The sequence below is a fragment of the Pseudonaja textilis genome, chromosome Z (genome assembly GCF_049901715.1).
Source record: "Pseudonaja textilis isolate UNSWEBS1 chromosome Z, rPseTex1.2, whole genome shotgun sequence".
Lineage (NCBI taxonomy): Eukaryota > Metazoa > Chordata > Lepidosauria > Squamata > Elapidae > Pseudonaja > Pseudonaja textilis.
Genome location: NC_142008.1, coordinates 81848940 through 81921028, shown reverse-complemented (window position 1 = coordinate 81921028; position 72089 = coordinate 81848940). Strand labels below are relative to the sequence as shown.

General features: G+C 38.4%; 1 protein-coding gene across 1 annotated transcript; it reads left to right on the top strand.

The window, feature by feature from the left end:
* The first annotated feature begins 19479 nt into the window (after positions 1-19479).
* On the top strand, positions 19480-54333 carry CENPC (centromere protein C). The gene is made up of 11 exons (XM_026719592.2): positions 19480-19563; positions 21108-21252; positions 22574-23602; positions 25959-26041; positions 30118-30222; positions 31119-31211; positions 32365-32454; positions 34790-34944; positions 46940-47030; positions 50944-51015; positions 52761-54333. The coding sequence occupies exons 1-11, from the start codon at positions 19548-19550 to the stop codon at positions 52772-52774; spliced, it is 1893 nt and encodes a 630-aa protein (XP_026575377.2). The 5' UTR covers positions 19480-19547; the 3' UTR covers positions 52775-54333.
* The last annotated feature ends 17756 nt before the right edge of the window (positions 54334-72089 follow it).

The following is a 72089-nucleotide window of genomic DNA, read 5'->3' as shown; positions in this document are numbered from 1 at the left end:
ATCTATCTATCTATCTATCTATCATCTATCTATCTACACAGAATGTGATGACCGAGGGTGGGATACAAAACAAACACAGTCACAGAAAACAGGTGAACCCCATTTTATTCCTTCCCTTTGCTTCCAAGCTCCGAATATCTTTGACGGAAGACAAAAAAACTCCCACACAAACAGTTACACAAAGAAGGCAAAAAGCAACACAAACGAGGCAAGATAAGGGCTGGAGGATGTCCACAATAACACATACTGGGAAGGATGCCAAATTCAGAGAGGAACTATAGATATTTACACGCTTTGTTTCCAGCATTCGCTGGTACGCAGGTCCACATTCTTATTCAGTTGTCACAGCTGCAGCCCATGAAGGCCCTCTCCTCCCAAGTAGACCACATCTCTCCCTTATCCTATCCTCCTTGCATGCCCTAGGATGGATAGGGGATCGGTCTGGGTCCTCTGACTGCTCAGCCGGCCTCTGCCGTTCCCCAGCCGCCTCCACAACCTCTGGAGCCACATTCCCACTCCCTGTTGGCTGTTCCTTCTCTCCCTCAGAGTCAGTCTCCACCAGGGGCATGACACAGACACATAGTTCAATTAACCAGATTATTATAAAGTGTGTGTTTGTGTGTATTTTGGTCATATTCACAATGATCTCGATAGAGTAGAGCAACAGGCCCTATCCAGTAAGGTGAAATTCAGTGGTGAGGAATGTACGGTAAGCTCTTGCACTTGGCAGGAAAAAAAACAAATGCATGGGTACGGAACAGGTGGTCCCTGGCTCAGCAGTAATAACTTTGAGATGATCTAGATGTCCTAATGGACTACCATTTAAGTCTGATCCAGTTGTTTGCTGCAGCTGTCAGAAAGGCCAATGCAGTGCTAGGATGCATCACAGGGATAACATCTAAATCACAATAAGTGATAATACCACTTTATACTGCACAAGTGAGGCCACACTTGAAATACTTCATCCAATTCTGGTCACCGGGAAACAAAAAAAATGCTGATTCTCTAGAAAGAGTGCAAAGAAGAATGCCACAAAGATGGTAAGGCATCTGGAGGCTAAATTTTATGATGAACAGTTAAGGAAGGAAATTAAGGAAACTATGTCTAGTTTAATGAATTTAAGGATTAGAGTGACATGATAGCTGTCTTCCAGTACTTGAGGTAAAGTCATAGAGATATGGGGATTGACTTATTCTCCTAAACACCTGAGGGTAGAACAAAAAGCAATGGATGGAAGCTCTCAGAAAGAGATCCAACCTGGAACTAAGGCGAAATTGAGAGCACTTAACCATTGGAAGAATTTGCTTCTCAGAATTGAAAGTGCTCCATCACTGAAGGTTTTGAAAAAAAAAAAAAAAAAGGGAAGCCATTTATCCAATATGGCTTTATTTGCTGTAATGTTGTATTATAGTTTGACTTATTTTTGCCAATAAGGTAAAGTTTGCAGATTAGAAATACTTTACAAATGTTTAAGTTCTTATTTTTTTTCTATGCTAGTGACAAAAATGCTACTGAAATACAAGGAGAAAGTGAGTGTTTTGAAAGTAAGTTCAGTGGATCAATGTAAAGTATTTTAATGAAATGAAAAGAAAATTATTGAGAAAATTATCTTATCTGAACTATGATCCTATCACAATATTATAATTGATACTTTAATTAGAATCATGGATGAATGAATGGAAGTAATTTTCTGACTTTGAATAAAGGAATGCAAAATATTTCAAGCAATGTTGTCATATGGGTTGTAATAAGTTGTACAATCTGCTTAAAGTGCAGTATTGACTTTAAAATGTTTTGGATATTCACATTTAAGATCCATACGCGTTGCTTAGACTACTGCGCAATTTAAGTATGGCACTTGATTGGAAAAGGTGCAACTCCAGATACCTTAGGTAAATTCAGCAGGATTCTTTTTTAATAATTTTACTAAAATGCAACATCAAGAAAAACGTATAAGAAGATCCCCTCTTCCCCAAGGAACAACTTTCCACCATCAACATAGCAAATATAAACAATTCCAAAATCTCTTCTGTTCTTAGTTAAGATATATAAAACTCTTCAACCCATAACCAATTTCTTAACAGAGAAATCAAGAGTGCCACTGTTTTCAATCTAGTTACCAGCAAATGTCCAAAATGTTAACATCTTTTTTTTTTTAGAAAAACTTTATTAATTTTACCATTAAAAACAACACATCTACAAATTATATACAGAAGAGAAAGCAAACAGGCCTTGGCAGAGGCCGAGAGGGAAAGAGAGAAGGGCAAATGAGGGAGGAGAGGGAAGGGTAAGGGGGGATAGAATGGGAAAAACAGTTAAAATAAAACCATATTTTTGTGACTGTCTGTAGGATCCTTTCTTCTTCAAATATATCGTCAGCGGTACTTTTCATTAACTCTGCTTAGGTAGCCCTTGGCTACAATTTTTCTCGAAATAGTCTATCTTTGATTTAGCCAATTGTACCAAGGATTCCAATTGTTATAATTCTTTATTTTTTAGTGATTGGATTAGTTTGTCCATTTCGGCGCATTCTAAAATTTTCTGAATGATCATTTGTTCAGTGGGGATAGAAGGTGATTTCCAGCACTGAGCGAATGCCAATCTGGCCGCGGTTAGGATATGAATTATAATATACTTCGATTTTTTGGATACGTGTTTATCCAAAATTCCTAGAAGGAAGGACTCTGGTTTGTACTCAATTTATTCCTTAGTAATCTCCTCTAGCCAATGCCTAATTTTTTGCCAATGTTTCTGAGTTTCTTTGCATGACCACCACATATGGAAGAAGGTACCTTCTATGTTTTGGCATTTCCAACATTTGGACCTCGTGTTGGGGTGCATTTTCGCCAATCTCGAAGGGGACAGGTGCCATCTATAAAACATTTCATATGAGTTTTCTTTATAAGCTACTGATTTCGTGATCTTAATGTTCCTATTCCAGATCCTTTCCCATTCTGCTAGGGTGATACTCCGTCCCACGTTTCTGCTCCACGCAATCATATTTCCCTTGACAATCTCTTGTTCTAGTTCCGTTTCCAATAAGTGTTTGTAGAATTTAGATATATATTTTTTATTCGGTCCTAATAGAATTTTGTCTAAAGTCTGCAATTTATTGTAGATTCCGAATTCCTTAATATCTTGTTTATATCTACTATGGATTTGAAGGTACACCCACTGATCAATTATAAATCCTCGCTCTTGTAATTCTTGTCGTGTTTTCAGCTTTCCTTGTGGGTCTAATAAATTCTCGTATTTAATCATTTTAGTTATATCCAAATTATTAGGGTGTACTATCGCTTCCATTGGAGATAGCCAAATCGGTATTTTTAGATAGAGTTTTTTACGTCCTTTTTCGAATTGGTTAGTAGTGAGTCCCTGATAAGGTGCCTATGGAAATATGATTGCCTGGGTTTTCCAGTTTCCCACAGGAAGGCATGCCATCCTTTCTGCATATCGTGGCCTTCTAATATTAGTGTTCTTTTGTTGGTTAGATTCACCCATTCCTTTATCCATAGTAAAATGGCTGCCGTATGATATATTTCGCAGTTTGGCAGGGCTAACCCTCCTCTGCTTTTCAGATCTTGTAAGGCTTTTATGTTGACCCTAGCTTTTTTTCCCTACCAAATAAATTTTAGCTTTATCTTATTTAGTTCTATAAAAAATTTTTTATTTAATTTGATTGGAATTGTCTGGAATAAATATAGAAATTTTGGAAGTATATTCATCTTAATCAAGGCAATCCTGCCCAGTAAAGAAAGCTGTAATTTACTCCAGGAATCTAAATCTTTCTTAGATTGTTGGAGTAGTTTGTCATAATTATTTTCTTTTAGAGATTTGCTTTGTGGAGTTAGCCAAATTCCTAGGTATTTAATTTGTTTTGTCACCTGTATTCCCATTGATGTCTCTAACACTTTATTCTGGTCTCCTGTTAAATTTTTAGTCATTAGTTTCGTTTTTTTCCTATTAATTTTGAGTCCTGCAACTTCTCCAAATCATTCTAATTCTTCTAATAAGTTATGTCCTTTTTCTATAGGCTCCTCCAAAAAGAAAACCATGTCATCAGCGAAAGCTTGTACTTTATACTCTTCTGATTTAATCCTCAGTCCTCTAATTCTCGAATTTTGCCTAATGCATGTCAAAAGTGATTATAGAGCGAATATGAAAAGCAGAGGAAAGAGAGGGCAACCCTGTCTTACCCCCTTTTCTATTTTTATTGGGCCAGTTTGTTCCCCATTTATTAGAATATTTGCCTGTTGGGTGTGGTAAATTGTAGTTACGGTGTTTTCAAATCTAGTGCCCAGGTTCATATTGTATATCTTTTGTATTAAGAAATGCCAATTTAAATTATCGAATGCTTTTTCAGCGTCCAAAAACATAAATGCAAATTGTCTTTCCGGATGGGCTTCATAGAATTCTGAAATGTCTATCACTGTTCTTAAATTATTCTTGATTTGTCGAAATGGGAGAAATCCATTTTGATCTTCATGGATATGTGTGTTTAAAACCTGTTTCAATCTATTAGCTATAATAGAAGAAAATAGTTCGTAATCTGCATTCAGGAGCAAAATCGGCCTGTAATTATTAATGAATCTATGGTCTAGGTCCTCCTTCGGGATCAGCGAAATTAAGGCTCCCCTCCACGAGTCCGGCATCCTAGCTGCTAAGAGTACCTCATTAAATACTTCTAACATCAGTGGTCCAATTTGTTCTATGATTGTTTTATAAAGTTCTACAGGTATCCTATCTGGTCCTGGCGATTTGTTGTTGCTTTGCTTCTCTATTGCTGACTTCAATTCGGACCATGTAATATTTTTATTTAATAGTTCTATCTCTTCCTCTCCAATTGCTTTATCGTTCGCTTCCTCTAGGTATTTCCTTATTTTATCCTCACTAACTTCTTCCTTTTTGTATAATTTCCCAAAGTATTTATGGGTGATCTCTTTTTTCTTCTCTATCTCATCTTGCAAATTGCCCCTCTTGTCCATTAATTGGTGTATCAGTTTTTTTCCTTCATTTTTTTGAGTTTGTGGGCTAACCATCTCCCTGGCTTGCTTGCATGCTCAAAGTAGATTTGCTTGGTCATTTTCAGACTTATCTCCAATTTTTCTTGTTCCAGTAAATTCAGTTTGTGTTTAGTTGTCATTAACTGATTTTGTATTTTTTGGTTTTTGGGGTTCTTTTGTAGTTGGGTTTCTAATTCTTTAATTTCTTGTTGTAGGTTACTTTGTTGGGCATACTTTCTTTTATTTCTCATAGCATTGTAAGAAATTGTTCTTCCTCTTATAATTGCCTTCATTGTGTCCCATATATTTTGTTTCAAAGTTAACTCATTATTGTTTTCCTTTAAAAAAAAGTTAAGTTCTTTCAATTTGTTAGTGTATTCTTCTTCTTTTATTAAGTGGGTGTTAAGTGTCCATCTTTTCTTTGGTTTTCTTCTACCTCTCCAAGTTATTTGAATTGGGTTGTGGTCAGCCCAGTCATTTGGTAAGATTTTGCTATCTTTGACTTCGTTTACTAGTTCACCGTTTATCCAAGCCATATCTATTCTTGTCCAGATTTTATGTGGGTTAGAATAATAAGTAAACTGTTCTTTTTGGGGGTTTAGCTTTCTCCAGATATCTACCAGATTCAGTTCATTCATCATATCCTTACATGGCTTCGAAAATTCTCTTTTTCCTTTTTTATTCTTACAAGTGTTACTCTGATCTTTCCGATAGTCAGCAATAGAGTTAAAATCGCCAATCAGACAAATATTGCCTTTTTCAAAGCCTATTATGTTTTGGTGGAGATGTTTGAAAAATTTACCTTGATCATCATTTGGGGCATAGATTACTACTAGTAAAAATGTAATACAATTAATCGAAATTTGTACCACCAGAGTTCTTCCTTCAGGGTCCGCCCAAATTAGCTCCGTTTTTAAGTCGTCTCTCATATATATTGCAATACCTTTCTTTTTGTGCTTATCTACTGGTGCTGTGAATAATTTTCCCGGTTTCGGACAATCTAAAAATTTCTCGTCATTTTTCCTAATGTGTGTTTCTTGTATGCAAATTATATCAACCTTTTGTTTTATTAGTTTGGTTAGAATCCTTTTCCTTTTGGGTCTTGAATTTAAACCGTTTATAATGGTGGAAAGAATTTTCCTTCCTTCCTCCATTTACCTAAGTCTGCTTCGCTTTTTGTCTTGTAACTATATGGCTCTCTTCTTGTGGTTGATATAGGGTTGTTTCTTCTCTTTCCTGTTGTAAGTTGTCTTTCCCTTGGATTTGGACGGGTCTTTCTTCTTTGTTCCTATGGCGGTTACAGTCTTCCTGCATGTTCCTTTGAATTTCCTCCCTAGCATGTTGGTCCTCCGTGGTTGTTAGCTGTTCTAGGAAGTCTTGTGCTTGTTCTATTGAATCAATTTTAATTTTTCTTCCCTTCCACGATATTAACATCCCTTCTGGGATTAGCCATTTGAATGAAATTTCTTTTTTATTTAAGTAATTGGCTAAAAATTTATATTCTTGCCTTACGGCCCTCACTTTTCTTGGAATTTACTTAAGGACGATGATCTCTTTGACTTTATATAATATTCTCTCATCTCTGGCCATTCTCAGTATTAGGTCTCTCACGCATCTTCTTGAAAAACGGAAATGTATCTCCCTTGGGCAGTTATGATGCCTTGCATAATTGGTATTCACCCTATAGACTTGGTCAAATTCTTTGAGTAAGTCATCTTTCTCTTTTTATACTAGTTCAGCCAGCAGACCTGCCATTAGTTGCTCTAGTTCTTCATTTTTGGATTTCTCCACGTTCTGGAACCTTAGATATGCTGCTGCTCTGTCCATCTCTAGTTGGACCAAGGAATCTTCCATTTCTCTGTTTACGTTTTTAAAGTCTTCCTCAGTCCTTTCTAGATTCTTCTCCGCTCGTTCCGTCCTCTTCTCTATTTCTTTTATTTTTATTTCAGTTCTTTCCATGGCCACTTGCATTGTCCCAACCTTTTCTTCAACTTTCTGTATGTCTGCTCTCATCTCCGCTTTTAGTTTACCCATTTCTTCCTTCAGTTCGCTAATATCGGCTCTAGTCTCACTGTGGTTCTTGATCATAATCTCCTGCATTCTGGACATTGATTCTTGCAGGGATAATAATGTCGCTTGTAAATTAGCATTGGTAATGGTCAGTTGTTTTTCTCCTGTCAGGGTCTCTTCTATAGTTTTCTGTGTTGTTGGGGAGGCTGATGCCAAAGTTGTCGTCAAGGTCTGGGTGTTCTTCCTTCCCGTTTTCAGGGCCGTGGTTGTTGTGGAAGTAATCTCTAATAAGATTTGTTTTTGCAATTGGACTATGTTAAGTATATTGTCCCAGATCACCATTCAGTGTTATAGCCCCTTGAATGTGATTACAGGTCTGTTTACTAAAATTATACCACCACGTTGTTTTAGATCTTTCTACAACCCAATTTGTCGTTTGGGTGATTTAAATTCCAATATTATAAAATGTTATCAAATACTATATGTTATTCTCTATAATAAGTTTATATACCAAAGTTAATTATATTTTACAACTAATAAATCAATACCATGTCAGGTCAAACTTATTTAAAGCTTACAAACAACTCTAAGATTTCTCACTCTATATATACCTTTATCCTATATTGTGTATTGATGTTGAGAGTTCCAGTTAATCTAAATCAACCATATTTAACAGTCCTTAGAATTATTATATATTAAAGACACTCTAATCAGTTAATACTTGTATCTATAAAAAGCAATTTACCTTTATACCTAAATTTATAAATATTGTAGAGAGAAAGGAAAGACTAAGAGAGAAAGGGAGAAAGGGTGCGGAAGGAAAAAGGTATTTGGATTTCGAGGGGTCGCTAGACACGTGTCTGTGGAATTGGTACCAAAGGAAGACAAATCTGAGTTGAGGCTGGCGTTTCTGCCTTATAGTCTTTCTTCCTGGGCGAGCCAGAGGAGTAAAGGGAGGAAGTGCTGACTAATTGCTGTCAGTGCTCCGCGATCAGTCTTTACCAGGCTTCCGTCTGTCCCTTTCCTTCTTCTTCCCTCTTCTTTTTCCCTTCTGCCAGCAATTATCAGTCCATTGTCACTTAGAGTGTCCGCTCCAAATCAGTCACGTTAGAAATCAGTTTTGTAAGCAACGTTGCTAACAGGCAGAAGACCTTTCACATAATAGTCAGCGGATCGCTATCCCACTCTCTGCGCCCCGTTCTTCCCTCCTTCACAGCTATAATCCTTTTCTAATCTTCTGGTCTTCTCAGGAACCGGTCTCAGGTGGCAGCCCCCTCACAAGCCTCTTGAATTCCCCGCAGCCTTCTCTTCCCGGCAATCTCCTTCCGAATGCTCCAATCCACACTTTCACTTTAAGTAATGAGCCTCTCCGCCCGCTTTTGTCCCCCCTTTCACTTTTCAGACCGCTTTTCTAGCCGCTTATCTTCAGCTTCCGACAACTGTTACTCACATCAAAACAGGGAGGATTAGACACCGATCTCTGTCATGACTTTTATAGTCCTTCCACCCTTTTCTGCTCGGATCTTTCAGGCTGTCACTTTTCGCTTCACCAGTTCAGTGACAGGCCGGACTTTGGAGCCACCATTTGCTGGCGGCTGGCTCATTCGCACTGGTCTCAGAGGCTCTTCCTTCGTTCCTGGGGGGTTGCCTTCCCCCAAACAGCAACCTGCGGGTCCTCTATGCTGACACGAAGCTCTACGGGTTTCGTGTATCCACTAAGGATCATTCCAAACACGAGAAGAGGTGTTCAAAAGCCACAGCTGGGCTTCTCCACCTCTGGACGTCCCTGTCCTGTCACCGGAAGTCCCAAAATGTTAACATTATCAATTAACATATATAAAACTCAACATTCCACATCTACTATTTATAGAAAACCCCATTTATACAATGGTCTCCATATCCTAACATTAATTAAAACCTAATATTACATGGTAGAGACCATTTCTCCATTACAAAAGAAAAGCTCCAATATACAATATTCCAATTTACAATATTACAATTTATCCTATTCAAATATGCATTCTATATCACTAATCCATAAACACTCCCATTTCACAAATATATAATAGTCCCAGTTCCTAATATAAGTAAAAGGCTAATATTTAACGTAACAAAGAGAATATTTTCTACTTTAAAAATTTAATATATGGAGATTCTCAATCATCCAGGTCATGGTTGTCCCAAAGGTGCTTTTCCAAGAGGCAACTGGACTTTCTGGTTTTTCTTTGAAGATGTTTTGCTTCTCATCTAAGAAGCTTCTTCAGCTGGATGGTGAGGAATGAAAGAATTTATGCTTCTAGCAGACAGCTAGTCATTTGCATTCTTTTAGCGTGTTAAGGAGGTTTATCTGTGTCGTCAGAGTCACCAGAGTGGTGCAAATGGGTGTGGAGCCTTCTTGGAAATGTTGAAAAGACTGTTGTAGACTGGAGATAGATAATGTTGTAACCCTCCCATCTGTTGAGAGGGGGCTGTTCAGTTTTGACACAGATGGCCTCTTTGACTCCTCTTTCAAGCCAGCGGTCCTCTCTGTCCAAAATGTGGAGTTTGCTGTCTTCAGAAGAATGGCCTTTGTCTTTTAAATGCAGATGGACTGCTAAATCTAGTCCTGATGGCTTTGTTCTATGTTGTGCCAGGCGTTTATGGAGTGTTTTTTTTTTTTGTTTCCCCAATGTACAGATTTGCACATGGCTCACTGCATTGTATTGCATATACCAGCGATCGCCAACTGGTGGGCCGCAGCCCATTGGTGGGCTGTGAGAAAATTTGGGTAGGCCGCAGAGAAATCTCACCCCCAGAGCACCCCCCCAAAAGCAATTAATCCAGGCTGCACAGAAACACAAGCCTGTGCAGCCCACATGGCCTGCAGGAACTCTCCCTGCCCACTCACTCCTTACATGGCATACTTGCCTGCTAAATTGCTATTTTTCCTTTTTCCAACCATTATCTGTTCTTCTATGCCGGGAGATTTAGATTAGCTAGGAAGCAGGAAGTGGTTCGATTTCTTGCTTTCTAGCTAGTCTTTAGATCTTTGACTTTGCTTTTAAGCATAGCCGAACCTCCCTAAGGACTGAAGTTTCGATTATTCAGTGCAGACTCATGGCAAGCAAATTTGAGAGACTGAGATAGCCAATGGTAGATCACTGAATGATTCTGTGAGCAACTCAATATGGTGTATAAAAAATTCAATAATAAAAAATTCAATATTTACATACATGGTGTATTTGTGAGTTAATTTTGTGAGTTTGCTTTATGTGACAGACTGAGCTAGCTAATGGCAGATAGATAGATTTCTGAATGATTCTGTGAGCAACTCAATATGCCTGCCTGCTTTGCCTGATTTTGGGTAAAAGTTGCTCTTTTTTATTAAAAATTCAATATTTATATAAATATTTATAATATTCACATACAAGCCATGCCCAGCCAGTTACATGACCACCAAGCCACACCCACAAATTAGGCCATGCCCACAGAACTGATTAGTGGTCCCTGGGATTTAGAATTATGAGTTTGGTGGTCCCTGAGGTCCAAAAGATTGGTGACCCTTGGCATATACCACATTGCTCAGTTTGTGTCTGAGTGTTTTATCCTTAAGGGGGACAAGCTTCTGCCTTAGTGTATTCTTGGGTTTGAAGACTTTTACACCATATTAAATGTAAGAAATCTTGTATACTACCTTTTTCTAATTAAGGTATCTGTAAATCCAAAAATATCCACCTAAACTTACAACACATCCCATATTCCCGATTTAATAAATTAACTATGAAATCCTCTTTTTTCCTTTCATATAGGACAGCTTTTGCTCCATTCAGATGATTGTTATTCCTTTTTATAGATTTCTTTAATGTTTTAAAAGTCTTTTTTCTAAATCCAATAAAGAGAAATTATTTCAAATGTTGTTTGGGATTATCATGTTTATTTCCTTTTTAATTTTTGAAACCTCATCCAATTTTCTCTTTACATCTGATGACATTTTCTTATTCAGAGACTTTATATTTTCCTCAAAGAAATTTTCCTACTTATCTTGTTCTATAACATCTTGGGGACATCTGTAACATCCAAGACATCATATAGCTATGATTGAGGCCAGATCCTTCCACACTTCCTCAAATGTCCCTAAATGCCATTATAAATCTTACTCTGATTCTAAAACAATTCTTTTTTCCTGCAAGCATATATTTATTCTTTAAAAAACGATTTCAAAGCCTTAATATTCAAAGTTCAAAACTCCAACTTTTTTCAATGCCTTGAAAAGCTTACATTAAGGGTTGACGATATTCATCAGTATTTTCAGCTTTGTCATTGCAGGCATCCGACCTTTTAGAAAGAGTTAATAGGCAATTTTTGAAATTAACAAGGCAAATATATAAACTTAATATTCTTTAAAAGTGTCTGTTTGTAACTGGTGCAATGCAAATATGGCAAATTCTTCCATCTTCTGATTTCCTCTCCCCTTCAGAGAACTGCATTTTGTTTGTTTATGAGACTGAGGAAGAGCCAGAAGGAGAAATTGCTTGGGTAGTCTCTGTTTGATCCAAAGGGGATCCTAGGAGCCAATTGGCTTCTGTTCCCTTCTAAATGCTGCAAATGTTGGTTCTGATCATGAAGCTGTCCTTAGTCCTCTATTTTCCTTTGGAAGTTGGAAAAGTTTAGTATTTTTTTTCCTGTGGTCCAGGTTAATAACTGAACAGTGGGATATAGCCTACTGATTTCTTGCCATTAAGGATAACAATCTAGTCTTCTTTAGCTATCAAACCAAAATGACAGAAGAAAAATGCTGTTTTATAGAAGTATAGAAGAGAATTGCTGCCAATTTAATTTCTGCAAAAGTCCGAGCTTTTAGAAAACTAGATTTGAAGAATTAGATTGTTCAATTTTTATATGAAGTTGACTTAGATCAAAGTCATTAAAATTGGTGGGAAGTTTCATTTGTAAAGTTTTGTTCAAAATTTGGCAGTAAGCTATTTTTTGTTTGTGTCTTTGAGTCTGTTTTTGACTTCCGGCAATTATCTGGAGCAGTGGTTGCCAACTAGTGGGCAGGGGACCACTGGTGGTCCGCAAGAAAATTTGGTGGTCTGAAGAGAAATGCCCCCCCCCCAAGCAATTAATCCAGGCTGCATGGGAAGACAAAGCTGTGCTACCCACATGGCCCACCAACCCGCTGCCCCCACCCTTCGGCCAAGTGCAAATTTTATATTAAGTAGAACCACATGAGCTGGAACTGGAAGGTAAGACCAATGGCGGGGGAGAGAAATCTGCTCCGGGATGGCTTACTGACATTGGTGGGAAAGTTGGTCTCATATTCCAGAGCTGCGGTAGTGACAGGACTGGCCTTTTGGTCATCCTGCAGCAGCTGCTCCTCCACCCGGGTGCACCGGCCTTCCATGGACTGGAGGAGCAGCTGCTCTGGGATGACCAAAGGGTCAGTCCTGTGACTACTGCAGCTCTGGAATATGGACCGACTTTCCTATCAACATCAGCAAGCCATTATCAGTCAAAATTCATATTAGTGGTCTGCAGGATTTAAAATTATGAGTTTGGTGGTCCCTGAGGTGCAAAAGGTTGGTGACCCCTGGTCTGGACTACTTCCTGCAGTTTTCTTGACAAGTTATTTCAGAAGTGGTTTGCCTGAGAAAGAGTGACTGCCCCAAAGTCATTCAGCTGGCTTTGGGTCGGAGTCAGAATTAGAAGTCATGTTTTTATGGTTTCTAGTCTGAGTGTTAACTACTACCCCAAACTAACTAAAACCTCAGCATCCAGAGTGGGAGGTGCTCCAGTCTCTGCACTCACAGGCTGAGCTTCAATTGAGGAACGCTCCTCCTCCACCACGTGACTCCTCCGAAGCGTTCCCCAGTTTTAGCTCAGCCTCGTGGGAGACAGGCAGTTTCTTTCAAAGCTCCTTGGCCGACTCAGGATAAAAAAAACAGGATTTTAAACTCAGGTTTGATATATTTTATTTCTAGCCCCTGCGCTTTAATTGGTCTGTTCCACTTAAAAGAGGAGCGTTTTTTTGCCCCTCAAGGGGGTAGAAACGGGACTAGCAGCACCTTCGCGCCCCCCCTCCCCCTCGAAAGCCTCTCTTTTCTCCCTGCCGTTTCTTTAAAGCTGCTTCTGCTTGCACAGCAGCGGCTCGTTTATTGTGCAATTTATTGTGCCTCGTTGTTTCTTCCCCCCACGAACGCCTAACTTAGAGGGAGATCCAATCTCCAACGGCCGCCATTTTGGGTGCTGCCTCGTGGCCGGCCGCCATTTTGTTTTCTGCTTATTTTGCTGCGGTGAGTGTTCAGGGGCCCATAGCAGGACCGGCAGGCCTGTTTAGAGCCGATTTAATCGTTTAGGCATTGTGGCTCCCAGTCCTATTGCCTATTATTGAGAGTTGTTGGCTATGCCACAGCCTGCTCAGAGGCGAAGTAAGAGCAGCACTAGTACCACCCATTTTGTCTGGGAGGCAGCTGCAGAAGGCCCAATTCTTTTCCTTTGGCTTCAGCGTTCATTTGGCTTATTGGTTAAATTGATCATTTTTTTCCTTAAATTTTCAAGTGTTTTACTTCAATTGGAAATAATTCCCAGACTACTCTGGTACTGTTAGACCTTGATTATTCATATTCCTCTTTTTTATTATATATTCTATATATATATAAAAATTTTCAAAAAGGGGGACATGGAACAACTGTAGGACATCCGGCCTTGTTGTAGGTCGAACTCCTAGGCGAGCCAACCAACTCATTTGGTTATTAGCATACCCTACATTGATTTCTATTGTGGCAGAGGACAACCCCAGGGGACCTTCTTTGAAGGCCAAATCAAAAATGCACCATTTGTGCAGGCAGGCCAAGGAAACATCCAAAGCCTCTCAGAGAGATGCCTTAAGACTCCATAAAGCGCTAGAGAAGGAATTTGATAAACGATCAAGGGACTTACAATCTGTACCTTCAGTACTTACTCTTCCCACCCCATCTACCTCAACTCAACCCCCCCTCCTCCAGACCAGTTTTCTCTTTCCAGGCGCAGCTCGCCCACTCAGAGTCTTCAAACCGCTGTTACACCAGCCACCCGGACACCCAAGGCTACCTTCACCCTGACAGCTGCTGGCCTACGGCAAGAAGAACCATCTGCAGACCTGGTCCCAGACAAGATAAGAGAATGGATGCAGCTGGCTATCCGCCAAGGAATCGCGGAAGGTCTCCAGCAGATAGCCAGGCCAGGCCTACAAACGATGGTTCCTGATATCGAATCTGTATCTGGCAGATCTCTCCCCCAGACCGGAACCTCACCATGGTCAGGTACTCCCCCAGAGGGAAATCCCTTTTCCAGAAGGGGAGGAGGAGGAGGAGGAGGAGGAGGAAGAGGAAGCAGGCCTAGAACACCTCGGGGAAGAGGAAGATTTTGATATGGGGTCCATTCATTACTCTGAGCCTCTTCCAGAGTTGGAACCAATGGAAGGTGAAATGTCAGAGGACGAGGGTCTTACCCAGCCCGTTTTTGTAGGTTTGTTCAAACCCCACCTGTTCAAGTCCTTATTGTTTAAGGCAAAAAACATTTCTGGCCTGATATCTCAGTCACCCTCTGATACTTCCCCGGCAGCCTCTGGAGATCCAGAGGACTCCATTTTCAAGCAACCGGTTGTGGAGGCCGAAGTTATTCCTACCCCACCCATTTTTTCTGACCTGGTAGCGAAACAATTGGCTTCAACAGGGGCGCCTCGCGCTCCCTCCAGTCAGGATAGGAGATTTTTTAATCTCGACGCGGAGTTTTCCACCTTGTTAGAGACTCCCAAGGTTGACGAGCCCATAGTGGGGTTAGCGTCATCCTCTACCCCAAGTGACGCTCTGGAAGCTCTAAAACCAGAGGTCAAATGGGCCGAAATGGCGCTACGCCGGGCACATCAATCTGATGCCTGGGCCATTCGATCAGCCACGGCTGCATCCTTCTTTACACGATCCTCCGTTAGATGGCTCCGCCAATTAAAGCAGCATGTCCCTCCATCCAATACCAGGGCACACCAGGACATTGCTAAGCTTACGGCAGCAGCAGAATTCTCGGCCGACGCTACCTTCCATTCCGTTAAATTTTCCACCAGGGCTGTCTCATCTCAGGTTACAGCCCGTCATCTGCTCTGGCTCAACCACTGGCAGGCAGACGTTAAAAATAAAGTAAAATTGGCTTCCGCTCCTATCTCGGGAGGCAAACTCTTCGGTCCGGCCCTGGAACCTTTATTAATGGAAAGCCGAAATAAGAAAAAATTTCTTCCGTCTCTCTTTCGCAGATCTGAATCCAGAGTATCCCAGCCCTTTCGGAGGGGATCCTTTCGAACCTCCTATCAGACACCTTTCTCTCCCAGGTTTCAGAGAGCCCCGCCCTTTTGGTCGGTCCAACCTCAGGATCGATCCGACCCGGGTGACAGGACCAGAAGGGGTGCCAACTACAAGAGACCCTTTCGGGGCGCAGGAAGTAAACCTTTCCGGCGCCCAAGATAAGTATCTAACCCCCCTCCCCATTGGCGGACGCCTCAAACATTTTGCCGACCAATGGGAATCCTCTACTTCTGATGCCTGAGTTAGAGACACCATCAAATTCGGCCTCTCCTTTGAATTTCAGTTCACCACCCCCAGAGCATTTTATGGTATCCCCTCTCTCCAAAGATCGCACCAAGTGTGATCTAATAGATGCCGCCATCAAACATCTCATTGAAATCAAGGCTATTCAGCCCGTCCCACCCTCGCAACGAGGAAGAGGGTTTTACTCTCACCTTTTCATAGTTCCCAAACACTCCGGAGGGTGGAGGCCCATACTAGATTTGAAAAGGCTTAACCGATTCATTATCTGACATAAATTTAAGATGCACACACTACAGTCTATTCTTCAAGGTATCAGGAAGGGAGACTGGCTCACTTCCATTGACCTCTCAGAGGCATACCTACACATCGCTATTCGACCCTACTATTTCAAATTTCTGCAATTTTCCTATAACAGTCAACACTTTCAGTATGTGGCCCTTCCCTTTGGTTTGGCCTCGGCCCCGAGGACCTTTACCAAAGTTCTTGCGGCCCTAGCGGCTCAACTTAGAAATTTCCCCATCCGTATTCACTGTTATCTGGATGACATTCTCATCCTGTCTCCTTCCAAATGCCAAGCAGAAAGGGACACTAGAACTACCCTCTCTGTTCTCCAGGCACACGGCTTTCTTGTAAATTGGGAAAAAAGCCAGTTATCTCCATCCACCCGAATAGCACACCTGGGGACAGTGATTGATTCGGTTAAGGGAAGGGTCTTCTTGTCCCCTGAAAGATTTCTCAGCATCCAGAAATCGGTCAGGGAGATCAGACGAGCAAAGAAGGTAGCATTACTGGACCTGTCAAAATTACTTGGCAAATTGGTTTCATGCATTTCCATTGTTCCCTGGGCCCGTTCGCATACCAGATCCCTTCAGTGGTTCCTGCTTCCATATCAGTGATCCGGAAGGAGCAACTCAAAGGCCCAGGTGAAGGTACCTCCAAGGGTTCTTGCATCTCTCGTCTGGTGGACCAGATCTTCCATCAACAAAGGACATTACTTCAAGGAGCCCCAGAGGGTCACCCTCACCACAGACGCCAGCCTATCCAGATGGGGCGCTCACATCCACTCGCTCTCAGCTCAGGGCACATGGTCAGCAACTGAGCAATGGTGCAGCATAAACTGGCTGGAGCTTCACACTGTATACCTGGCCCTACGTAGTTTCTTCCCCCAGGTACGTGGACGTCACGTCCTTATTCTGACAGACAACATCACAGCCAAGGCGCATATCAACAGACAGGGGCACATTCCATTCGGTTCATGAGGGAGGCCGAGCTGTCGCTGGGCAGAGGCCAACCTCTTATCCATCAGGGCAGATCACATCTTGGGGGCCTCAAACATTCAGGCAGACTGGTTGAGCAGGGCCACTGTAGACCAGTCAGAGTGGCGCCTGCACCCCTCGCTGTTCAGGGAGGCCTCAGCAATCTTCGGCCAACCGCTTGTGGACCTATTCGCATCACTGCTCAACGCCCAGCTCCCAAGATTCTTCTCGAGCTACCCCACTCGGGGCGGAGAATCACATTGCCCTATGTTGTCCCTGGCCCACAGGGCTCTTATACGCATTCCCCCCACTACGGTAATCCCAAGAGTAATCCAAAAGCTGATTCACGAGAGGGCGGAACACCTCCTGGTTACCCCATACTCGCCCAGCAGACCGTGGTTTGCGGACCTTTGCAACCTGTCAGTGGCCCTTCTCTGGAGGATTCCACCAGACAGGATCTCATTATCCCAGGGACCTCTTCTGCACCCGAACCCTCAGTGGCTTCAATTAGCCGTCTGGAGGTTGAGCGGGACCGCTTAAGGAAAGAGGGGTTTGCCAATCAGGTCATCGAGACCATTCTGGCAGCAAGACGACCCTCAACCACCCAGATATATAATGCCACATGGAGCATTTTCTGTAGATGGTGCCACAAATCGCAAATTGATCCACTCTCTCCATCTATTGCTCAAATATTGGCCTTCATGCAAGAGGGACTAGATAAAGGTCTATCCCCCTAACACCTTGAGACGACAGGTTGCAGCCTTATCAACCGTCATCTCCTATGGCAACATTGGTTCGCTTTCACACCATCCTCGTATCCGAGCATTCCTTAGAGGAGCCACCAACTTGCATCCTCCAGCGGTACACCCATACCCAACCTGGGATCTAAATAAGGTCCTCATTTCACTTACTAAACCCCTTCGAACCCCTAAGGGAGACATCACTTCAATTCCTAACATTCAAGGTAGTGTTTCTTGTGGCAGTCACATCTGCATGCCGGATATCTGAAATCGCAGCTCTATCCGTTAGAAAGGATTTCTGCGTTTTTCACGCTGATCAGGTGGTCCTACGACCAGACCCTTCCTTCCTGCCCAAGGTTAACTCAGCATTTCACAGATCGCAGGAACTCATTCTTCCTAACTTTTGCCCTAGACCCTCTCGAGAGAGGGAAAGACAGTGGCATACCCTCGATGTCAGACGTGCGCTACGTATTTATATCAACCGCACTCAATCTTTCAGGAAGTTGGAGTCATTATTCCTTTCATTTCAACCTAAGAAGCTGGGTTTCAAAGTATCCCTGTCAACTATAGGCCGTTGGATCAGAGCAACAATCTCCAAGGCCTACTTAACACAAGCACTTCCTGTTCCCAGCAGAATAACTGCACATTCCACAAGGAGTGCGGCTATCTCAGTAGCTTGGGCTACTCAGGCATCGATAAATGACATCTGTCGAGCGGCCCCCTGGTCGTCCCTTTCACCCTTCATTCGTCATTACAAGATCGATGTGTTTGCCTCAGCAGATGCGTCCTTTGGCAGGCGAGTCCTACAACAAGTTATCCCAGATCCAGAGGAGATTCCGACCCAGACAGAGTCCCTCCCTTAGGACAGGCCATGCCTTGGTATGTCCCACTCTGGATGCTCGAAGCAGCTTGATGGAGAATGGGCATTGGTGCTTACCTGATACGCCCTTTCTCGACAAGCTGCGTAGAGCATCCAGCCCCACCCTATTTTAACCATCTGGTGGGGAATCCTGTTTCGGCCAATGAATCAATGTGTCAAGGAGTTAATGTTTATTAGAAAAAAAAAAAAGATAGAGGGGGGGGGGGGGAGCTTCGTTGGGGGGGGGGGGGGGGGGGGGGGGGGGGGGGGGGGGGGGGGGGGGGGGGGGGGGGGGGGGGGGGGGGGGGGGGGGGGGGGGGGGGGGGGGGGGGGGGGGGGGGGGGGGGGGGGGGGGGGGGGGGGGGGGGGGGGGGGGGGGGGGGGGGGGGGGGGGGGGGGCGGGGGGGGGGGGGGGGGGGGGGGGGGGGGGGGGGGGGGGGGGGGGGGGGGGGGGGGGGGGGGGGGGGGGGGGGGGGGGGGGGGGGGGGGGGGGGGGGGGGGGGGGGGGGGGGGGGGGGGGGGGGGGGGGGGGGGGGGGGGGGGGGGGGGGGGGGGGGGGGGAGGGGTTTAAATAGTTAGGATGAGATGATAGTTTGTTTGTCTTCCCTCAATAAAATGGTAAAATGCTAAAGCAGCACAGACAGTTGATGATATTTTGCAGTTCATGGATATCTGTCAAGATACTAATGTTTGCTATGGGATAGCTGTGGCACAAAGGAACTTGTGTCTACATCGAGTAGCATATACAAGTAGTCTTAGACTTATGAGATGTTTGTTAAATGAGTTTTGCCCCATTTTACAATCTTTCCTTATTAAGTTATTAAGTCAATTATTACAGTTGTTAAGTTAGTAACATGGTTGTTAAATAAATCTTCCCCGTGGTTTAGTAATAGTTTAGTAACCATTGACAGTTATAACAGTGATGAAAGTGATGAGTGTAAGAACAATGTGTCTCAGTCTTGGTTGCTAAACAAAGATGATCAGTATCTGTTCTAGATATGAAAAATTCATAGTGTATTGCTGTGTTACTAACAGCATGTTTTTTTCTTGATTATCAGAAAGAACAGACCAGGTGGAAGTTTAAAAAGGACAATATCTTTTTTTCCTTACTATCACCAGATAAAATGGAAAAAAATTCAGGTGGGTGATGTTTTTTAATTACTTGTTATTTGAATATATGTTTTAACATAATTTAAAAATTAATGCTAATTGCATTTTTCAAATACAAGAAATATCAGGCTATTTATAGATACGATTTAAAATGTGGAAGTAATGATAGTTTTAAATCTGTTTCATTTCTTTAACCATCAAATAGACTGGAGAATATTTTTTAATTAATTAAACAAACAAAATTGCTATTATTTAACACGCATTTTTGGCAAATAATTTGTTTAAACTAATTTACTTTCAACACCTGTCAACACAATTTTGGCACTGCAAAACAATTCTGGCGTTCTATCTGATTGAGAGAAGTGTTTATTTTAATTAAGAGTAATTCATAATTAGCCTTTCATCAATCATTTTCTTCACTATAGGCAAATTTTATACTATTTCTCATTATAAGAAACTAATCGTTTATGTATATGCTGCACATTATTCTGGGCAAAATGCAATTAAGTTTGTGGTTTCGTTTGATGTATATATCCTACTACTATCTTAGCATGCTTTTTGATCATCTTATTAAGCTATCATATGTTTTATTTGTTTAGATATAACAACAAGATATGTGAACATAACAAATGTGTTCTATTAAACCCAGGTACAAGATTAATTGTGTTGAATAAATCCAGCTACTACCTCTAAGAAGACCTTATCTTTACTGAGCAATAGATTAGTCTATCAGACCAGTTGAAGATGGGATGGAAAGATAATTTTAGACCAAATCTGAAAAGGCAAACATTTTAGAACATATTTAAATGTACTCTTGAGTTGCTGACATAGGGAAAATACCATCAATTTTGTATGGAGATAGATGGAAATCAAAGATGTATAAGTCATTAAGCAGAACAGTGGTTATGTGGGAGTTTGGGGAAGCTCTTAGAGGCCTAGTGCAAGTCCACTCTAGCCTTTAAAAGGCCTCCGTACCCCAACATTTGGGTCCTCCAAGCCTTCCCCTTCTCCTACAAGGCTTTTTCCCCACTCCCACTGTATCCCTGCAATCCTTAGGCCTGACTCCCACCCCACCAGACAGCACAGCCTCCTCCTCCGTACCTTTTGAAGAACTCTGAACCTCATGTTGGTGAAGGAGAGAAGGACATGCATCTCTCGGCTGCCTGAGTGTTGTGGAAGTAGCCACAATTTTGACTGTGCCTGGGATTCATCCCTGGGCCATGTGGTGAACTTGTGAAAGCAGCTGCCATTTGCCATGTCTGCCTCTGGGTCAAAATGGTAGCTGCTTCTGGGTCATTGTCACATGGGATGGTATAAGGCTCCTGTCTTGAGCATTGGGTTGGACTAGAAGACCTCTAGGGTATCTTCCAAGCCTATAATGCTGTGTTTCCAAATGTATCACAAGCAAGTCATACTTTTAAATTAGATTGTAAGAAAATAAATCTATCCTAAGAAAAATGTATCAATAAATTTGTCAGTTATAATTTAAGGTAATAGCAGTAGAGAATTGTTTTTTTTATCTCAAAAAAAATGATAATGTTGCATGTATTTTCTCTGTCTTATCAATAAAATAGGCAACCAGGCATCAGAAGAAATTAAGGAAAACCATATTGAGGTGTGCTTAGGATCATCAATCCTTCTGGTTGAAAGTGGAGAAGGAGAAGAAAAAGGAGAAGGAGAAGAAAAAGGAGAAGAAAGAGAGAAATCATGTGCAGAACAGTAAATTACTTCATATTAAATATTTCATGAAAGTATTTTATTCCTGTCCATGTTAGTGTAGATAAATGATCAATTGTTGAGAGAAAGGTTAATTGGTTTTCCCCATGTTTTGGTAATTAATGTGGTATGGGCCTAGGTCTTGCCTTGTAAGACACAGAAAGTGTCTTACAAAGTTAAAGGATATGGGCGATAATTAGTACATTTCCCAAAGGATTTGAGAAAATACTGTATGTGCATAGTTTTTCTTTAAGGGTTAGAAATTTAAAACAATTATTAAGAACATTTAGAAAATCCTGACTGAATGGTTTAATTCTCTTCCCATATAGATGTGCTTTAATTAAGAAGCATTTTATTTATCCCAAAATTTTACCAAGTCTAAGGGTTTTTCTGCAGGAAAAGAAACAGAAGAGTGATGTATTGAAGGATCAGGTTCTAAACAAATAAAAATGTCAAGACTTATGTTATTATTATAAGCCATGAAAGTGTTCCAATAGTACAATGAGATTTGAATGCCGTTACTTAAAGAGCAGCTTTATATAAAAGATTTTGGCATTTGTAATTGAAAGCAAGCTAGTCATATTTTTGCTGTGACATTTAAAGTGACTGAGTTGAGAAAACAGCAGAATTGTGTAAAATGGATTGAACTTGTTTGTTGCTGTTTTAAACCAATCACTTTGTTCCCTAAAAAGTACAGAGAATGTGTAATATGCAGCTCCTTTCTAGGTTAAAGTCTTAACTATGATTTTACTTCTGAATAAGAGAGTTGTCACTGTTGGCACTTTGAAGAAGTCCAGACAAAGTTTTCTGTGTGGATCTGTAAGAGATACATATTCAGGATTCTATACATTCATTATATTAAATAATTTATCTGTTGGGAGGTTATCACTAAAGCCACAACTTCATCTCAGAAATGAATTAGGTGTATTCGTTATTATAAAGCACTAGTTAAATGTGGCTTTGAATGTTTAGATTTTATCATTATTGTATTTAACATGCCATTGCATAACTTTAAGATCATAACTCTACAGTATTCACTTAGCCAATTCTGTTTTATTTTTCTAAGATAAGTCTTGACAATGTCTAGATCTGCCAGATACACACACACAAATATTAGAATTTTGCTTTGAAGACTTGAGCATTGTTGAGTTAAAGTCAACATGTTTAAAGTTTGTGTAACATAACAAAATAGAAAAATTATTACTAGAATTAGTTTTATCAGAAAATATTTTTGTAAAATGTCTAAGTTTATTTTGAAAATGAAGCTCCTTGGACTGACCCTTTGTGATATGTGAGAATCTACTTGCCTTTCTTTTCTCCCTAGAAATTCAGCTACTGTAAAGCCAGAAGAGGAATGTGAATTTTTGGTAGAGAAATCTTTTGATTTATCTTCTGTGTCTTGGGTTTCAATTTTTCGAAAGAAGCAAAAACCACAGAAAAAGAGAACATCTGCTTTATTTGAAGAAAATCGGGAAGCTCAGCAGCATAACAAGAGAAAAAATAAAAGGAAATTGGAGAAAACAGTTATGCCAATTCCAGTGCAGGAACTAAATGCAATATTATATGATGTTGGTGAAACAAGTTTTGATGGATTTCAAAATGCTTCAAGAATTAAACAAGTAATGGCTGTGGAGAATGATAAATCACAATTGGTTAGGTCTTTTGTTACCTCTCATGAAACAAGGAAGCAAATGCATTATAAAAATAAATATAAAGCTTTAGCAGAAATACATAACAGAACTTACCCAATAAGTAGAAACCAAGCAAAAGACCACATACCTTTACTAGAAGCAGAGCAAAACTTATCACTCCAGATACAACCTGTAAAAAAAGCAAAACGAAGCTCAACACGGAATAAGCTGACCACACAGACAAAAGTGCAAGATGAAAAACAAGAGAGTAGTGTCTTGGCTCTACCATCAAAGGACTGCACACAATCTAAGAATACAGATATTTATTCTGACAATTCAGTTTCTATGCCATGCTTTGTTCATGTAGCTCATAATACACTGGATAAAAAGTTACAGTTACCATTCAAAAAACAATCAGGGACTCAAAAGAAAAAGAAAAGATCCTCTGTTGGACCTATGAGGAAGAAGAATGGGCAATTAGTTTCAAAGGGGAGCCTTGAAGATGGTCATGGAGAGGAACAGTTAGCTAAAAAGAAGATTCTTCATCCTTTTAAGCTAAGAGCTGAGTTAAAGAGAGCAAAACCTCAAAAAGTAAAAGAGACTTCTTTGCCAAAGTCTCAGAATAATGTATTATATCAAGAAGATTCTTGTGAGCAGCATGTGACAAAAAAACATTTAAATGTTTCAGTAACACCACAAAACAATGAAGAATTTTTATCACAGTAAGTTAGGAGTGTACAATTATGTTTTAATACTGCTTTTTCTTAATGCAATGCAATTTTGTACATTGGGATTATTGATCAGCTTTGAGCAAAGCCATTAATACTCAGCCCAAGTGGTTAGACCTCTTCTGAGGTACAGATTGGGACTTCGATAATTCCCTGAGTACACATACCAATTACAGCCATTTTTCTTTTATTTAAAATAACGTATATGCTTGTATTCATCCCTAGGAATCTTTAGTCATTTTGCAACAGTTTTTAAAGTGCTAAAATAAGCTAAATGAAATAAAAGAAGAGATGGCTGAAGACTAGTAACAAAAAAAAGGAATATATAAAATTTACCTGAAAAACAATGATGGAGTTAGAATGGACCTTGGAGGTCTTCTAGTCCAACCCTCTGGTCAAGCAGAAAACCCAATACTATTTCAGACAAATAGTTGTTAAATCTCTTAAAAACCTCCAGTGTTGGAGCACCCAAAACTTCTGGAGGCAACTTGTTCCATTGATTAATTTCACTTTAGTTCTAGCTTGGTTCTTGCCTTGATTAGTTTCCAACCATTGTTCCAGAGCTTCGGGTGCTTTGGAGAATAATTGACCCCCTCTTCTTTGTGGCAGCCCTTTAGATATTGGAACTCTGCTATCATATTACCCATTCTTTTCATTAAACTAGACATACTAAATTCCTACAACTGTTCTTTGTATGTTTTATCCTCCAGTCCCGTAATCATCTTTGTTTCTCTTCTGTGCGATCTTTGCACTACAAACATCAGTATTGGCTTGGAATATTGTAATGGTTGGCATTGGAAAAGCCTTATATTCGTATTGTAGGCCTTGGAAAATTATTTTTTGAGGTGATCTGCTAGTTAAAGCCTTTGTAGATTAGGCCTTAAATATGGCTTGGACACAGACTGAAAAGCAGTGCAGATCTGTTAGCAAGATTTAATATCTATAAGATAAATTATGCCATGTTGATCTAACAGCATCAGTTCTAGCTAGTTACATCTTGCAGACCAGTCAGCTGTAGAACTTTGTTAAATGAAAATACAAGTAGTCCTCAACTTATGACCACAATTGAGTCCCAAATTTATGTTGCTAAATGAGATAGTTGTTAAGTGAATGTTGTCCCATTTTATGACCGTTCTCGTCACAGTTGCTAAGTGAATCAGTTAAGTTAAGTTAGTGACATGGTTATAAAGGAATCTGACTTTGCTTATCAGAAGATCACAAAAAGTGAAAAAGGAAGCTGATGTCATAGCAGAGCGGAGTAGGGGAAGCGGAGTTCCATTGAACCCATCTGATTTCTGCTTCTCTGGAAGCTCTCAATGGCCAAAGTCACCCTAGGGGATGATGAAGATAGAAGGAAAGCCCTGTAGATCATGAAGAGAAGTACAATCTCCCATTAGATTCAGGGAATGCCCCTCAAAATCAGCAGGAGAGAAGACAGCCACTATTTATTCCATCATTTTATATGAGATATTCCAAATTTTGTTTTAAAATTTGTATTATGCTTTCATCCAATGTTTATATATGTCTATATTATAATTTATATCAATCTATTAAACTTCTATTACTAAATATCAATCTATTAAAATCTATTACATTACCATGTCTTTTTGTCCAACCATTGATAAAACAAATCCCATATCATATAAAATTGTTTATCTTCTTATTCTCTAATTTCAAATGTCAATTTACTCATTTCAGCACAGTCCATAATTTTCTTAATAATTTCCTCCTGCATAGGTATTTTGCCCTCCCTCCCTCTCTGATACGTTTGATGATACAAGCTCTTTATTCAGACTGAATTAAAAATATTTCTCTGAGATGCTATGTGTACAATAAATAAGTGCAGATCTTCTATGAAAAGAATTTGGTTATGAATATTATTCCCAATGTCTGATTCATAGAAATACAGAACATATTCAAGAACCTAGGATGAAAAAATGGTGAACATGTCACATAATCCAGGTAAAGTTTTCCTGTGATGAAATTGCTTCTCGCTAGTTGTGGAATCTAGAGTTGAAAACCCATATCTTAGAGTTGCTAAGTTTGAAAAACACTGGTTTAGAACGATACGGAACATTCTGAAGTAATTTTTAGGGAAAGTCATGAAGTGATGTCAGAGAAATAGGTTCAGTATTGCACTGTCCTCTTAGAAAATAAGCCTGCTGATACCATTTTTGTATTTTATTTTTGTATTGTCCTTTTAAAAGAAAAACATTTTGAGAAATAAACCATGATCACTCCATAAGTAGAGTAGTATACATGGAAATGTATGTTTCCTGATTTATAGCTACATCAGGTGGTATAATTCACTAATATAATGATTTAATCTGATCTAAACTTTTTTTTTTAGTGACCAACTACTACCACCACTTTATAATAATGAAATGTTTAGAAGAAAATTGAATCCATATAATGCAGATGATTCTAATTCAGGTAACTTGACAAAGTTAATATTTGTGTCCTGTTTCTTTTTCTGGGTAGGATTGGATACTATTGTGGTTCATACAAATTGTTAAGATTGTGTGGTTTTATTTGGGTGTGGTCTATGCAGGCGTGGGATTCAAATTTTTAACAACCAGTTCTATGGGCGTGGTTTAGGTGGTGGGCATGGCTTGGTCATGTGACTGGGTAGGCATGGCTTGGTGGTCATATTATTGGCTGGGTGTGCCCAACTCAATATCATTCACACCAAGGCACGCATCTCCTCGTCTGGCCTCTCATGACTGTGGGGATGCTGCAACAGTCGTAAGAGTGAAAAATGGGTCATAAGTCACTTTTTTTCAGTGCCATTGTAACTTTGAATAGTCACTCCACACAAGCAAAGTACCAGCAAAGGAGGGGGGAAAAACTCCAGTAACATTTCTGAGACAGGAAGTCTAGTCCTACCAAGAATGTAATAAGTGTTAATGGACAGGCAGTTTCTGTAAGCATTACCAGAATGTTTCCTTCCTGCCTTCCTTACAGGATTAGGCCAGTAATTTCTTCTAACAACTGGTTCTCCGAACTGCTTAGAATGTTAACCGGTTCTAGAGAATAGGTGCGAACTGGTAGAATCCCACCCCTGGGTCTATGCATTATGCTTACTATTATATGAAGACCAAGCAAATATGGTCTATTCCCATGATGGCAAACCTATGGCATGTGTGCCAGATGTGGCATGCAGAGTCCTCTCTGGGAATGCAGTCCCCAGCCCAGATCCAATTGGGTTTCTCCATCGTGTTTCACTCAAATCAATTCCAACTTCTCCCGAAAGAAAAAAGATCTTGTGAAGTTGGAATTGATTGAGCTAACTTTTTCACTCATGCACTTCACAGTGGGGGAGATGAGGTCCTATCCTCCTGAAGCCCAATATGATGTGGAGCCACAATGCAACTCATCGTCAGTTTGGCAAAAGAAAAAGAAAAGCAGTTTCTTTTCCTGGAGTGCTGCATGTGTTGGGATGCCCTGCTTCCACACGGGCCAGCTGAGCTTCGACATGCTGCTCCTGGGCTCCTCGGCCTATGGACATCAGATTCCCACCACCCAGCATCAGTTCAGGGAGACAGAAACAGAGAGAGGGAGAGAAAGAGAGAGAGAAAAAAAAACGTGGGAAGAGGGAGGGAAAGAGAAATTATATTACAAAAGTTTTTCTTTTTTATTGTTGCTAAACATAATGTTTCAAAAGCAGAAAAAAGTTGTCCCAAAGGAGTCTTTAAGGGCTGAATTCCTAGAGGCAGGGGTTTCCTCTGCCTTTTGCGTGCCCACCCCGCACTGAAGCAATCTGCTCTTACTGGCCAGAGGTGTGGCTCCATGCCGCCACCTCCCAGCCAGAGTGCCACGTTTGCTTGTTTGCTGGTCCCCTCCAAGGAGGGAGCTGTGCTCAGGCTGCCCGGGCCCTGCCACTGGGGGGAGAGGGAGGGGGCTCCCGAAGGATCCAGGTTGGAGTTACCTTGTTTTGTGTAGATCTTTAATGCTTGGCCTTGCCTGCCAGCCTCCCCTCCCCCTCCCCAGCCCAAGTGGTTGGATTCACGTGACATGTGAAGCTGGACAGGAGAGCACGGATAAATAGATAGGACAGAGAGAGAGATAAAGAGGGAGGGAGGAAAAGAGAAAGAAAGAGGGAGGGAAAGAGAAAGGGGGGGAAGAGAGATGGAGGGAAAGAGAAAGACGGGAGAAAGGGGGAAGGAGGGGGAGAGAGAGAAATGATAAATGATATTAAGTTTTTTTTATTGTTGCTAAATGTAATATTTCAAAAGCAGAAAAAAATGAAGGGGCATAAAAGTGCATTAATCACATTTTTCTTAGAACAATTAGCTGAACTCTGCGTTTATCATTATTTTAGGCAGTAAAACCTCATTCAGGTTAGATTGCTGTGTTGCCACTTTGTGATAAATAAGTGGGTTTTGGGTTGTAGTTTGGGCACTTGGTTTCTAAAAGGTTTGCCATCACTGGTCTATTCCATGGGTTCTCACATTATTGGTTCTGATCCTGAGCAAATTGTAAGCATAGTTGTGGGATGTTGCAGTTTTTAAACAAAGATATGAACGCTGAACTTAGACCTTTGAGTATCAGTAAACCTTCGAATGATTTTCCATCTGCTCCCTTTTCTTAACAGAGGCTTAAGGGTTTTATAAACTCATTATGCTGCATTTTTAAAACTATACTTATAGAACCTTGTTTTGAAATAAATAACTTGATTCATGCTTATCTATTTTACAAATAATTGAATTCATTTATTAGAATACAAACTATACAGACTGCAACCTCTCAATTGAGTTGCTTTTTCCCCCTCCAAATTGGCTGCTTTGAAACTTGTCATAGAGCCTCCTTGGAGGTTAAAGTGCTCTGATGTTATTCTGTCCTTGTTCTGAGACCTAATGTCAATTTTGTATCAGATAATTTGTTTGCATAATGGTTGTCGTATCTAAAATCCAGAAAGGTATTGCTGTCAGAGGATGGCATATATAATATTAGACAAAGAGCATGTGAAAATGCCTCTAAGGAGGAGGTGGTGGTGGCGGTCGCGTTGTTTTCTGAGCTCTAGGCTCGCAGGCTCAGAAAACAACGCGAGCCGCCACCACCACCTCCCCTCCTCCCGAGCGGACTGAAAGCAGCTGGGGCCGAGGAAACGAAGCCAAGTGGAGCCGAAGCCACCTCGGCTCGCGTTGTTTTCTGAGCCTGCAAGCCTAGAGCCAGGGCGCTTTCATTGCATGGCGGAGCTTCTTGTCTCGGGAAACACCGGGCGTCTTTGCTGCCCCCTGAGGGAGGGGCGATTCTGGGCTGTGCGATTGGGGAACTTCGTGGCTTTGGGTGGGTGGGAGCGAGGATGTTGACTTTAAGTGCTGCCGACTGAGTGTTTCACAAATACCAGTGGGACCTCTCCACCACCACCCCTCCCTCTTTTGCCTCCTTCCTTCTGATCAATCAGGTTTTCCCAGTATTTGCTCACAGCTGCGTTTTCTCTTCTGCTGTGCTAGGCGTTGAACGCGGGATTTCTGATTCCCTTTACACGCGTGTGGATATGCCGCGGGCGTTTTCTTCAAACGCCCCACGGGCAGAGAACACTGACTTTCATGATAGTGAGATCGTTTCCCAAATTAATTGATTCACTAACCCAAAGAAGATGATGATGATGATGACAGTGGGAGGCAGGAGTCACTCTCTCCCTTGCAAGAAAAATGCAGAGCCGATCTTATGATCTCTTTCTCTCTCTCTCTCCGGAATACAGTCAAGCCCTTTCCAGCATGTGCGATCCGCCCCTGCCGCTTTGCACCTTGCAAATGCAAAAACCCTGGGATTTTGCATTTGCAAGGTGCAAAGCGGCAGCAGCGGATCGCGCATACTGGAAAGGGCTTGACTGTATTAGGAGAGAGAGAGAGAGAGAGAGAGAGATCATAAGAATGGTTCTTGCTTTTTTCTTGCAAGGGAGAGAATGACTCCTGCCTCCCACTGTCGTCATCATCATCTTCTTTTGGGTTAGTGAATCAATTAAACCTTTCATGATAGTGAGATCGTTTCCCAAATTTCCCTTAAATCAGGGAAGAAATCAGAAACAAACCTTTGGACTGAAAATAAGCCTGTTCCTATGATGCCATTTTTGTTCACTGCAGTGTGGAAAGTGAAAAAACACACTTCTTTTTCTTCATCTTCATTTACTGGTCTCTTTCAAAGAGAAATTTACCAGTAGCTGCTGCATTTCCCACCCTAGGCTTATACTCGAGTCAATAAGTTTTCCCAGTTTTTTGTGGTAAAATTAGCTGCCTCGGCTTATATTCGGGTCGACTTATACTCAAGTATATATGGTATGTATAGCAATTGTGATGCCGGAACAGCTGCACCGTGTTGTATTCTTATAATAAAATAAAATAAATAAATAGGGAAAAAAAGAATGACTTAATAAATATTTGTCTTTATATATATCTGTACATACACAAACACACATTGTGTGTATATATGTATATATATGTATGTATGTATGGTATGTATACACAGATACCTATTCATATTTTTATACATTTCCTTTCTGATAGTATTGCCTGCAAACACACACAATCTTCGACGGTCCAAAAGAATACGTATTAAACCATTGGAATATTGGCGAGGAGAACGTGTTTATTATAAGATGGACACTTCAGGTATGTAATTCCTGAATGAATTAGTTGCTTTGAATGAAGAAGTTGTTGTTTGGGACACGCAAACTAAAAAAATCTAAAAGATGGGCACACCCTTACTTTGAACCTAAGTGTTCTGCTCCAGCTAAATGTATACTGCACAGAAATTCAAGCTCTCTAAATTTTTGCTAAGGACATTCTTCTGAAACCCATTTATTTCTAAATGCAAAGGTCCAACATTGCCTGCATGTGCAAGCTACTTGGGAAATATATGTATTTATACAGATATACTAGATAATCAGGCTGAGACAGAATTATTTGGCCAGCTCAAACAGCTTTTTTTTAATGCCTAAAATGGGTCTAAAATTTATAGTCTCCTGGTTTCAACACCTTAACCACTACAACAAACTAGTAAAATTTGGATTAGAATGATTTAGATTGTTTTGTATTTTTAATACAAAAAATTGGAATCCAGAATTGTTTGAATAACAATGAAATATCATGAGACCTTTGACTTAAAGCTCAAAGATTTTTAGTCCTGATTCTATTTCAATTAAGAAATGGAATTGTTTTCTTTTTAAATCATATTATGTAGGAAAGTTTAACAGGAAGTATATGTGGTATGTATACTTAGAGTAACTTCCAAGTTACTGGTGATGCGGTTAGCCTATATTTTCCCTTATGTTGTCTCTGCATAATGGCACTGTTTTATTTTAAGAAAATAATCTCACAAATGTTAGTGTCTACATTTGAAAGTGTCATTATGAAATTATAGGTGAAAACAAAGTCATCATTAAGTTATAGACTTGGTACTAATTTGCTGTTGGTAACCCAGTTATTCCATAATTCCATCCCATCTTAAGTAAAACAATTTATAATTGGTATTATATAGATCACAATTAATTTTTCTATTGCTTCAGGAGACTTTGTAATTGGTGGAATAATAGCACCTGAACAAAGAGAACCTAGGAAACCTAAAGCGAAAATTGTTATGAAATCTGTTCCAGAAATCGGTATGGTCATCAGAACATTATGTTTGTAGATCGGGCAATCTTTCTAAATTATAAGTGGTCATTCTAGCATTCCCACAGTTGTGTCTAATCTGGCAACCAGCTCACACATAGGATGGTTGCAGCATCCCATGGACACCTGATTAGCATTACATGCCCTCATCTGCTTTATCGCAGGCACCCTAAGCCCTACTGTGCTCATGTCACACTTCTGTCACTGCCTCCTGCCTCCTGTAGTAGTCACTGCAATCTGCACCACTATGGTGCTTGCACAACCTCCTCATCCTGCAGCAGCTTCTCACTTGCACCTCATATGCCCCAATGAATTTTCCTCATATTGCACTCGCCCTTGTGTGCCTTCTCCCATCTTGCAACAGCCATTCCAAGCCTTGTTGTGCTCATGCTACACCTGCCCCACATATGCCCTCCTGCAACTACAGCAGCTAGCCAAGTCCTCCACATTTGCACCAAACTTGTCCTCATTCACCCTCCTGAAGTAGCCCCCAAAGTCCTATTATGCTTGTGCCTGGTAGCCTGCTTGTGAGCTGCCTGGGATTCTCAACTTCCTATCATCTTCCCCACTAACTTGAAGATGAAGCTGGGGAGTTATGCTTTGTTCCTTGGCTCATTATAAATTATTATTTAAGTGTAAAAATTAAGTGAACATATAGTTTGGTAGATGTCAAAAAAGATCATATTAGTGTAGAGGCAGACTAATTGATATGCCTTATTCAAAATATATGATTTATAAATATATTTATCTTTTTGATTTTTGTTTAAATCTGCACTAGTAAGATTTATAGGCCTGTTACTTAATAGAAGTATAGAAAATCAACGTAGTCTTTGCTTAGCACTTAAAGAAAGATTTGTGATTCGGACTTATAAATAACTTCCTGTCAATTTCCCCATTGACTTTGTTTTTTGGAAGCAGTGGGAACTCACAAATCGTGGCCAAGTGAAATCCTCACTTAACAACCCATCATCCTCACTTAACAAACGCAATGTGGATTGCTGAGATTGCTACTGCTAAGCTATGTGGACACATGACATTGCATCCTACAATTGTATCACTTAGCAATGGAAATTCTGGTCCCATTTAAGATTACCTATAACTATGTCTGCTCTTCAGGCTAACCCTCTGTATTTTGTTTTGCAGAGAATTTGCACGTTAACTCAACTTTCAAGGAACATTTTCCTCAGCCAGCTGTTGTTTTTGATAAAGCATCTAATCAACAAATTCTTCAAGGTGAGTGATGACATAGTTTTTAAAATGCTTATGATAAATATGAGATTTATTTAATGTGTGGTATGAAATATATAGATAGCAGCAATAAAGATGCATAAAAAGAACACATAATATGATATACATAGGATATGGGCGGGGGGGTTGGACTAGATGACTTACGAGGTCCCTTCCAACTCTGATTATCTGTTATCTGATGATGTGTGGTTAATTTTGTAAGATATAAGAAATTCAAAAAAATACGTTGAGTTACAAGATATATTTTAAAATAAGTGGATTCATAAAATAAATACTTTATATATTAATATCTAGACCGAAAAGGGAGCACATGTGCACCAAAAAGGCACTGAATGCTGAAACCTCTGCATGCGCGCACACATGCACACCAGAAACCAGAAGAGTAGTTCCTGGCACACACATGTGTACCGGCCACCTGGTCTTCCAGTTTCTAATGCGCATGTGCGCAGGAAGAGCAGTTGGCTAGCATGCATATGCGCACTGGGAGCTGCTCTTCTGGTTTCCGGTGCTCCCACGTGAGTGAAGGCCACCCTAACCATCACCTTGTACAAATATGAGAAACAGTGCTCTATTCTGATACGAGTCATTCACAAGCTACAATCATTTTCTTACATGGATACTGATATTTCATGTTTTTTATCTAGGTCCCCTGGCTTCATCAGCATATACACCAATCATTTCCAATACTATTTGTAACACTTTTCCTGAAGGCATACCAATCTGGGCTTTGGAGATTGTCTCCCAGCTAAAAAAAAAAAGAAAAATATATACTTCTAGCTCATCTTATAGGTCAATATAAATAGGTAAATTTTGGCTGTAGCCAAATAACACATTTTAAATAATAACTGTCAAGTAAAAAATCTATCAAGTGTTAATATTTTTAAAAGTTCCAAAATCTATACAAATTACCCAATTACTCTGTGATAGACAGAGTTGGTGGACTTCTAGACACAAAGTGACACCATTGCAATGAGCAAACTGGACTTTCAGAAGGCAATTTATCCATCAACCGTTGTCAGTTCTCTAGTATATAACCAAATATTTATACTTAATGGCAATTTTTATGTCATTTTCATTGATTTACAAGTGTGTTTGACTCAGTCAGTACTCAAAATCAGTTTGATCAAGAGATTAAGGCACTAGACTAAAAAAGCAGGAGATCAAATCCTATCTTGGCCATGAAAGCCAGCTGGGTGACCTTGGGCCAGTCACTCACTCACCTCACCTCAGAGTTATTGTGGAGAAAATAGGAGAAAAGTGTATTGGGTATGATCACAGTAAATGACCAATGTCATTCTTTACTCTTCATATTTTGTGAAAATAATTCCATGAAATTTGATTCCCACCCTGTTCTTACTGCTCTGTTCCCACTCAGTGAGGGCTAAAACTGAGTTGTACACTAACATCCCTGTTTAAAAGGCTGTTAAGATCTGAATGATAGTTTACTTCAATAACCAATAGAGCTGTCTTGATCCTCTGTGCAGGTGATGTGCCATTCTTTTTATATCATTATTACACCTGAGAGAAGATTTGGCCTATTCTTTTTATATTATTATAATACGTGTGAGAAAATTTGGATCATTGTGGTAGATAGAGAGAACGGTCTTCACATCAACTATGTTAAATAAAATGAATTGTGTTCTCCAGAATTCTGTTTCATGCTATCATCTTGGAAAATTGATAGCATTACAATAGTAGAGAATAAATCATCTTATATCAAAATTCAAATGTCAAGTCGTTTCTCTGGGACACTGAGTTGCCCTGAAGGCCAAAAAGAAAAAAAGAAAAGAAAAAACCAAATAAGCCCTGGTGCTTATTTCAGAGGTCAAAAGAAAATAAGACTGGGTCTTCTTTTCAGGAAAACACGGTATATATGTATCCTCTTGTATTGCCTCCTTACTCACTTTGGCACAAAATTCTACTCTTCTTTCTTATGCCAATCTACTGTCAACTTAAATAATATTCTGTACCTCAGGAGATAAGTCAACAACCAAAACTTCGATAAGCATTGTAAAATTTTGTGCAGTTATTATTGCACTACATTCAAAAATGGTACAAATTCTACGGAGTGTAATTTACCACACAGTGGACCAAAGCAGAATCTTAACCCATTTTTATATATAAAATATTCTCAACCTTGAATAGAGTATATACTCCACAGTTTTGATATTGCCTAGGTGTAGAATGTGTTTATGGCTTCTTTGTCATTATTTTATGAAAATGTAAACAGATTTTTGCCTATGAATGAATATGCAATCATGCAATATGTATTATCTAATATTTCCTTCTGTTAATATTATTTTTTCTGATTTCATAACAGAATGCGTGCATAATGGTAGATCACCTGTGTTTTGCATTAGTAATGAAATATTGTCCATTTATAAATACTTGAATACACCTTTCTTTGCTTCTGGAAAAATAATACTAAATCCATTAAAAGAAAAGGGATATCAGTATTCCCACACAGACACATTGGTGAGTATTTTATTTCTTTTATTTCTAATTTGTATTTGCAAGGTTAATACTTAATAATACATTGCATTTTAGTCGATTATCATTCTTCCTCACAGAGTAGCGATTATCTATTTTTCTTCAAATCTTATATTAACAACACCTGTTTCTTCCCACTACTGTGGGTTAATAATTTTAATCCTTTATGTAAACAAAGCAGAATTATATATTCTTAGTTTGTCCAATGTCTTTATGCATTAATATGTTTTTTTTCTTCCATTCAGGAGGAATGCTGTAAACCAGGGGTAGTCAACCTTTTTATACCTACCGCCCACTTTTGTATCTCTGTTAGTAGTAAAATTTTCTCTAACCGCCCGCTGGTTCCACAGTAATGGTGATTTATAAAGTAGGGGACAAAACCCTTACCACCCACCATGAAAGCTAGAATGCCCACTAGTGGGCGGTAGGGACCAGGTTGACTACCACTGCTCTAAACAGTTAATCTCAGTGGGAAAAATAGGTGTGCTTATGGTGTATTGATAGAATGCCCAGTTGGGCTGAAAATAAATTTTATGATACAGACTCCTGGACTTCAGCTATTATTTTATTTATTTTTTAAAAACAAATTTTATTAATTTTACAATTAAAAACAAATCAACAACACATATACAAATAGAAGAGCAAAAAAGAAAAGAAAAAGAAAAAAGGAGAAAAAAAGAAAAAAGGAAAAATGAACACTTAAAAACACTCTCATTTTCGACAGTTTGTAAGATCTTTTCTCTTCTTGATTTATGCCATATACGCACACCTCATCCATATATATATGTTTATATATCACTCATATAGATTTGTCCTATTCTTTTTTTACCTTATGATATAAAATCTGTCTTTGGTCTAACCATTTATACCAGCAATTCCAATTGTTATAATATATTGAAGAATCTTTATTTTTTAAGGCTAGAGTTAGTTTGTCCATTTCTGCACAATCTGAGATTTTTTGGATGATCATCTGTTCTGTAGGTATGTGAGGTAGCTTCCAACATTGAGCAAACGCTAGTCTGGCTGCTGTTAATATGTGTATTGTAATGTACTTCATTTTTTTAGGTAGCTGTTTATCGAAAATCCCTAACAGGAAGGACTCTGGTTTATACTCAATCTGTTCTTTTGTTATATCTTCCAGCCAATTTCTAATTCTCTGCCAGTATTTATGGGTTTCTTTACAGGACCACCACATATGAAAAAAGGTTCCATCTATTCTTTTACATTTCCAACATTTTGGACTCATGTTGGGGGGCATCTTCGCTAATCTCAAGGGAGGAAGGTGCCATGTGTAAAACATTTTATAAGCGTTTTCTTTATATGCTGCCAATTTTGTGATCTTGTTTCTACTCCAGATCTTTTCCCATTCTATTAATGTGATACTCCGTCCTACGTTCCTACTCCAGGCTATCGTATTCCCTTTAACTGTCTCTTCTTCTAACTCTACTTCTAATAGATACTTGTAAAATTTAGTTATATTTTTCTTGTCTGATCCTAGTAAAATTTTGTCTAATTGCTGGAATTTATTGTTGATTCCGAATTCTTTTCTATCCTGTTTGTATCTATTATGAATTTGGAGATATACCCACTGATCGATTTTAAATCCCCACTCTTGCAGCTCTTGTCGCGATTTCAAATTTCCTTGTGTATCCAATAATTCCTTATATTTAATCATTTTGGTAATGTCCAAATTGTTTGGGTGAATCATGGCCTCCATTGTCGATAACCAAATCGGTACTTTTAGGTAGTGTCTTTTCCGTATTTTTTTCCAATTGGTTAATAGTGAATCTCTAATTAAATGTCTATGGAAATATGTCTGATTAACTTTCCCTACCTCCCATAAAAAGGCATGCCACCCTCTCTGCAAATCGTGGCCTTCTAACAATAACGTTCTCTTATTGATTAAATTCAGTCAATCTTTTAACCATACTAGAGAGGCTGCCGTATAATATAATACCCAATTTGGAAGTGCCAACCCTCCCATGCTCTTCAAATCCTGCATTGCCTTTAAATTTATTCTAGATTTTTTCCCTTGCCAAATAAATTTAACAGTTATTTTGTTAAATTCTTCAAAAAAATTTCTGTGTAGTTTAATTGGAATCGTCTGAAATAAGTACAAAAATTTTGGGAGAATATTCATTTTAATAGAAGCAATCCTGCCCAATAATGAAAGTTGTAGCCTGCCCCATGATTCTAGATCTTTCTTTACTTGTTGCAACCATTTGTCATAATTATTCTCCTTAAGTGTCTTGCAGTGTGGTGTTAGCCATATTTCTAAATATTTAACTTTCTTTGTCACCTGTATTCCCATGAACTTCTTCTAAATCTTTTTTCTGTTTTTCTGTTAAATTTTTAGTCATTAGTTTTGTTTTCTTCCTATTAATTTTAAGTCCTGCTACCGCACCGAATTGTTCTAGTTCGTTTATCAATTTTTGTTCTCTTTCTATTGGTTCCTCCATAAAAAAAAACATATCATCGGCAAATGCTTGCAGTTTGTATTCTTCTTTCTTAATCTTTAATCCTTTAATCTCTGGGTTTTGTCTAATTTGTGTTAATAACGTTTCTAGAGAGAATATGAAGAGCAGGGGTGAGAGTGGGCAACCTTGCCTAACTCCTTTTTCTATTTTTATTGGGCGAGTATATTCCCCGTTTATTATGATATTAGCCTGCTGTGTATCGTAAATTGTTGTTATGATGTTTTCAAATTTAGTGCCTAAATTCATATTATAAATTTTTTGAATTAGAAATTGCCAGTTTAAATTATCGAATGCCTTTTCGGCATCTAGAAACATAAGTGCAGTTTGTTTTTTGGGGTGGGCTTCATAAAATTCTAAAACATCTACTACTGTTCTTAAATTATTCCTTATCTGTCTAGTCAGGAGAAATCCATTTTGGTCTTCATGTATATACAGATTTAAAATCTGTTTTAATCTGTTAGCTATGATGAAGGTAAATACTTTGTAGTCGGTGTTTAGGAGTGAAATTGGTCTGTAGTTGTTAATATATCTAAGATCAGATTCCTCCTTTGGGATCAGCGAATCAATGCTCCCCTCCATGACCCTGGCATTTTGGCTGCCAATAAGACATCGTTAAACACTTCCATCATAAGAGGTCCAATTTGTTCCGCAATTACCTTATATAGTTCTCCCGGGATCCCATCTGGCCCTGGGGCTTTATTATTTCCCTGATTCTCTATTGCTGATTTCAATTGGGACCAAGTAATGTCTTTATTTAATAATTCTATCAATTCTTCCCTGATTACTTTATCTTTCTTATTCTATCCTCATTAACCTCTTCCTTTTTGTATACCATATATACTCGAGTATAAGTCGACCTGAATATAAGCCGAGGCACCTAATTTTGCCACAAAAAACTGGGAAAATTTATTGACTCGAGTATAAGATGAGTTTTTCAGCACATTTTTTGTGCTGAAAAACACCCCTTGGCTTATACTCGAGTGAGATTCCCTCTGAAAGAAAAATGGTGTGGAGCTCCGGAGCTGGGAAGCCGCTTCCCTGCTTCCGTGTTTCCTTTGCAACTTGTAAGCATGGGGGTAATCGGAAGCAGAAAAGTTCTTGCATGAAGATATATTGTTTTTTCTTTATTCAACTGTTTTTTTGGGGGGGAAAGACCCACCGTCATGTGAGAATGCTCAGACACGAAATCTATCCGCCTGAAAATAAGTGTGTGTGTTTGGGTGGGATTTTAACAGAGGGAAGACATAGGGAGAAGGCAAAAGCGACGGAAGATCCTTCAGGGGAAACTGAGGGGAGACTCACCCTTGGTCCAGATGAGCCCCCCCTAAGGAAGCAGAGGCAGCCAGCAAGGGCAGGCAGCCCCGCTTCGCGGACTCCGTCCATCCTCGCTCCCACCCACCCACCCAAAGCCACGAAGTCCCCCAATCGCACAGCCCAGAATCGCCTTCCCCTCAGGGGGCAGCAACGACGCCCGGTGTTTCCTGAAACAAGAAGCTCCGCCGTGCAATGAAAGCGCCCTGGCTCTAGGCTCAGAAAACAACGTGAGCCGAGGTGGCTTCGTTCCTCAGCCCCAGCTGCTTTCAGTCCACTCAGGAGGAGGAGGAGGTGGCGGCAGCCTCGCGTTATTTTCTGGGCTCTAGGCTCTAGGCTCGCGATCTCAGAAAACAACGCGAGCCGCCGCCACCTCCTCCTCCCCTCCTCCCGAGCGGACTGAAAGCAGCTGGGGCTGAGGAAACGAAGCCACCTTGGCTCACGTTGTTCTCTGAGATCGCGAGCCTAGAGCTCAGAAAATAACGCGAGCCGCTGCCACCACCTCCTCCTCCTCCTCCTGAGCGGACTGAAAGCAGTTGGGGCTGAGGAAATGAAGCCACCTCGGCTTGCGTTTTCTGAGATCGCGAGCCTAGAGCTCCGAAAACAACGCGAGCCGCTGCCGCCACCTCCTCCTCCCGAACGGACTGAAAGCAGCTGGGGCTGAGGAAACGAAGCCACCTTGGCTCGCGTTGTTTTCTGAGATCGTGAGCCTAGAGCCCAGAAAACAATGCGAGCCGCTGCCGCCACCACCTCCTCCTCCTGAGCGGACTGAAAGTAGCTGGGGCTGAGGAAACAAAGCCACCTCGGCTCATGTTGTTTTCTGAGCCTAGAGCCAGGGCGCTTTCATTGCACGGCGGAGCTTCTTGTTTCAGGAGACACCGGGCGTCGTTGCTGCCCCCTGAGGGGAAGGCGATTCTGGGCTGTGCGTTTGGGGGACTTCGTGGCTTTGGGTGGGTGGGTGGGAGCGAGGACGGACGGAGTCCGCGAAGCGGGGCTTGCCTGCCCTTGCTGGCTGCCGCTGCTTCGTTAGGGGGCTCATCTGGACCAAGGGTGAGTCTCCCCTCAGTTTCCCCTGAAGGATCTTCCGTCGCTTGCCTTCTCCCTATGTCTTCCCTCTGTTAAAATTCCCCCCCCACACACACACACACTTATTTTCAGGCGGATAGATTTCGTGTCTGAGCATTCTCACATGACGGTGGGTCTTTCCCTCCACCTAAAAACAGTTAAATAAAGAAAAAACAATATATCCTCATGCAAGAACTTTTCTGCTTCCGATTACCCCCATGCTTACAAGTTGCAAAGGAAACACGGAAGCAGGGAAGCGGCTGCCCAGCTCCGGAGCTCCACACCATTTTTTTTTCAGAGGGGAATCTCACTCGAGTATAAGCCGAGGGGTTTTTTTCAGCACAAAAAATGTGCTGAAAAACTCAGCTTATACTCAAGTATATATGGTAACTCTTTAAAGTATTTGTGTGCAATGTCTTTTTTCTTTTCTATCTCTTGTTGTATGTCGCCCTTCTCATCTATTAATTGATAGATCAATCTGTTTTCTTTCTTGTTTTTTAATTTATAAGATAACCATCTTCCTGGTTTATTAGTATGCTCAAAGTAAATTTGTTTAGTCGTTTTCAAATTTATTATCATTTTCTCTTGTTCAATTAAATTCAAATTATGTTTGACTGTTATTATCTGATTTTGTACTCTTTGATCTTTAGGGGTCTTTTGTAATTGAGTTTCTAATTCCTTAATTTGTTGTTGTAGTTTATTTTGTTGAGCATATTTTTCTTTATTTCTCATAGCATTATAAGAGATTGTTATACCTCTTATTACTGCCTTCAATGTATCCCAAATATTTTGTTTCAAGGTTACACCATTATCATTTTCCTTTAAAAAATAGTTTACTTCCTCCTTAAGTTTATTAGTATACTCTTTTTCTCTTATTAATTGGGTGTTTAATGTCCATTTTTTCTTTCGTTTTTTTCCTACCCTTCCAAGTTATTTGAATTGGATTGTGGTCTGCCCATTCATTTGGTAAAATTTCGATTCCTTTTATCTCGTTCGGTATTTCCCCATTCATCCACGCCATATTGATTCGTGTCCATATTTGATGCGGGTTAGAATAAAATGTGAATTGTTTTTCTTCGGGGTATAGTCTTCTCCATAAGTCCACCAAATTTAACTCTTTCATCATTTCCTTACATGTCTTAGGAAATGCTCTTTTTCCCTTTTTATTCTTCCTCGCATGGCTATGGTCCTTTTGATAATCAGCAATAGAGTTGAAATCTCCTATAATACAGATATTCCTTTTTTCAAATCCTATTATTTTTTGATGTAAATATTTAAAAAACTTTCTGATCTTCATTTGGGGCATAAATTACTACTAATAGAATTGAAATAGTATTAATCCAGATCTGTAAACCAAAGTTCTTCCTTCCGGGTCTGACCAAACTAAATCTGCTTTCAGATCGTCTTTCACGTATATTGCAAGCCCTTTCTTTTTTTTCGTATCTGCTGGTGCAGTAAATAGCTTCCCTAGTTTTGGGCAGCCTAGGTATCTTTCATCTACTTTCCTTATGTGGGTTTCCTGTAGGCATATTATGTCAGCATTTTGAGCATATTATCCTTTTCCTTTTTGTCGTCGAATTTAAACCATTTATGTTAATGGATAGAAGTTTCTTTTCTTCTTCCATTTAATTAGTTCTGTTTCGCTCTTTGTCTCGTGATAATTCCGGTCTCTCCTTGTGCTTGCTGGGGACTAGTTTCTTCTCTCTCCTGAGGTGGATAAATGTTCCCTTGGTTTCTTGAGGGTCCTTCTTTTTTGTTTCTGTGGTGGCTTTGGTCTTCCTGTGAGTTTCTTTCCAATTCCTCCTTACTACTCTGATCTTCCATACCTACCAGTTGTTCATAAAAATCTTGGGCCCTTTCCATAGAGTCTTATTTTGATTTTCCTATCTTTCCATGAAACTAACATCCCCTCCGGGATTAACCATTTAAATAGATTTAGATAAGTAGCTAGAAATTTATAGTCTCGTCTTATTTCTCTTACTTTCCTTGGAATTTGCTTAAGGATCAAAATTTCTTTGCCTTTATACATAATTGTTCCATCTCTGGACATCTTAAATATTATCTCAGACACTCCTTCTCGCAAAGCGAATGTGGACCTCTCTCGGCCATTTATGGCATCTCGCATAGTTGGTGCTGACCCTGTAGACTTCATCAAATTCTCTAAGTATATCATCTTTGTCATTTCCTAGTAGTCCGGCCAGTATTTCTGCCATTAGCTGCTCCAGGTCTTCTTCCTTGGATTCCTCAACATTCTGGAATCTCAGGTATGCAGCCGCCTTGTCCATTTCTAGGTAGACCAATGAGTCCTCCATTTCTTTGCTCATATTTTTTAGTTCTTCGTCTACCCTTTCCAATTTCCTTTCCGTTTGTTCCCTCCTTGTCTCTACTTCTTTTATCGTTGCTTCATTTTTTTTCCAGGGCCTGTTGTAGTATTCCAATTTTGTCCTCTACTTTAAGGATGTCCACTTTCATCTCAGCTTTTAATTTCCCCATCTCCTCTTTTAATTCACTAATATCTGCTCTTGTTTCGTTGTGATTTTTTATCATTATTTCTTTAAGTTTTCTCATTGATTCTTGTAGGGTTGGCAAAGTTGATTGAATATTGGCATTTGAGACATTAGTTTGTTTTTCCCCTGGTAGCGATTCTTCTATGGTTTTTTGAACAGTGGGCGAAGCTGTTGCCAGGGTAGTTGTTAAAGTCGGGGTAGCCTTCCTTCCAGTTTTCAGAGCCGTGGTCGTTGTAGAAGTCATTTCTTTTAATATTTGTTTCTGTTGTTGGATTACATTAGTTATATTATCCCAAATTACCATTCAGTATTATAACCCCTATATTAGAATTCCAGTATCTAATTGCTTAGTCCATTTAACTACTAGGTAGCTGTATTCTGTATTCTTAACTAGTAACTGAAATATATAAATATATGTTATTTTTAATCCTAAATTCTCAATCACGTATATAATTTTATGAAGTCTATGTTCAAATACTATGCAACACTATACAAAACTATATAACATTCCATATAATAAATATATATAATAAATAGTATATCAAATCTAACCAAGTTTAGATTTTGTAAGTTTATAAGTATTGTAAATATATATGTGTATTCTTATCTAACCTTATCTAACCCTATTTGAGTATTAGATATTCTAAGTATTATTAGTCACCAGTATTCTTGAACCTAAACAGTATTATTTCTTTCCCCAATAGATTGGTTATAATCACACACTAAATTATACTATTATAACATTAAATATTAAGTCTTATACTTATTGATTAAATAGTTCTTAACCTTCTTGCTATTTTCCCTATCAATCTGGTTGAAGTATAACTATCCCTAATATTGTGAATTAATCAAAACAATTAAATCAGTTATCTAGCAATCCAATATAACAATCAGTACTCCTTTCCTCAATAGATAAATTTATAGTCGTTATAAAGAGAAAGTGAAAGGAGAGAAAAAATTCATCCTAACACCAAAAAATCAGTAAATAAAAGATAAGGAAAAGAATTAAGCAGAGTTATACAAAGAGAAAAAAGAGAAAAGAAAAGAGGTAGAGCAATAAGAAGACAGGATTTTAAAGTCAGTTTTTAGTCCACCGTTTCTAGGATTATGCACTTTTTCTTCAAACACACCGGAAGTAGGGAGGTAAAAAGTGCTGAATAATAACTGCCAACAATCAGTATCTTCCGAAACTTCCAAGTTACTCTTTTTGTGTGTGTGTGTAAATGTTCCTAAGTTCAATACATTAATTTCCTTCACGTATGACCCCCACTTCAGTTAGTATAGAATAAGATAGAGTTCTCCTCAGGATCAGTTAAAAGGTCTGTTAAACAGTTAATATCTGATATTTTGTTGCAATGACTTCGGAGTTTCTATGTATTTCGTATAGCGCCACGCTACCTCTTCTTCACCAGCTTCGTTCCTCGTCTTTGCTTTAATAAAGTTTATCCTAGAAAGTCCATCAAAATAACAGTCCACTCAAGTGTTCAAAATTCTCCACATTATCACATTGAATGAGTGATCATGTGCTACCAAGCTGGCATCCACTCTTAATGACCACACAGATAGAACAACCTTTTTTGAGATGGTCTATCCTCAACATAGTCTTTCAGGCCTTCCAATGAAGCATCTTATCACTCCCTTAATTCCACTTGCTGCTGGTCATCAACTTCCCGACTCTTTCCAAGCAGTATTTTCCTGACCTCGTAGACTTCCCCTTTCATTCGTTGTAATCCACACTTTCACTTCGGTCTGCCGAACTTTGTCTAGCCCATGCCTGTCTAGCCTTCGCTTTTTAGCTGCTTTCCTTTCAAGCTTCCGACAGACACTAGTGCGAAAAATAATTTGCCGATCTTCCTCTCCACCGTTAAGCTCTTCCTGCCACCTTTTTCTCCACCGATCTTACGAACTGTCACTTGCACGTTGGGCTTTGGAGGGCTCCTCTTTGCTGCCGGGGGGTTGCCTTCCCCACACTGCAGCCCGAGTATCCCCCACACTGACACGAATCTCTCCAGGATTTGAGCACCCTCTGGGGATCGCACCAACCGCAAAAAGAGATAAGCTGAAACCACAGATGGGCTTCTGCACCTCTACTCGTCCTTGCCTTGCCACCGGGTCCTCAACTTCAGCTATTATTTTAGCTTAATTTTAAATGGTATTCATTTATAAAATATTCTCAGACTATGAGATTAAAAATAAAAACAGATATGCAAACATTTTAACAAATAATAATCAACATTGTAAATTTTTCCTGTTGATATTAACAGTTGAAAAATAAAATGCTTTGAAATAAATGTAATTTTTACATTTAGTAGCATGTAATGTAAATTGTAACATATGAAAGGTAATATACCTGAAGTAAACTCATCTCACAGGTTAGTTGTGGGAAAAATAGGAGGAGGAATGAGTGTTGGATATGTTCACCACCTTTAATTATTTGTAAAAATAATAAAGGCAAGTTACAAATAAATTTAAAAAATGTTGAGATGTGCAGAGAAAGAGCACCAAAGATGATTAGAGGATTGGAGGCTAAAACATGAACATTTGCAGAAGTGGTATATCTAATGAAAAAAGGATTAGGGTGACATGATAGTAGTCTTCCAACATCTAAAAAGGGCTGCCACAAAGAAGAGTGTTCAGCCTATTCTCTAAAGCACCTAAAAGTAGGACAAAAAACAATGGATGGAAACTAATCAAGGAGAGATCCAACCTATAACAAAGGAGAAATTTCCTGACAGAACAACCAATCAGTGGAATGAGTTGATGTCAGTAATTGTGGATGCTTCTTTACTCGAGATTTTTAAGAAGAAATTGTACAACCACTTATCTGGAAGGGTATCGATCTTCTGCTTGAGGGGTTGGACTAGAAGATATCCCAAGTCGCTTCCAACTTTGTTGATTCTGTTCTGTTCTATGTTATGCTATGCATTGCCATCCCATTGTCACGTTCCAAGCTTCCAGAATCAGAAAACAAGCAACACAGTTCTTGGCATGATGTGTATTTAATACAGGCTTGCAAACTCTGCACAAAACTGACCCACAATCAAAGTCAGCTCTACTTGCTGCTGCTTCAAAACTGGTTTTGGAACCCCTGCCTGGCCTGTGCCTCACCAGCAGCTTCTGGACTCCAAGAAGGGCTGAGAAGCTTCAGCTGCGGATGTTCTGTCTTCCTGTCAGCATGCCTGCTACCCAGCCACTCTCCAGCTGATTGAAATGAGCTCCGGATCTCCAGCTGATCTGCACTTTCTCTCCAGCTAATTGGTGCATTCCTCTGCCACCATCAGCCAGCTTCTGCACTTCCCAGTGCAGTGGTGGGATTCAAATTTTTTTTACTACTGGTTCTGTGGGTATGGCTTGGTGGGTGTGGTAGGGGAAGGATACTGTAAAATCTCCATTCCCTCCCCACTCCAGGGGAAGGTTACTGCAAAATCCCATTCCCTCTCCATCCCACTAACCTGCTTTCCAGCTCTGTTCCCCTGTGCAGGGCAACAAAAGAAGACCCAGCCGATCAGCTGGGATTTGGGAGGCAGAAAATAGATGGGAATGGGGCCAGTCAGAGGTATTTGCCGGTTTTCCAAACTGTTCAAAATTTCTGCTACCAGTTCTCCAGAACTGATCAGAACCTGCTGAATACCAGCTCTGCTTCCCATCATGTGCATTTCAGTCCATGTGCAGCAACCCTCCCAGCCGACAGGGTTTTCCTTTCCTCCCCCCTTGGTCTTCATTCTGCTGACCTCTAAAGGATAGAAAGCTGAGTCAATCTTGAGCTGTCGGAACAGGCAGTGTGCAAAGTTAGTCCGCAGTACTGCATTCTAACCACTGTTCCACCAGAGCTCCTAATTCCACTTTGAATTAGAAACAGGGCTTAGATTTGGGTACAATGGAAGGAACTTCTCCTTCATCAATCATAGTTCTGCTTCCAAGAGAAGAGGATGTCAAAAATGAACTCTTAAGCTTCATAGACGAGTAAAGATTTCTGTTCAAATCCCAACTATTCTAGGGATTACATTTGTGTAAAGAACCTTAAGAATTTGCCTCAACAGTGGAAGAGAACAAGGCCATTAGATTATTTGTTTCTTACAAAATAGGCTGCATGGGAAGAAAACATCTTCGTTCTCTATTAATAGATAATTCAGATAGGAAATAAAAGTCTGATTTCTGCCATTTCTGCATTTTCTTTCTAAATATATCTGTTCTGATATCTTTCATATCCTGGGGATAGGCTGTTCTTATTTTTTAAGGAATAGCTGTTTGATTCTTCCTACAAATGAAGGAAAATTTTAGGACTGTGACGCAATGACGTAGAGTTTAGCAGTCTTAGTTTCCAAGATATCTGGAGTGAAATGCAAAACACCTGATGTGAATCAGCAGAGCAGATATTCATTACTGCTTTTAAAATTATTTAGTATAGGATTCTGTGAGCCTGTTCCTGCAACTGACGATAGAACTTGGGTTTTGGAGTACAACCAAAATGCAGCTAGTGTTGTAGGTCTTATTTTTATGTAGACAGACTTAAGATTCAAGATTCTGGTTAATTTTAAGATTAAAGAAAATAATATTCTATCGTGTTTCCAGGGAATAAAACATCAATTAAAATTATGCTTATGACTTTTATTTTTCAAGATCTTTCACGTTGATTATGGTAAACTTCTTCTCATGCTGTATGATCAAAGCTATTATTTGACTGATGGAAACTATTTTTTTATTCCACCAGGTAAGTGGAATAAAGGATGAAAGTAAAAGAAATGCAAACATTTAATAAAGAAAATACTTTTATTTTTTAGTAGCAGGTTCGTACAGGTAGTCCTTGACTTAAGCTCATTCATTTAGTGACCATTTGAAATTGTTATAGCACTGAAAAACATGACTTATGACTGTTTTTCACACAACCATTGCAGAATCCTCATGGTCACATGATCAAAATTCTGACACATGGCAACTGGCATGTATTATGTTTGCAGTGTCTTGAGGTCATGTAACCATCTTTTATGTCCTTCTGATGATCAAAATCAACGGGGAAGATAGATAGATAGATAGATAGATAGATAGATAGATAGATAGATAGATAGATAGATAGATAGATAGAATACTTTATTGGCCAAGTGTGATTGGACACACAAGTCTTGGTGTAAATACTCTCAGTATACATAAAGAAAAGATACATTCATTAAGAATCAAGAACCATAACGTACAACACTTATTGGGTACAATCAACAATCAAATCATACTAGGAAACAGTCAATATAAATCGTAAGGATACAAGCAACAAAGTTACAGTCCTACAATCACTAGTGGAAGGGGATGGGTGGTGAGTGATGAGAAGATTAACAGTAATAGTAGTGCACACTTTGTAAATAGTTGAACAGTGTTGAGGGAATTATTTGTTTAGCGTGATAGCTTTCGGGGGAAAACTGCTCTTTTGTCTAGTTGTTCTGGTGTGCAGTGCTCTATAGCGTCATTTTGAGGGAAGGAGTTGAAACAGTTTATGTCCAGGATGTGAAGGATCTGTAAATATTTTCACAGCCCTCTTTTTGACTCGTGCAGTATACAGGTCCTCGATTGAAGGCAGGTGGGTAGTAATTGTTTTTTCTGCAGATTTACTTAAGCCAGATTTACTTAACAACTAAGTTATTAATTTAACAATCATGTTGATTCATTAATAGCTGTGACAAAAAAAATGTAAAATGAAGCAAAATTCACTTAAAACTATCTTGCTTGGCAATAGAAATTTTGGACTCGAATGTTGTAAGTCAAAGACTACCTGTATTACTTGTGTTATGCATATATGTATGATCAAGAATAATGGCTTCTATTCATAAGAAAGATGAATGCTGTCTTCCTTGTAGGTATGTACTGTATATATTTTCTGTCTTTCATACAAGGCATGGGAACAGGTACTGATTAGGATTAGATGTGGTGCCATATCATTTCTGGAAAATGTACAAGGAATCTCATCTGGAATGTTTTGAATTGACTGTGTTTTACCAGAAAAAAATATTGAAAGTTGTTCTTTCGAAAGTTTAGATGTTCTTTGGAAAAGTTTTGAGTGTGCCAATCACAGAAAGCAATGAGAACTAAAAACAAAGCTGTTTGATTTTCTGTCTGTTCCCTCTTATTTTTGACCCTTAGAACATTAGAGTAGATTTGAAGTAGTTCATTCCATCTGCTGTATATCTGTTTATAAGAAATTAACAAAAATATTTTTAGGAGTCTGCTATGTTTTGGATTCACATGGGAGGTAAACAATCCATGTTTGCATCTCTTTAAATCAGTAAATCTTTTGCAAGATAATGCATCAGTTGCTTTTCATCACAAGTTCTTCAGGGCAAACTCTTCAAAACTTTCTGAGTTTCAGTCTAACAGATAATATAAGTTGCTTAGAGTATTGTTCTACTAGAACATAACCAACCTCAAAGCATTACAATTCAGATTAATTTGTTCCAAACTCAAAACAAATTTGCACAAGATTATAATCTGATTGTACTTCTAGACCAATTTCACTAACAATTTAGGATGGAGCAGGGTTTTTATATATAGTTTGTAGTTGAGAAAGGACACAGCTGTTTTAAACAGTTGCAAAAAGATGTTACGTGAATGAGAATTGCTGTTCATTCTTGTGATGGTTGCCATTACACAAAATTTGTATCACAGTACTCTCTGGGTTTTGTTCTACACCAGGAGTGTCAAATTCAAGGGCTGGCGTTCTTAGATCTGGCCCACATAGCCACTCTTGAAATAGTGAAGGACTGGACCACAATGCCTCTGCAAGTGAAAATGGAGCTTGGGAGGACCATGCGCAGGCCTCCTGAGCTCTGTTTTCACTGACAGAGGGTTGCAGGAGGCTGTTGCAGCTGAAAATGGAGTTTGGGAACCCATTTTTGCTGGCAGAGTGCTCGGGCCACCACAGGCATCCCCCAACACAAATGACATCATGCTGGCCATGCCTACACCCCCTGGCCATGCCCCCCCAAGGTGAAACACAACTCTGATGCGGCCCTCAGTGAAATTGAGTTTGACACCTCCGCTCTATATGACAATGTCTTCTCAAAGCTGGCATTATGGAAGACCTGCAGTGCTATGTCTAGATATGGAATGACTTTCTTAGTCAACTGGGTTTGCAACTCAAGACTGAGTGTCTAGAAACTACTCTGAACACCACCACCACTCAAGTCAGCAGTGATGAAAACAAACTTCTATTACTTAGGATCCCATCTGCAAAATATAGTTGCATTAATGAAGCAATGTGCACAAGGATGAATGCAGCATAATAGTTTGTAGAAATCATTGGATTGCTCTGCGATAGGCATATGCCAATTCACCAAAAGTATAAAATGGTCTGTTTAATAGATCTATATGTTGCTGAGTGGTGACCAATCCCCAAAAATGCTAAGCACCCTTTACATCCCATGGGATGTGCATGTTCATTGGCCCTTAGGTATTTTCTTTCTTGACCGTGTCAGCAACGATACAGTTTTGGTAGCAGATGGACATTCAAACAATAGAAGAAAATGGGGAAAATGTCCATAGTGTTATCGCCACACTGCATTCACCAGGGGTACACCACACTGTTGCCTGCACTGACTACCCCTTTAACATCCATGACAAATGCCAGTACAGAAGATCAAAGATGGTAGGACACAACATGGGAATGAAAAGCATCCTGTTGAACTAGCCAGTTACTGTATTTGATCATGTGGAATGGTATTTGTCAGTACAGAAATTGGACTCTGCACCTGTGAGAAATATTAAGAAGAAGAGAGATGTTATCTGTACACTCAAAGCTTTCTTTGGAAGCATATTGGAACCAAATCCAAACCATTGCACAGCTGTATTAACTTTTAAAAGCTTTTAAAAATATCCATTATAGAAGTATGAAAGTCATTGTTTTATTCTTTTGTTCTAGGGACATATAATTGAAAGAAATATGAGAAGAGATTAACATGAACATTTTTTTTAAAAGAGTGCTAGTCTGAATTCCTACTGCTTTAAAGTTTTACAGTCTGACAAAAGACTGAGTTCACTAACATAATTTTTTTCCAAAAATATTTTATACTTCTTAGCCTTTTATTTAAGTATTTCAGCCATCTGAAAGGGGTCTAATCCACTCTTAGTCTATAGGTTCAGCTGTCAATTTTAGTTTTCCTTCCATCCTTTCTTTTTTACAGCCTAGTCAAGGAAGACTTAATAAAATAGAGGAATATAATTCAAAAGGATATGAAATGAGAATATTAACATTAATTCTTACTCAAGACCTTTTTGTATAAACAATGTAGAATGAGGCCAGATAAAAATGTAATCCAAGATCTATCGAAGAATCTGAATATTGATGTTAACCCCTCTTCCCCATAATCTAAGCAAAATAGGAATTTCTAGTTCATTACTCCATTAGTTGTTAAAAATTCCAAATCAAACAGCAAGGACACCAGGAGACATATGTATGAATACTTGATAGCTAGTTCATGAAAAAAAAATAAACAGATTATTCTGGTAAATTAAATTTACAAGGGATTTGTTATTTAATATTGAAATGCTTAAGAGGAATGTCTAAATGTGTTTTGACTAAGTAATGATGCATCTTATTTAAAACAGTTGAATTATTCATTCTATAATGGAAACTTTCATTGTAGGGAATGTATACAATATACGTAATCTCTTGAATAAAGAATGTGTTCTCCTCTTCACACAGTTGAAAGGAAAAGGTATGAAAAAATGTTTTCTTAGATTTAGTTTTAGTTGAAGTAAATATATTGAAATTTTCTACAAAACAAAAGACCTTTAGCTCTAGGATGATGGGATTAAGACATGACCCTCCAGGATATAATAGAATTAACCCACTAGCAGCAGGGCTCATTACATTGCACAATCTCCTAAGAACATTGCATCACCCTCAGAAATTCAACCAAACTTCTCAGACAACCTACAGAAATCCACACACAGACTCGATGGGCCTATGCCAGCAAAGGAGGCTTACCTGAGCCAGGTCCGTTGGTCAAGTTAGTCTAGAGTCCCATCTTGGGGTGTCAAACTGTTGGAAGAAATATCCATCTGGTTCAGTTCCAAGCCGAGAGAAAGTCACCGGAAACATGGAGGCTGATTGAAAAGATGGTTTGATGATAAAGCAAAACCAAAGCCATGTACTTGATGGTTCTGCTTCATCATGAAACCATCTTTCCAATCATCCTCCATGTTTCCAGTATCTTTTCTCCCGGTTTGGAATTGAACCAGATGGATATTTCTTCCAACCAAAGCAAGAGATGTAAATTCATGACTAGTTAAGTCCCATTGAGGCTTTTTGTGAGAAATCTGAATACTGATAGTGTAAATTGCTATCCTTTCAGATACATAACTTTTTATTTCTAACTTGCAATGTGAGAATTATTACTAATCTTAATTATTTCCCTCTTATCTGTTTTCTTTTATATTATTTAGTAGTTTCCCCTAAAGTTCTTAACATTTTAAGATCATAACTCCTCAACCATCTTAACATCTTAAATTTCCTCAGCCCCCGCCCCCCTTGTTTAAATTTCTTGCACAAAAACTGAATCCTCAATATTTTTGTTTCCCTTACTTGTGTACAGTTACCTGTATTTAAGACAATGGTTTAATAAGATTGTAATACAAAATTGTCCATGAATTTTTGATTTTCAGTCTTTTAAATCACTGTCTGTAATATAATATTTATAAAATAGACTACATGCTTATTTCAACCCCCTATAGTTTTGTCTTTGAGCAGCAGGTTTTCTGAGCAGTTTTAATATTCTGTTTTAACTTATGAGACATAAAAAGTCTTCAGATTATCAGAAATATTTATTGTGCGAAATGTTGTGAGGATAACAACAAAAAAGGACAGTAAGGGTGAATCAGCAGCTTTATAGTAAAGTTAGCATATTTAGTTTGTATATTGCTAGAAATATTTCAAAGATTTACCATGTCAGGTCACATAACTTAAAACTACTTTAATCACAAGATTAAAATAACAAAACAAGGGGTATTTATGTGCAATGCTAATACAAGTTATAAAACTTACTTTGTTTGCAGAGATCTTGAAAGATTTTTTTTTTAATTGTTGGCATAGAGATAGAATGGGGATAAAAATTTGACTCTCCCTCAAATAAAGTTTGCATCCATGTGGGTATATTTTTTGGCAACAATACAAGATGGTAATTTTCTATTACCATCTTCCATTACCATTACCATTTTCCATTACCATCTTCTGGCGTGGTCTGGAGGAGTTTGTTTTTTTGGGGGGAGGGGGTTTTCTTGGCTAGTTTTTTGCCCAGGGATTTCCTACAGGTCAGCCCATCTTAGCTTTTTTGAAGATCTGCCAAGATTGTCTTGATACCTGCTGTCATGGATGTTGTGAAGTTAATATATGTCAGAGATTATCAGGTGATGATTCTGAGCTATCAAATTCCTTCATATATTCTTCTGTGCTTTTTTACAGAACGTCTTGCTTGACAACTAGGAAATATGCTTATGGAGCAATTAATTTCCGAGTAAGAAACTTGGAACTTTTTGAGTTTGCGAAGACTTGTCTTCACTATGTCTCAGATAACTTAGAAACAACTGAATAATACAAACAAAAAAAGAGGGAACTGACTAACAGAAGTGACAAATTTTAAAAAAGAAGTATTGTCTTAATCACCTGATTGATGTAAACACTGCATGGGAGAAGAGAAACTGCAGTAAATGAGTTTTGCAGTAGTAGCTTTCATGCAAACTTGGGAAAATATTAAGTGCCTAGCTAAATATAAAACATTAAACTCTTTTGCACTTCTGAAAAACTCAAGAGGTTATCAAATGTTAAACAGAAGGGAAATTCCATTCTATCTAATTAATTTGAAAGATGTTCTTAAGTTTTTCTTTTTATACATTTACTGGACTTCTGCTTGCAATATATGGATATTTTTGCATAATAGACAACAAACAAGGGAAGGCTATATTGAAGCTTTTGTCTTCATTCTGTTTTCTTCTGCTTGAAATATATAATTTGCCTAGTAAAACCTTGCTGGAAATGTCTTATATCTTGTAATTAAAACATGGAAATAAAAAATAGATTTCAGGATAGGCAATATATTACTTGAAGCAGCTCTTCCTCTGATTTAATTAATTAATGAGTGAGAAAATATCTTGTTGTTTAGTACCTGTCTATAAACTATGTGCATTCAAGTCTGAAATATTTTAGATGAGACTGACATACTCAGATGACAGCATTTGAGTGCATATTTATTCCCAATGGTTACAGATAATTTGATTTAAATTATCATTAGAGAAATAGCTATAGGTTCTGCTTTTAATGTTTATGTGGGAGAACTAACATAATTGGAAAATGTGAAAGATTTGTATGTTAATATAAACAACCACATTATCTTATTTCCAGAAAAGTAATCTCTAATGTAAGCTTGAATCCACAATTCTTGAATCTGCTTAAAAACTGAAGAATTATGGGAATCCCTTTTTTGGTCAGATGGCCTCTAGTTCTACTGTTTGCAGTTAGGGTATAAATATTTTTTGTGGGTATTTTCTACATTCTGATGGTTTATACATTCTATTATGATGGTATTTTTTTACAAAATAGTTTAAAACTTAATATAAACTTAAAGAACTCATATTGATAAAAATATTTTTGTGAGTTTCTCTTAGGAGATTTTATTTCCAGAAATGTGGAATGCATATTGTCAGAATTGTTCACCTTAATTTTCTTTGGTTCAAGGGAGTTTCAGAATTTTATATTTTAGAAGTGTCAAGTTTTAAATACAATATATTACAGGAGTTGCCTGATATTACATTCCAGGCATGTGTAATAACTATGTTCCAGAGGCCATGAGTTCCAGTGGCTATCCATAAGTAGAAGCAGAAGGGAAGAGATACTATATATGCAGAGACTCTAGTGTTGGATCTTAAATATTGCTTTCAATTGCTCAGTAGATTGCCAACTGAAATGTTTATTGGTTTTTATTCTCCCATTTCTCTTATTTTTTGTATATTTTTTGTTTATTTAATAAAATGTTAATCACACTTGTGTAGTCTGATTGTTCAAAGACTGCAGTTTTGCTGTATGATAAAATTTAGGGAAAAAGCATGCTTCCATAGTATTTTGCAGAATAGATCCTGGAGAAGTAAAAATCATTTTTAAATAGAGTACTGCAAAGAATACATAAATTATTGTGAAGTGTAATTATTTTCCTGTTAGATTTATTAGCCTCCTAAGTAGACCAGACAGAAAACAAAGCTATCTGTATGTTAGATAGGTAGAAATTTGCAAATCTGAAAGTACAAATTTTCTGCTATCTTTTTATCATCTGATTAGATAAGATAGATCCTTTCTAAGTTTCTTTAATTGATCTTAATTCAACTACAGGCTTCTCTCTCTTCATCTAATCATTCCCTAGTCAGTACTCCTTCACACATTCTCTGCCAAGATCATTCCCAAATTTTGTTACACATCTGGCTCAGTAGACTTTGTTTCCTTAATTCAATACATTCTGATTAAATAATTCTAACGGAGATATAGAATTGAGGAACTGATCTGAGGTTTAATAAAGTTTAGTCTGATATAATTCATAACTAGATGCTTAGCCCTCTCCAGAAGTACTTATGACCCAATTCCAGATCCCAATGATCATGTGACGATATGTCAGAGACTCAGCAAAACTGCCCTATAGTGAACAATAGGTTCGCTTAATAAAAGTCACTTAATGAAAAAGATCATAAAATCAGGTTGGTTGTGGGATTGATCCTTTTTATGACCATAACAACTTCGTTACTGGTTCCATTAAAATTATAACTTGAGGACCTGTACTATTAGCATAAATTGATCTGGAACAACAGTTGAAAAACCAGCTTGTCCTTTATGATGTAAATATGTGATGGTATATAGCAGACCTGGGCATTTCATGACCTGTGGGCCACATCCAGCCAGAGCAGCAGTGCAGCATCATTCTGTGCGGATGACATTGGGGCAGGGCGTCGTCGGGGGGCAGTGGTAGAGGACTTCTACATAATCCCAGCTTCTCGGGTGGCCCCTTGGGAAAATTAATTGCCCATCCCTGGTATAGGAATAATTTTGAGAGGCTGGTCCAGAGATGCTACCTAAGGAATGGTCAGATAAGAGACAGCATAGTACTCAGTTGTTTAGAGAGCAATGCAAGAGGCTCAGAAGATCCTAATTTCTCAAGTGTAAAGGAGATGGTGGGGAGAAGTGTACTTTCAGACTTGTATCATTCTGTTAATGTAGTCGTACAATAAAGTAGAATTAGCTGATCTAGCCCACTTGTTAAGGTTGAAATGTGGGGAATGTAGTTATATATTTTGTTTGTTAGCAGAATGGGATGAACTTTAGTGACACCTAAGAGTTTTAAACAGAAATATTGGATGCAAAAGTTCATAGTGACTGATTTTGGAAGTGTGGCAGAAGTGTTTTAATTATAAAATTATAACCTCAATGTAACTAATACAACATTAATCAGCATCATGGTAATTTGTAATGGCATTTCATTTCTTGATTTCAGATGCTGGGATTGGAGTGGAGCAGGGTGGGATCCAAATGTTTAACAACCGGTTCTGTGGGCGTGGCTTACGTGGTGAGCATGGCTTGGTGTCATGTTATTGGCTGGGTGTGGCCAACTCAATATCACTCATATTGAGGCACGCATCTCTTGCCTGACCTCTTATGACTGTGGGGATGCTGCAACAGTCGTGAGTGTGAAAAATGGTCATAAGTCACTTTTTTCAGTGCCATTGTAACTTTGAATGGTCACCCCATACAAGCAAAGTCCCAGGAAAGGAGGGGAAAAAAACTCCAGAGAAGTTCCAGAGACAGGAAGTCTAGTCCTGCCATGAATGTAATAAGGGTTAATGGAGAGGCAGTTTCTGTAAGCAACACCAGAATGTTTCCTTCCTGTCTTCCTTACAGGATTAGGCCAGTAATTTCTTCTAACAACCAGTTCTCCGAACTGCTTAGAATGTTAACAACCGGTTCTAGTGAATAAGTGCGAACTGGTAGAATCCCACCCCTGGAGTGGAGCATTCAAATAAAGAAATCTATTCTCTTGCATACTGAATGATACTATTTTGTAATTATTTATGAATGAATCAGTATGATTTCCAAAATGAATTATCATTTATTATTTTTTATTATTATTAATAAAAGAATTATCTTGCTCATGCAAGTATTTCCATTGAATAAAATTTCTGTAGGATAGATTAACAATTTTGCATGCTGTTAATTCAGATGATTTCGATTACATGAAAATCGCAAAGAATTAAATCAAATTTTAACAATACAAGTAATTCAATTTACAACTACAATAAAGCCTAGAACTTACGCCGCTAGATGAGAAACTTGTTAAGTGAGTTTTGCCACATTTGTTAAGTATATCACTGCAGTTCTTAAATTAGTAACATGGTTATTAAGTGAATGTCTTTCCTATTGACCTTGCTTATCAGCAGGTGGCAAAAGATGATCACATAATCCCAGGACACTGCAACCATCATAAATATGTCGTGCATCTGAATGCAGATCTTGTAACATGGGGATGCTGCAATGGTCATAAGCGTGAAAAATGGTCATAAGTCACTTTGCAGTGCCATTGTAACTTCAAACGGTCACTAAATGAACTGTTGTAAGTCAAAGATTACCTGTAATACTTTTCAATAGGAAGTTAAAAAAAATAGTTCCTAGATGTTCTTGAGGTAGCACAATCTTTAGTTAATTTCCTATTCAATGTATTTAACTTCAGTGTGGATTTACTGACCCATTCTTGGATCTGCTTTTTAGCATTACTTTGTTCCATCACTGCCTTCAATTTTTTTCTCAACCCAAGTTTAAAAACTAAAAATATGTGTATCTTGCTTTGCTGTGGTAATGTTGACTTGTTGGTGGAATCCATTGTATGATACTGTCAAGGCTTTTGGCAAATTCTGCCATTTGGCTTTATGAAAATTCCATCTGGGTCTAGGTATGGAGCGAATTAGGAGAATCTGAATTCCGATTGCAAGCAAACAGGACTATGTTGACCATGAGGAAATTTGTCCAGAATTTTCCCAGTTACTGGAAGTGGCTACATGTTTGGGCTTTCTGAGACAAAACACAAATCTGGGTTTCCAATATTTTCATCCAAGGAGGATTTATGTTCCTTGCAAACAGTTAGTCATTTGCATTCTTTCAGAGAGTCTTTGAGGCTGTTTGGAGGTTTATCCCTCCTCCTCTATTGAGATACGGCTGTTCAATTTTGACATAATGGTCTCTTTGATCCCTATTTCCAACCAGCAGTCCTCTCTGTCCAAAATGTGGACTTTGCTGTCTTCAGAAGAATGACCTTTGTCTTTTAAATGCAGGTGGACTGCTGAATCTAATCCTGATGGATTTTTTTCTCCTATGTTGTGCCGTGCATTTATGAAATGGTTGTTTTGTTTCCCCAATGTAGAGATCTGCACATGGGTCACTGCATTGTACTGCGTATACCACATTGCTCAGTTTGTGTCTGGGTGTTTTAAGCTTTTGCCTTAGTGTATTGGGTTTGAAGTGTGCACATATGTTGTGTTGGCTGAAGAACCTCCTGAGCTTTTCAGATATTCCTGCAACTTATGGAATGACAACTAATGAATGGTTGTATGTCGAGGACTAAAGACTTCCCCTGTTCAGTAGTGACCAACTCAAGGAGATGATACTTGTCTCTAATTTGCAGCCAAGGGAGTCTGTGTTGTTTGACAGATACTTCTATCATCGTGGCCAGCATGAAAATAAGGAATGCAAGTAATCTTCCTGCAAAAGTTGTACCTATTTATCTACTCACATTTGCATGCTTTCGAACTGCTAGGTTGGCTGGAACTGGGATGAGTAATTGGAACCCCACCTGTCTCATGGCACTTACCCACTGAGCCATCACATTGCCAAGTTGAGGACTACCTGTAGCTGAATTGTTTGATTCAACCATTATAATGAAGATAAAGAATTTTAAAAAATTTCTTTAGTAACGCTGAGTTGTTTATATCACTTACTAAATTAAAATGGTCCATGGCTAGATATTGATTCTACAATTAAATAAGTAATTCTGAAGTTTCTTTAGAATATTTTAAACAGAAAAATCCATCAAAACTCAGAAAACATTTCCCCCATCCCTTTATACGCAGAGAATTAACAGACGTAGGAGCAGTGAAGAAGATGGTGTACCCCTCAAGAATGAGCTAAAAACATCTAGATATGGCCAGTAACTCTGAAGTAGGCATGGCATTTACTACTTCTAGTAGTCTTGACTTCTTTCTGAACTAAATTGAGACATCTGGAAATTAGGGAGAGGGAATTAGATAAATCTTTGATCGCCTGCAGAGTCCAGGGCCATTCCTCCAAAGTGTAATATGAGATGGCAGAAGGGGAAAGTATGAAATATTAATTATTAATTACATGTAATTAATGCAATTTAATGCTACATTAGTTACATTTACATTTGAATTAAATTAATATAAATTTTGCCTTAATCCTACCTGTTTTGTTTTTCAGTTTTCCTACTTTGGGGTTATGACCTGTGGCATGTTTCACAGAAACCAAGTGACAGCCCCAATCCAAAAGTATCTCTCTCTTTAATAAATCCCAAAATTAAAATGCTACATATGCTGCTGATTAGTAGCTTTGGGAAAATCTTTTTCTTATTAAAAGCACATAACAGTGTTCATGCTGCAAGGACAAATGGCATTCAATGAGATGGGATGTTGAATACATTTTTACTGCTTTTGAACAGCCTTTTAAAATTATTATTGAGAAGTCATTGAATATATTCCCCAAATTCTGTTATATTTCTGATAAAAAGGCAGATAATTTGTAAAAGTCACTGTTGAAATCCTCCTTGAATTGGGCTTAATATCTGCTGATATCATGGATATATCCAAGCGGTTATCTTGGCTATAAAGTAAAACATGCTTAGTCTTCTTTCTTCCATGAAGTTTTTGTTTTTAATTCCCCAAATATGCTATCCCGTTGTTTTTTTTACCTGTTATCTATCTCCCCTCCAAGTAGTAACCTAAAGCAAGCCCATTGCCCATTACAGGTCAACCAATATCAAGATGATGTTGCCAGTGGTATTGCTGATAAATAAAATAATGTTAGAATTAGAAGAAAATAACCTGAACTTTGGCATGCTTTTAATACTGCAGTAAGGTTTACATAGACTTTAAAAAACGTTATGTGAAAAGTGTCACATAGAGAATAATCCCAGGCTGCGCTTAAAAATACCTCAATTGGTTTGAGTACAAAACCATTTTATAGAAAGGAAACACAGGCAAAGAAAAGCTTTACACATCAAGATTTGCTAATAAAGCGATATAGAAAACTTAAAGTTATGAAAACATTTAACTGCAGGGGGATATAGTTTCAATGGTTTTTATATATGCAATTAAGAGAAAGATTTAATATGGGGAAAAAAGTAATTGGAATTGAACTACAGTATATAAGATGGAATTTGAAATTGCCTAATATGCAACTGATTATAAATGTTTGCTAAGATTTGAAATAGAAAAGAACATGCGAAACATTGGATGATAAAATGGGCTAACAATTTTTGTTATACTGCTGTATACAGATTGAGCAATGGGAGGAATATGGGTAAAAGAATTAAAATTTTCATTGTGTTATAATTTAAGAGAGATTTTTTCTAAAATCATGTACCATTGATATATGAAGCCAGAGAAACTATCTAAGATGTATAACAGTACAATGGATCAATGCTGGAAATAAGAAAAACATTAAAGGGGCAATTTTTAGATTTGTGTGAGTTTTTTTTCGTTGTGTTCCTGTCTGGTTTTGTTATCCTTGTCATTTTTAAAAATTCTTTTATGGGCCTTGGTGAGAGTTGAGCAGCATACAAATTTATATTGATTTCACTCTATCTGATTGAAACTGATTTTGGATTCCAAAAGCTTGGGTCTGAATCACAGCAACAAAATGCAACCGTGGGAACATCAGCTCCAGACTACCACTAGATGGCAGTATTGCATCAGAGAAGACAGTTTTTAACTTGTCAACAAAATGTGCAGTGTGTCCTTTCAGGCTTGATAACACATTTCGAACCAATATTTAATTTAGTTTGAAATGGAATGCTAAAACTAAAGAAACAAAGAAACCTGAAATTAAATTCGCTAAATTCACAATAACTATATTTTGACAGTAGAATTTCTACGTTTTGCTATAAAAATGGTGTTTCCGCTGCAATTAATCTGAATTAAGCTCCCCATTCTGGCTTTTAGGATTTTTTAAAAAAATGTTATAATTAAAAAAGAATAAATCATCTTGGTCATTAGAATTTTCATCTGTCAGAATCAGTGAACTCACATTTGCAAAGTTTCAAGATCATATTGAAGGCAACACACTAGAACTTATAAATGAACGACCAGGCTTCTCTGGACGTCGAAGGTTCATCCTATAATCTACATATTGCAGATGGAGGGGTTCACATCTAACTTTAGACATAATTGGCAAATTTCAAAATGATTATTGATTCTGACTTTATCTTGGTTTTACTCATTTTAAACCCCCCCCCCCACAGCTGTTCTTTGCTTACTGAAATCTGGAATTTTTAAATAGATTCTGTTTTTCATTTTCTTCTTATTTATAAGGGAGTTGTAGAAATAATAACCTTAGGGAAGGCATTCAGAATTTTCTCCAGAACAGATGCAGATTGTGTGTGTGTGTGTGTGTAGGAAAGAAATGGAAAGAGATTCAGGTATGTTTTCCATGACTCCCTGAGATTTAATAAGAAAGAGAAACACAGTCAGACTGGCAAGATTCTGTTACTAATAACCCGTCATGATAAAGTATACTTGTAATCATTTTGTGGAATCAATTCCTGGTCTGTCTACATCGGGTGTTGACAATCCACAGCTCCAGAGCTGCATGCAACTCTTTGGGCCCTTTACTGCGGCTCCCTGTCCCATCACTGGCTCGTTCACTTCTCGCCCTTGCCCTCCCCTCCCTTACCTGGCCTGAAAAAGTAAGGGCGAAGGCGGGGTGGAGAAGTAGCCAGGGCTGATTCTCTGGCACCTCATTCTTGCTGGAGCTTCTTCTGGCCCTTGGTCACTTAGGGGGACACACAACCTGCTCTCCACCCTAAGACAGTGGCCCAACCCAAAGGCTGGCAGGGTGGGATTGGGATCCAGGAGGATGGGACATCAGAAAGGAGGATGGGCCTGCAGCACCCAGCTGTGGCTTCAAGAAACTGGGCAGCAGGAAAAGGGGGCTGGCCCCACTCAACCTCACACCTCTACCACCAGGTCAGGCTCTGTATCTTCCTCCCCACTTTCTCTTCTCTCTCGGAAAACCAAGGCTGGGCCGAGCCCACAGCTTACCTTGGGGCTCTACACTAAACCTTTTATTTCTTTTTGGAAATCTGGGCTGGCTGAAGAATGAGCGCAAACCCCAGTGGAGGCTTCCCTCCTCCCTGGCCAGCTGTGGTGGGGCCAGGAGGATGTGCACACGTGAGGAGACCCTCAAATGAGTGGATGGACTCGGCCAAAGCACAACAAAGGCACTAGTTCCTCAGCCAGCCCAGATTGTAAAAAAAATAAGATCCCCAAGGAGAGCTTGCCAGCTTGGCCCAGCCTTGGCTTCCTGAGAGAGAGAGAAGAGGGAGATACACATACACGTACATGCACACACACGCACACACACAGATACAGAGAGGGGAAGAGAGACATAAAGAGAAACAGAAAGAGGAGAGAGGGGGAAAGGGGAATATAAGGAGAGGGAGAGAGATACAAAGAGAAGGGCGGAGAGATGGTGGGAGATAGAGGGGAGGGGGAGAGAGAAAGATAGAGTAGGGAGGGGGGAAGAGAGGGAGAGGGGTAGGGATACAGAGAGGGGGAGAGAGAGAAGGGTTTTGTGGCTGGAGAGGTATGGCTAGGGTGTCATGTGACTGGCTGGGAGTGAGTTGGTCATGCCCATCCAGATCTTGTGGCTCCTGGTATTTTTTTTCCTGTGGGTCCAAATGGCTCTTTGAGTGTTTAAGGTTGCAGACCCCTGGTCTACACCATAGGGCTGACATTGTTATTCTGTTTGGGGACAGATTTTTAAAGTGACAGTCTAGAGTCATACAGACACTCATGAAACCTGAAGCCTAGACATTTGTGGAATAGTAATGATTTTGTTCTTTGTATTTTGCTCATTGGCTTTTGGACATTATCTCATCATTTTAAATGAAAATGTTCATGAAAATGGATAAAATCTGGCGAGAGGCTACTCTCAGTCAGCTGCAGGACTGTTTTGAAACCACTGAGTGAAGTGTATTTGAACATCAAGACCTACATGAATACACTGACGCCATACTCTTACATCAAAGAGTACAGTGTAGTGTACTGATAGTAGTGTAGTGTAGTGTACTGACAGTACTGACAGTGTAGCAATGGACAAGTGCATCAGAGTCTATGGGAATTGTAAACCCTGTATGACTGCCGAGGTGCGGACACTCCTGAGAGCCCGGGATTCTGCCTTTAAGGCAGGGGACAGAGATATATATAGAGGCCAGCACAAACCTCAGAAGAGGCATTAAGATGTCAAAACAACAATACAAATATAAGGTGGAGGAACCACCTAGCATGTGGCAGGGATTGCAGCACTTAACTAACTATAAGGACAACACAAGGAACACGGTAAATGCTGATGCCTTGTTGGTAGAGGAGTTGAACATTTTTGCCCGCTACTAGGTGAAAAGACCGAACCCCATAGCCTCTGCTACCAGCCTTCTGTTTCCCAGCCACTCTCCCTATTTGAACATCAAGTGAGAGCTTCACTGGACTTCCAGTTTGAGCTTCCCTGAAGACGGACCGCTGACCGCGATTGTGCGTGACTTTGGTCTGTGCTTCGGTGTTGGAGAGCCCCGATCCTTTGGATTTGGGGCAGAAGCCACCTTGTAGGGGTGGCGGAAGAAGGGGAGACTGTTAGCTGGGTAGAGAGGAGTCGCAAATCCCCTCCCTGGCTTATTCCCTCCAGAAGACGCCTGAAGCAGTGGTCTAAAATGGCCACCCTGAAGGGGAAGATTAGACTGGAATAAGATAGTGCAGGAGAGAGAGAAAGAAGTGAACAGCAGGAGGAATGGGGTGATATAATCAAATGGAAGATACCCCCAGGATTAACATTTCAGAGATTTTTTAAGAAAGGATTTAAAGCTGCGAAGAGAAAGAGGAAAAAAAGGTGCAAATTGCTTTTGACAGTGGCGGGGTTTTGAACTGTGAAGGTAGAAGCTGGAGAAGGAACCATATAATCAATTTGGATAAGTATATTTTGATTCTATATAGGTACTAATAAAGCTAAACTATAGATTGTTAAAGAGGAAATTTAATATCAATTGGATTTGATCTTTTTTGGGGAAAACTGGTTTAAAAAGCTCTGAATAATAGAGAATTAAAAAGAAAAGGGAGTGAAGGTTTAGCATAACAAAGTGCCATCTAAGTTAAACTTAACTTGTTTTTCTTTTAAACAACTGTTTCTTAAAACTGGAAAATTGATACAACAAAGCAAGAACTTTGAAAAATTGAAACATTGTAACAAAAAGAAACAGGAAGACCCTGCCCTTGGACTTGGTATTACATTAGCAGAGGCTTAAAACTTGAGAGAAAGAAAATATGTTGACTATTGGAAATAAACTTTAAAGACACTTTGGATTAAATTGCTAATTAGAAAATTGTAAAATGGCAATATCTCTTCTGACATTAAAAATAGAACTTAGAAAAAGGAAAGAAATACTACAAGAATGAGATGAATAGCTGGGTTTTGCTTCAAAATTCATTGAAAATGCGATAAAAATTGGAGTGAAAGAATAAAGGAGAAAAGACACGGGGAAAGAAGGGACAAGAAACAGGATTTGGGAACAAAGAAATATAGGAATTATTTTTAAAAATGGGGAAAAATTGCTTAATTAGACATTGTGATAATGGGTGATCAATATTTAGAAAGGGGATTCTGTAAGGTATTGGGGGGTAATAGAAATAAATTTATAGTTATGAAATAGGGACATATAGATTGATAAGATGGAAAATGGAATTGTTATTTTTTGATAATGGAATTTAATGCTCTTCCTTATGCATAGAGATAATTGTAACAATGGAATAAGCTTATTATAGAAATATTTTTCGAATTGGAATGTTGGCTTTTTTTGGTTTAAATATTAAATATACTGAAATAAATGAAATGATATAGGAGGAGAGCTGAAATGGAATTAACCTTAGGGTTTAGGATTGTTTTATTGTTTGAATGAATAGATTAATATGTCCTTCTTTTTTGAAAAATTTAATGAAATTAAAAGGGAAAAACCATGCAGAATCTGATTTATATATGCTATGTAGTTTTAAGGGGATTATTAAGTTTAATGTTTTAGGTAATAATGCTAAGTGTTTAATGGGATTTAAAAGGGCTGAAAATTAATGAATATGTAACTTAGAGGTGGCATACTTATATTGATATTTCAGGGGGGAAACCAATTTATAAAAGTTTTTTAACTAGAATTTAAGATGAAATATACAAATGTGACAGTTAAAAATACTAAAGTATAATGATTATGAAGTTAACATATATGAATTAAATAATTAGATGAGTATTTGGAATAATACAATAAAATAGAAAATGTATAAAAGCATGGTTAAGATAAGAAACTGGATACCAAAATTGAATATGTAACTATGGTCATATTTGTATGTATATGTGAAACCTGTAATCATGCTGTTCACTAAAAAGAGATGTTAAAATGTGGAAAACTGAATAAAACTTTTTTTTTTTTAAAAAAGAGAACTGCACTGAAGGCTGTGAATCCCAGTAAAGCTGCAGGTCCAGATGGGGTGCTGGGGATAGTGGTAAAGACTTGTTCTGATCAATTAGCAGGGGTCCTGACAATGATCTTTAAATCTCCCTGCAAATGGCCTATGTTCCATCATGCTTGAAAACAGCCACTATTATCCCAGTCCCCAAGAAAACAGCAATTAACTGCGCATTGTGTCACATTGTGTAATAGGATTGGGATTGTGTTAGGGACTTCTGTCCTCACTGTGAGTTTTGTTGGGGGGGGGGCATGAAGGGAGGCTCAGCCAATCTCATTGTACACATGTTGTACTCTGACAATAAAGGTAATAATAAATGAAAATGACTTTAAGATAAACTTTCAAGAAGGAATTTCCATTCTGGTAGCTGCAACATTTTGAATGATCATCACAGCAATGCCTATTGGTGCCATGGGTAAGATTGGTCTTTCTGGCAAGGTTCACAATGGAAGAATAAAGCTAACAGTAATCCACAACTTGGGGAGGTCTCTCAGGATACCATCAGTCCTTCCTAGTTGGGTCAAACAAGAAGCTTATTACAAAAACAATGTATTGGCCATCTTTGGTTTACATCCACTATCAGTCTTTTTATGGCAATTCTTCGTGACATCAGTATTTTATTATTTTGGATTTTTCATCCTTTTTGTTAAACTCTGTCTGAAATATTTTTTTCTTCTACCCATGTTTTGCTGAAAATAAGACCCAGTCTTATTTTCTTTTGGACCCCCAAATAAGCACTGTCTTGTTTTTTCCCATATATGGCAGGCCCACTTCTACTTGCTTGCAGCAGGGCAGGAGGCTACTGCTGTGAGGTGGGAGGTGGAAGTGCCCCATGTGCCCCAACACTGGTTTTCCTCAGGGTCCCTGAAACCAGGCCACTTACACCCCAACACCAGTGGCTCCACCAGGCCCATCCAGAAGGACCCTGAATGCCCACTGACCCACTTTTCGTTGCTTGTGGCTGCAACTGAGTGGGAGGCCAAGTGATGCACTGGTGCTGTGACAATGAGGTGGGGCAGGAGCATGGAGCTGTCCATGCGTCCTCACTGGCTTAACTCGGGGCCCCTTCAGCCAGGCCACCCACACCCTAGCACCTACCTTGACAGCTCTACTACCCCTGTCCAGCAGGACCCTGTGTGGCCACCAGCCCACTTCTGCTTACTTGTGACCACAACAGAGCAGGAGGATGAGCAATTTGCTGGTTCCATGGCCATGAAGTAAGGTGGGTGGTGGAATTGCCCCATGCATCCTGCACTGGCTTACTCCAGGGCCCCTGCAACAAGGCCATCCATGTCCCGACACTTGCATTGCCTCATGGTTGTAGCACCAGCATTCTGATCAGCCTCCTGCTCTGTTGTGTTCACGAGCAAGCAGAAGAATTGGGCCAGCAGCCATATGGGCTCTTGTTGTACATGGCTGCCGGTGCTGCCACCATGAGATGTTGGGGCGTGGATGGCATACAGGGGCCCTGAAGTAAGCTGGTGCAGGGTGTGAGGAGCAGCTCCATCCCCCCACAGTACCATGATTAACCAGATGGAATGGGTGAGTGGCCAGCTGTGCAGACTCTTAAGTAGGGCTTATTTTGGGAGTATGGCTTATATTAGGCAGAAGCGTTAAAACATGCTAGGTTTTATTTTCTGTATAAGTCTTATTTTCTGGAAAACAGATATTCAAGAAACAGAATGTTTCTTGAACATTCTTTCATGTGGGTATGAGTTACCCCCACACCAAAATCAGAAGTGATCCAGCTCTCATTGTAAACTTTATGTGAAGTAAATTGCCTTGCCGTGAGACTAATCCATAGAATACCTCACACTGTAAGAAGATGCTATCGAAAGAGATGTATTATCAAATTTTGAATGTGATAATCCCTATGGATGTGTAAGATATTATTTCATGAGAGGGAACTTCACAATCATATTTGGAAAAAAAAGTACTACTTGCAAATGGAATGCTAAAAGTGAAGAAACAAACCTGGTGCTGAATTCGTTAAAGTCACAACATAAAAATTAATTTGTATATTATTTACTTAGGCATTTCCAGGTGAACAATTCAGGCATTAAATCAACTTTATATAATAGGAAGCAGGAGAAATGTAATCCAGTTAGCTAGGAGCCTCCCAGTCACAATTTGTGAAACAGATGATAAATTATGAATGTCAAATATGTAGGTTAAGTTTAGAAAATTAAGTGCATTGACAAGATTTGTCCAAGAGAAATATAGTCAAAGTATATAATCGTGTAAGGAATAAATGTGGTAAGTTCAGAATTTTCATATAGCTGTAAAAAAGGCTGCACACTTGTAAGGAAGAGGAACTTGTCAAAATAACCTCAGTATGAAATGGCTTCTCTGGTATGTGAATTATTCCTGTCTCATCAACCCAACCATCATCCTTGTGGGTTGATGATAGCAGGCTTCTAATATTAGCACTAAGAAGGTGAGCGGTATGCCTCTCTCCCATTTATTTACTTTGTACTCTTGAAAAAGAATTGCTGGACTAAGATATGCTTTAGTCTGATTCAATTATTGTTTATTTTCTTGGGCTCAAGAATGAATAAAATGTTCTGGAGAAGTAAAGGGAAGATTGATCTTAGGGAGGAAAGCAATGGCAAAGATGGAGATGATAATGAAGGATAAGAACATTTTAATGCAGCAGAGATGCACAATAATGTTTTCCCAATGGTTACAAATAGCTGAGAAAGCTGGAGAGTATATAAAAAAGAATGACAGCAATTAATTTCAGAGCTGAAAGAAGATATGTACACCTGAATTACAGATTTGGACATATTTACTAGGAACTAATATATTAGTGATAGAAGAAATAAAAATTACTTAATTTCTTGATGCAGTGTTAGTGAATATGTGTTTCAAAAGCAAAACACTGTTTGACATAAAGACAGAAAAAAAGAAGAAAATGACTGATATTTTGGATTGAGGGAATGCAATGATACAAAAGAACTGCAAGTACAAGTTGAAACATCATAAACCTCCAGATCTAGGCCTGATTTGATGAGACAACAAACTAAAGGCAGTTTTCTCATTTTTTAAAAAAAGAAAACTATTAAAGTTTAAAAAAGAAAAGCACTATGTACAATACATTGAATACAACTTTACATTGTAGACAAAATCTATATATACAAATATATAATAAATAAATATATAAAACATATAAAATATATGCTTCTAATCAACTAAGACGGTGTGATTTTTTTTCTTGGTAATTTTACTACTATTCGTTTCTTATTTGGTAAGCATTCTTAATTTAACCACTCCATCAAAAACTTATCTTTTCATTTCCTGTTTTTTTCTCTTTAATCCACTTATACCATTTATCCCAAGCTGTAAAATATCTTGAGTCTTCCTTATTCCTAAGTTTTTGTGTGAGTAGGTCCATTTCAGCACAGTCAAGTATTTTCTGAGTAATCAAATTATTTGTTGGTATTTGTTCGCCCTTCCAACATTGTGCCAATGCAATTCTTGCCGCTGTGATTATATGGAGAATTAAATATTTCATTTCATTTGCGTAGTCCCCTTTTAAAATTCCCAACAAAAATGTTTCAGGTTTGAATTCTAACTGAATACTTGTAATTTCTTTTATCCACAGTCTAATTTTTTTCCAATATTTTTTTACTTTTTGGGCAGAGCCACCAAGTGTGGAAAAAAGTGCCCTTCGTTTGCTTACATTTCCAACACATCGGGCTCATGTTTGGATAAATGTTAGCTAACCTTGAGGATGACAGATATCACCGGTAACACATTTTATATTGATTTTCTTTATAGATTGCAGATTTTGTTATTAATTTTGATTCCAAATTTTTTCCCAATCTTCCAAATTGATATTGTGCCCTACATTCCTTGCCCATGCAATCATCGGGCCTTTAACTATTTCTTCCACCATTTCATATTCTAACAGGTAGTTATACATTTTTGAGATTAATTTTTCATCTGTTTCCTCCAATATTTTATCTAATTGATTTGGTTTTATCTCAATTCCAAACTTTTCCATGTCTTTTTTATATCTTGCCTTGAGTTGTAAATATGGCCACCACTCTATTTTCATCCCTTGCTCTCTAATTTCTTGATTCGTCATTAATCTTCCTTGGGAACTTAATACAAATACGTAATTTTTCTTCCAGCTTCTAGTGCATTGGGGTGGATCAATGCCTCCAAGATGGAAACCCATCCTGGGATCTTCATATAATGTTTGTGTTTAATTTCTCTCCACACCTTTAATAATAAACATCTAATTATACGCCCATTAAAGTGTGTGTAACTTTTATTTCCCGGATTCCACATGAAGGCATGTCACCCTGCTTCCAAATCATGCCCTTCTAGAGTTAAAGCAATTTGTTTCTCAAATTGGCCCAATCCTTAATCCATGTTAAAATTGCCATTTTATAATATAGTTCCCAGGCAGGGAGCCCAAATCCACCTCTGCATCTATTATCTTGTAAGGAGCTTAATTTTATTCTAGTTTTTTTCCCTGACCAAATAAATTTTGTAGTAATTTTATTTAATTCGTTAAAAAAAATTTTTATCTAATTTAATTGGAATATTTTGAAAGAGAAATAATATTCTTGGCATGTTCTTCTTAATAGTCGCTATTCTTCCTAGCATTGATAACTGCAATTTCCCCCATTTTTCTAAATCTTTTTTATTTCTCGTACCAATTTTATGTAATTATCCTCTTTTATTGTTGAACATCTTGCTGTGAGCCAAATTCCTAAATATTTAATTCTTTTTACAATTTGTAAGCCCATTACCTCTTCTAATTTCTTTTTTTGTTTCTCTGTTAGATTTTTTGTTATCATTTTAGTTTTATCCTTATTAATTGTTAACCCTGCCACCTCTCCATATCTCTCTATCTCTTTAATTAATTTTGGTCCTGATTTTATTGGTTCTTCTATGAAGAACACAAGGTCGTCTGCAAATGCTTGGGACTTGTATTCTTCATTTTTAATTCTTAATCCTTTTATCTCCATATTCTGTCTAATTTTTCTCAACAAAGTTTCCAAAGTGGTGATAAAGAGCAGAGGTGAAAGTGGACATCCCTGCCTGACTCCCTTTTCTATTTCAAATGAATTAGTCATTTCTCCATTAATTATAACCCAGGCTTCTTGGTTTGAATATATTGATTCTAACATTTTTTCAAATTTATCCCCGAATTTCATTTCCTTTACTTGTTGCCTCATAAATTCCCAATTTACCTTGTCAAAGGCTTTTTGAGCATCCAGAAAAACTAGTGTAGCCTGTTTTTCTGGATGAGCCTCATAGTATTCCAGGATATCTAGTACTGTTCTTGTGTTGTTTTTAAGTTGTCTTGTTGGAAGAAAGCCATTTTGATCAGTATGTATATATCTACTTAGTATTTGTTTTAGTCTCTCAGCCATTAAGTTCATAAATATTTTATGGTCGACATTCAACAAAGAAATTGGTCTATAGTTATTTATATGGGTGATATCTGCACCCTCCTTCAGTATTAATATGATGTACGCTTCTCTCCATGACCTTGGTAGCTCTGCCCCTTTAAGTATTTCATTATAGGTTTCTAAAAGAATTGGGTCAAGAATTTCACCTATTTTTTTTTAAAAAAAAACAAGTTTTATTGATTTTACAAACAAAACAAAACATCATTAAACATTAAAGACATAAAACCTCTTTCCATTGTAAATCTTTACAAGGCAGGTAACACATTGCTTTATATCACATACTTATAATTTATCCCATTTCCATATAAACACATAAATTCCCTTTACCAAATTCCACATTGTTTCTCTTTAATCATTATTCAATCATATTTCCTTTCTAATTTATATGCCATTCAATCATCACATTTATATTTTCCTCTGGCTTGTTTATAATTGTTCTCATCTAGTCTTCCTCTGAGATTTTATTATTTAATTCTTAATTGGACACACACACATAAGACATAAACATAAGAACATAAAACTTTCTTTTAGAAAGTAACTTGGCCCCAGATTACCTCTTTTTGTATGGACTTCAATTGAATTCATGCTCTTCTTATATACCATTACCTATCTTGTTTACCATTCTATATCTATTATATAACTCCTCTCCAGTTTTGCCTCGTCTTAATTCTGTTTTATATATTTAATCTTGCTTTAAAGAAAAATATTTTTATATCTTTTGTCCATTTCTCCATTTACATCTGTCTCATTTCCAATATAAAAAAGAATAATTTCCCCTGGAATCACTAATCAGAGTATGATGCCTTTCTATCATTCCCCTAAATTAAAATTTAAAATAACACCTAAATCCCAATCAGATTCTGCTTAGTACATTCTACTATTCCAGAAACCAATACTACAATAATAAATCCATAACAGTCAACACATTAATCCATTAAACTCTATATTTAAACTAATATTTTAAACATTCCCTTTAGTATTTTATTAAAACTTAAAATCATTCATTATTAAACATTTTAAAGTTATACCTTAATATTTTAGTCTTTTATTAGATCTTAAAAAGTTCTGATTATCTACTTATAATACAAATACCACTATTACAATACTCATGTGTACTTTGCAGAATCCCCCTTTTTTAAAAAAAAAATAAAACCCATACATTACCCATTATCCCTAAAAAAAATTTTCTTTTCTCCATCTTGTTTTATACCTTTGTAAGTTTTTTCCCCCTTTTCCCTTTCCTTCTTAGCCCGCCTAAACTTTTTACCCCCTCCTCTCCAAACCTCTGCCTTCTTGGTTTCCCCTTTCTGTTGCATTCCTCTTTCCTTTTGCTTTCTCGCATTCAGTTGTTTTTGCATCTTCTTTTTCTCTTTCATAAATATTTTTTTATTTCTTAAGGCCTTCCTTTTCGCTCCTCTCTTTCTCCTTTCTTTCTTAGTCACACCATTTAGTTCATTAAAAATGGCTTCTTCTTCCTCGGCTTCTTCCAGCTGTTGTTTAATTTGCTGACACATGACAAGCGCCATATCTAGGAAACAAAGGGCTTC

Coding starts and splice junctions, on each gene's coding strand:
- CENPC (XM_026719592.2), top strand. Junction 23,603..25,958: donor AATGAAGAATTTTTATCACA/GTAAGTTAGGAG, acceptor TTTTTTTTTTAG/TGACCAACTACTACCACCAC. Junction 26,042..30,117: donor TGCAGATGATTCTAATTCAG/GTAACTTGACAA, acceptor CCTTTCTGATAG/TATTGCCTGCAAACACACAC.